The sequence below is a fragment of the Bidens hawaiensis genome, unplaced genomic scaffold, assembly GCF_021521415.1.
Source record: "Bidens hawaiensis isolate Kalapana, Puna unplaced genomic scaffold, B.hawaiensis_p1.1 tig00000512_1, whole genome shotgun sequence".
NCBI classification, from domain to species: domain Eukaryota; kingdom Viridiplantae; phylum Streptophyta; class Magnoliopsida; order Asterales; family Asteraceae; genus Bidens; species Bidens hawaiensis.
Genome location: NW_027491033.1, coordinates 3,072,587 through 3,144,675, shown reverse-complemented (window position 1 = coordinate 3,144,675; position 72,089 = coordinate 3,072,587). Strand labels below are relative to the sequence as shown.

Sequence of the window (72,089 nt, the reverse complement as noted above, 5' to 3'; positions counted from 1 at the left end):
CAATGGTCGACATGCATCAAATTGTATCTTCAAGGTCAAGATCTTTGGCAGGTAACGAACGGTACCGAGACGAGACAATCCGTGAACGATATTAATGGTAGTATCGGGAAGTGGCAGGTGAAAGCGGGCCGGGCGATGTTTATCATCAAGACAACGGTGGTTGATGATGTTCTTGATCACATTCAAGATCTCGAATACCCAAAGCAAGCGTGGGATACATTGGAGACCTTATTCACGAAGAAGAACGATGCTCGATTGCAACTAGTCGAAGGTGAGTTGATGACAATTTCCCAAGGTGATCTTCCAATCGCACAATATTTTCATAAGGTGAAGAATTTATGTCGCGAGATTGGAGAACTCGATCCACAATCTCGGGTTAGCGATGCTCGTATGAAGCGGATACTCATCCACAGTTTAAGGCCGGATTATCTTAGCTTTGTTACCGCTATTCAAGGGTGGGCGACCCAACCGAGTATAACCGAGTTCGAGAATATTCTTGCGGGACAAGAAGCCTTAGCAAAACAGTTAGCCGGTGTGTCGATTAAAACCGAGAGCGAAGCCTTGTATGTCGGAAGGAAAGAGAAGCATCGGTTTAGTAAAAATCAAAACCGTAACGGTGAGAAAGGCAAGGGTAAATATTGGGAGAACGAGAAACGTGACCGACCCAAGAAGAGAGAAAGGAACCGAAAGGGTCGAGATGACTACTCTGAAGAAGATTCATCAGACGAAGAAAACCGAGACAAGGAATCAAGGTACAAACCAAAACAGTTTCAATTTTAGGTGCCATAAATGTGGACAAAAAGGGCATATGGCAAAATACTGTCGAGAACCTAAGGAAGAAGGTAATGCAGCTGTTGTTAGAGAAGAAGAACCGTGGGATGTGGAGGCTAATATGGCCGAGGTTCTAGGAAAATACACAGTTGATACCGAATTCAAACCGAACTTGGTAGATGAATGGTTTGAAGAAGGCTCCTGTTGGTGGACAAGCCAGGAAGTAGTGCCAGATTCGAACCCGTTAAAGGTACCTTGGAATAATCTATTGTTATTTTGAATTTAGATGATGAGGAAATTGTGTTTGAAGAAGAAAGTACGGTTGATCAAGACGTAACCGTGAAGGTAACCGAACAAGACGAGAAAGAAACCGTGTTGAATGAAGTGCACGAGGAGGTAGTTCCGTCTCATGTTACGGGTTGTCACGGTGGAATAGAAAACGTTGAAGATCAACAAACCAACAAAGTTGATGTTGGAGTTTGCATGAGGTTCATGCAAATTTCGGGTGATCCGAACGAACACTCGAATGAACGAACGAATGAAGGAGTTGAGTTTGAGAGGGAGCATGCATCGAGTGGAGATGGAAGAATTGCTTTGAGTACCATGATAGTTGGTCATGAAGTTGAGAAAGCAAATGTTGTTTTCTATCTAAAACCAGGTGATGCAATTCTAAATAGTGGTAATCTCGAAACTAACTTATTTGTCAACAGGAAAAAGAATCCTAAAGGTAGAGTGATAAAATCAAATCCAAGAATCAAGCTCAAAGAGGTTCGAGCTTTACAAGGTGTGAAGGATCTTGGAGGAACAATAGAAGTTGGTATTGAGAGGGAGTGTAAAACTTGGAGCAACACCAATTTGAAGGACCCGAATGACTAATATGAAAAGTGTAAGGGTGGTACGGAAGATCTCAAGGGGCGGTTTGGTGGAGATCCAAAGTTCAAGGACCAAGTTGAATTACTTGGTGTCATAATTATCTTTTACTTATTATTAAATAAATTAGAGGTCTAGTTTAATTGTGATACACACAATTCTAATCCTACTCAAACTAGGAATCACAATTAAACTAGACCTCTAATTTATTTAATAATAAGTAAAAGATAATTATGACACCAAGTAATTCAACTTGGTCCCTGAACTTTGGATCTCCACCAAACCGCCCCTTGAGATCTTCCATACCACCCTTACACTTTTCGTATTAGTCATTCGGGTCCTTCAAGTTGGTGTTGCTCCAAGTTTTACAGATTATGAGGTAGTAAGTGAGCTTTCCCAAATCGAATGTTTCAAACTTCTTAGATATCAAAAGTCTTATGTGATCATTGTTCGCACATGTAACGGCGAAATCATTAACATACACATTGACAATAAGAATTCAGTCCCAATCAATCTCTAGTACCCAGCTTGTTCTTGCGAGCACATCGCATTATTCAACCCCATTAGAATATTATCAAACTTCGCATTCCACGCTCGCGATACTTGCCTTAGATCGTATAAAGCCTTGCATAACTTGTAGACCTTGTTTTCCTCCCCGGGTTTAACGAATCCACCCGCTTGAGGAGCAAAGACCTCTTCTCGTAGCTCATTGTGTAAAAAAGCCGACATTACATCCAAATGATGTAATTGTCATCTCTTTATAGTTGCAATGGAATTGAGCACACGAATGATTTCAAGCTTTGCCAACTAAGTAAAGACATTGTCAAAATCGACTCCATGTTGTTGCACGTAACCCTTTATCACGAGTCTTGCTTTATATATTTTAATTGAACCATCTACATTTATTTCCATCTTGAAAACTCACTTCAATCTGATTGCTTTAGCCTCTCTCAGTAATTCAGTCAACTTCCACGTGTTGTTTCGCTAATAGATTCAAGTTCCACTTGCATAGCTTTTATCCACCCCGATTAGATTTTGCTTCACCAAAATTACTCGGTTCACCTTCTTTTAACACAAGAAACTCGATGTCCTTCACTTCCGACCATTGGACACAATCATTGAACTTAACCGGTACGATCAGGACATGTGAGAATCGTTAATATTTATGGTTCGTTAACTGTTGTTCTCTCTAAAACAGTCGTTGATGGTATATATCGTTAATCGTGTTGCGGGCTGCTGACTTTAGCGACCAGAGTACCAAATCTTTCGCTAAACTGGTTGATGGATATTGAATTAGCGGCATAAGCTATACATGTCACTGATTCCGTTGTTAAATCTTGCAACAAAGCTGAATAATCGTTGCTAAAGTTGTTGCTTTTCATAGGCTTGGTTACAACTTGCCCTACTCCGGTATCTAACAACCTTGTTCCTACCAAGTATCAACCCAAAACAAACCCGGTGCAAGCTCCGTTTCTTCGTTGTTGTCCCGAATTAGACCAAACCACATCTTTTTCTAATCAAAAACCACGTCACGAGCTATCATAGCCTTCAACACATTTAGAATAAGTAACCCACATATATTTTTCAAGATAGGCAAACGGAAAAACAATACTTACATATACACACTAACAAAATACAGAAATTTGAATGATTTACTTTACACCTATGACAATATTTCTTTTTAACAAGTATGCTCATATTTTTGTTCTCATTTTATATATATACATGTCATTGAAATTAAAGTAATCATTAGCTGGTTGTGTTATGACCCCATCTCTCTCTCTCTCTCTCTTATTCTCCCTCTCACCTATAAATACCAATTGAAACAATGGTTCTTTCATGCTCAAATACACCCAACTCTCTATCTTAATACTTGTAAAACAAAATGGGTATCGTCAAAACTTTTGTTGCTACACTCCTTGTCTTTCTTTTTGTCTTCCAACTTGCCCAAGCCTTCCATCCCATTCAACTCGTAATTTTTCTTCTTCTTCTTTTCAATCATGTTATATGCATTAGTACTTAATAATTTATAACATATTATTTACACTCTAAACAAATATTATCTCATATGATTTTCCAGGTTATACTTTCCATTTTAGTATGACTCTAAACTTCTAATCCAACTGGCATACTTCTTATATACTAATCATCATATTTAACATATTAATATGTATAATTAACGTTTGTTGCGTATTTTTTTAATTATACTATAGGATGATACTTTGTATAGCAGTTTATTATTATATTTACGTTTTGTAATTTTGTTACAGGATGCTGCTACACATACCCGCCCATCAAGATCGGTACGTATCATTTCAATTTATTATCTGTTAAATTTTTTATGGTTAACTGCTAAAAAACGTATCCTACTTGATATGAGTGTAATTATGTGTAGCATAGTGATCCTCTAATGTAACAAAGTTGAAATTATAGTTCGCTGGATATAATTACAATTGTTAGATAAATTTTCATACAATTAACCTGAAGAGGTATGTACCTGCCTCAACACCGAGCGAGGCGGGTCAACCCACAAGATACAGACAAGAGACTTGAAATCAAGATATTATGAAGGCACAAAGCCAAAACCTATGCGCATGGCGCATATCACATATGCTCACGCATATTACACATGCTCAGGCATCACATGCTCAGGCATCACATGCTCAGGCATCACATATGCTCATGTATCACATATGCTCACGCATATCACATCTGCGCGTGGCGCATATCACATGCTTGTGCATATCACATCTGCGCATGAAACATCTGCGCGTGAAAATAAAGAGAAGACCTCGCGCATCCTCAGGATAGGCGCATATCACACATGCACATAATCAACCTCGTCCTTATCCAAATCAGGATTAGGGCAACCTTGATTGTGCACGTCAGACAACCTTCCAGAAGGTATCTTTTTAAGGAATAAGAATATGCTGATGTTGACAGCTGCCAAATGAAAGGTGGACAACTCAGCATAACCCATGTGCTACCACGTGATTATAACCAATGAAAAAGCACCAGGTGTCCCCAAGGACACGTGGCGCAAATCAATTGGAGGAGGCCAACAAGGCTGAGCTCAATCAGTGGAAACCCTAGCACTATAAATACCACATCAACTCCTCAAGGAAAGGGGGAATCATACTCAGTTACACAATCATACTCAGTTACAGCCAGTAACACACACAATTACATCCAATCACATCCAATTACAGAGTATTCAGCTATTAAGCAATACTCTCCAGATTTCCTTACTCTGATATTATTATCTTCTCCTACAAATACTTATTCTCACACCGGAGGGTTACCCCAAAGAGGACCCCTCTGTCCCTTTCTGAGGGGTAAGTTGACGGTGCTGTTCATTTTGTAGGTGGAAGAGCCCAGATCCCAGAGATCCATCGGTGAAGAAGCATAATCACACCCGAGGAAAGTAGATCGTCTACCAGTGAGTCGATCCACGTTTCTTCATTGGCGCCATCCACTGTTACAACGGCAACAAGATCTAATCAGATCTATATAAAAAAAAAATTTTCACCATGGTTTCTGGCGTTCGTAACGTTGATCAAGTTCTGGAGGATATTGAACGTGAGGATGTTAATGAGGGACAGCAGTTTCTGAGGGTGCCGCGTGATTCTACGCGCACCACCAGTAACCGTCCCTTCATCACAACTCCTCATGGCCAGACTGAAACTCCTCCAGACGATCTCACGTTACAAAATCTTGCCGGCGCGAAACAAAAAGGACCAATGGGTCCAGAAGATGAAACAAATGACCCTAAAGAATGGCTCATAAACTAGCAACGGCGTCTAATGGACAAGTACAATGAGATGGTCAAACACAAAAAGTCAGCCGACTTAACACAAAAGCAAGCGTTTGATAAGCAAACTGTTCATGGAACAAAAAGGGCGCGCGCGCCGGAAGAAGGACATTCTGTTCACACTGCACACACTGAGTTCAGTGATGAAGAAGCGCACAGCATGAGGAAGACGCGAGATACTCATGCAGGAGGCTCACAGCTCCGCGCGCACGTGAACATGGCGCCTGGAGCCAGAGCCGATCTGGATCTACAAATACCGTATAGCCCACCAGTTAGAGGGCAAGTGGACGTAACCACACCGTACAGACCAGCCATCTTGGTGAAACATTCAAAGTTCACTGAGCGCATCGCGAAGGCTCCCATCCAGCACAAAACCAAGATGCCAAGTGGTTTGGGCAAATATGACGGCACAACAGATCCAGACGATTTCTTGCAAGGTTTTTACAACACGGGAAACCTAGAGAGCTGGACGATGCCAACATGGTGTCACATGTTTGCTCGCTGCCTCACGGGCGCGGCGCGTGTCTGGTTCGAGAGCTTGCCGACTGGGCAAATCGATGGGTTCGAGGAACTATTGGAAAAGTTCCAAGCCCACTTCGTACAGCAGCGCAGACACACGCGCGACCCTGATGACATCATGCACTGCGTGCGCAGGAATGATGAAACGATTGAAGACTACATAACACGTTTCAATCAGGAGTCTCTGGCAATCGGAGGTATAACTGAGCAACTCCTGCGCGTGGCCTTTATACAAGGCGCGCGCAGTGATCAACTCCGCCGAGCTCTCGTAAGCAGAGATGGCATGCCCACCACTTGGGCCAAACTAATGGAAGCATCGCGAGTCTTCGCGAGAAATGAAAAACAAATTGCCCAAGATAGGGCAAGAGAAAGAGCGCATCAAGCTGAGTCACCGCGCAACAATGAAAAAAGGGGCAAATAGAACTCTGTATGGTCCAGGTTGCAACCAACCAGTTTTTCTTCCGCGGAAAAACAGGCGCAACCAAGCTCACCCCAGCTCCAAAAAGACGTTCGTAATCGCGGGGAGGGTGACAAGAGGGAAGGCGGCAGAGATCCTAACTGACCTCTGCCAAGAATATGGACTCCCCTCACTAAAACGCCTTCACAGGTGTTAAGCACTGAGAATGTCCAATTCAAAAGCCCCAAGCCACTACACTACAAGGGACCATCAGACAGTGGCAAGTACTGTGAGTTTCCCAAGTCCACAGGACACAACACTGATGCATGCCACCACTTGAAGGATGCAATTGAAAAAGATGTAAAATCAGGCAAGCTGGCTCATCTGGTAAAAAACTCAAGACCAGAAAACGAACAATCAGGAGCCTCAGCCAGCAAAAAGTACAAAAGAATCTGTGTAGCCGAGGGAGGAAGGCAAGGGCAAATATCAAGAAAGAGAAGCGCGCAAATCTAAGGAGATTGGCGCGAGCAACAAGTCATCTTCCCAAGAATCAGGGGAGGCCCTTCCATCAGCAGTCCTCTTGTCATCACTACACACATTGCTCATTATGAAGTGTCAAAAGTCCTGGTGGACACTGGCAGCGAATCAGACATCATGTATGAGCAATGTTTCAGGAAACTGGATCCGGCAGACCAAGCAAGGCTTGAAATTGTGAATGCACCAATCTCTGGTGTTTCAAATGAAATCATTCATCCCCTAGGTCAAATACAATTTGAACTAACCATGGGGGATGAGAAACACAAGCGAGCCGAAGTTGTCAACTTTCTGGTCTTGCCCACCACTTCATGCCACAATATGATCTTGGGTAGGGGAACGATTGCCCAATTCAACGCCATACCGGCGCGTTGGGGTTCCCAACACCAACAGGCGTAACTTTTGTATACCGGGATCATTTGTGTGCAGTGACAAGTACTCCGCGGGAGGGGAGAATGAAACTTCCAATGGCAGACAACGCGCCAGAGGAATGGATTCTCAACCCAAAATTTTCGGAGCAGAAAATCACAATTGGCGCAACGATATCAGACGACACGAGGTTGAGAATGAAAAGATTGCTCACAGCATATATGTCGGTATTCGCGTGGCAACACTCTGATATGACTGGGGTTCCGCGCGACCTGGCACAACATTCTCTCAACACGTTCAAGTCTGTAGAGCCAATTGCTCAAAAGAAGAGAGTCATGGGGGATGAGAAAGCGAGGGCCATGAATGAGCAGGTTGAGGATTTACTGCGCGCAAACATCATCCGCCCGATACGATACCAGACGTGGGTAGCCAATCCTGTGATGGTAAAGAAAAGTAACGGGTCGTGGAGGATATGCATTGACTTCAAGGACCTCAACAAAGCGTGCCCAAAAGATTGTTACCCCCTCCCAAACATCGACGCAAAGGTGGACTCCGTGGCGCCATTCAAGCTCAAATGTTTCCTGGATGCCTACAAGGGCTATCACCAGATTCAAATGGCACCACAAGATGAGGACAAGACCGCCTTCAGAACCGACAAGGGTATTTTTTTTGTTACACAAAAATGCCCTTTGGTTTGAAGAATGCGGGCGCCACCTACCAAAGACTTATGGATGACGTTTTCAATGAGCAAATTGGAAGAAACCTAGAAGTCTATGTGGATGATTTGGTGATCAAAAGCAGGGAGGAAAAACAAATGCTCAAAGACATCGAGGAAACCCTCGAGCGCCTAAAGGAAGTTAACATGAAGCTCAATCCGAGCAAATGCACTTTCGGCGTGCAAGAGGGAAAATTTCTGGGTGTAATGGTCACCAAGGAGGGTTTCAAGGTGAATCCTGAGAAGGTGGAGGCCATCCTTGACATGCCTTCGCCATCCACCATGAAAGAAGTCCAGAAGCTGAATGGTAGATTGGTATCAATCAACAGGTTCCTAGCTAACCATGCAAGCAAATCTACCCCATTTGTCAATACATTGAGAAACTGCTTAAAGAAAAGCCAGTTCAAATGGACTCCTGAGGCCGAGCAAGCTTTCAGTGAGATTAAAGAATGTTTGATAAATCTGCCCGCGCTCACAGCTCCACTTCCTGGTGAAACTCTGACACTGTACCTATCAGCAGGAGAGCGCGCCATCGGCGTAGTATTGTTGGTGGATCGCAAGGGAATCCAAACGCCAATATACTATGTGAGTCGGGTGCTGACAGATCCTGAGACGCGCTACTCCATCATGGAAAAGTTAGTTTTGTCACTAACACACGCGTCGCGCAAGCTTCATAGATATTTCAATGGTCATCCCATTGAAGTTCTGACTGGTTACAACATCCAGCAAGTCTTGCGGCGCCCCGCGCTCTCAGGAAGGCTGACAAAGTGGGCGCTGGAATTAGGCGAGCACACGATCGCCTATAAGCCCCGTCCAGCAATAAAGGGACAAGTCTTAGCTGATTTCATCGCTGAAATTCCAGAAGGAAAAGTTGAAGAGGCTCAGCGCGAGGCAGACCCTCCGCGAGCCAATGATGAAGAAAATGTTTGGAGATTGTTCACTGACGGAGCTTCAAACAACGAAGGGTCCGGCGCAGGCCTAAAACTGGTGGATCCAGAGAATCATGAATATACTTACGCCATCAGGTTGGACTTCAAAAGCACCAACAATGAGGCTGAGTATGAAGCCCTGCTGGCTGGCCTGCGCATCGCGCAAAAATTCCGGTGTTAAAAATCTAGAGGCCCATGTTGATTCATACTTGGTAGCAGCACAGGTCAATGGCCTTTATGATGCCAAGGAGAACACCATGCCTCTATATCTAGAGCAGGCGAAAAAGCTCATCGAGCAATTTGACAGCTTCAGAATCATTCATATTCCGCGCAGTGAAAACAAATCTGCTGACGCGCTGAGCAAGATGGCATCAACCAGCTTCGATCACTTTGGCAAAGATGTCAGGGTAGAAGTAATGAGCAACCCGTCGGTGGGAGCAAAGTCCGTCCTTGTAACTCATACAACCCCTTCATCATGGATAACTCCAGTAATGGAATTCTTGAAGGAGGGAAAAGTACCGGACGATCGCGCACAGGCGAGGAAGATAAGACACAAGTCGCAGAACTATGAACTGCTTGATGGTACATTATATCGACGCTCTTATCTGAGACCGCTCATGAAATGCCTAGATGCTGAGGAAGCAAGCTATGTGATCAGAGAGATACACGAAGGAATCTGTGGAATTCATGCTGGCCCGCGCATGGTGGTTGCCAAGGCAATGAGCGCAGGCTACTATTGGCCAGGCATGTACTTGGACGCTTTAAAAGAGATCCAAAAATGCAAAGCATGTCAGAGCTATGCGCCAAACACCATGCGGCCAAAGAACAACTTGATTCCGGTGACCTCCGCATGGCCTTTCCACAAATGGGCAATCGATATTGTGGGTCCCCTACCGCAAGCGCCTGGGCGAGTAAAATTTTTGGTAGTGGCAGTAGACTATTTCACAAAATGGGTTGAAGCCAAGCTACTAGCAAAAATCACAGCCGAAGTGATGAAGCAGTTTATCTGGAGCCACATCATATGCCGTTTTGGCTTGCCCATGGAAATTGTGAGCGATAATGGCAAGCAATTCATTGACAAGAAGATATCCAGCTGGCTCAAGGAATTGCGCATCAACCAAATTTTCACTTCAGTTATCACCCTCAGGGGAATGGACAAGTGGAACGCGCGAACCAAAGTTTGTTAAATGGGCTGAAGAAAAGGTTGGAGGGAGAATCCCATTCTTGGGTCGAAGAGCTACCTAATGTCCTGTGGGCACACAGGACATTAAGCAAAACCAGCAATGGCGAATCCCCGTTCAGCCTAACCTATGGAACAGAGGCAATGATTCCAGCAGAAGTTGGATGCCCATCCCATAGAGTGCTCATGATGAGCAAGATTGATAACGAGCGCGAAAGAAGGTTGGATCTCAACTTACTTGAAGGGCGCAGAGAGGCGGCTATCATCAGTGAAGCCAAATACAAGAAAAAACTGGAAAAATATTACAACCAGCGCGTGAAAGAATGCCACTTCAAGAAAAATGATTTTGTCCTTCGAAACAATGAAGCAAGCCGCGCGATACCCCCGGGAAAAATGTCCCCCAATTGGGAGGGACCTTATCAAGTCTTGGAAGAATTGGGAAAAGGCGCATACGCCTTAAAAGATTTGAATGGAAAGAAGATCCCACGCGCATGGAACGCGGCACAGCTTAGAAAATGTTTCATTTAAAAAATTGTCAAGTTTGTAATCAAGGCTTTTTAAGCCATTATGAATAATGATACGCCCTATCTTCTCTTAATGTGGATTCCATTACCTTTTGCATACATGTTTCACACTTCCCTTTATTAATTTTGAGCAATATGACAACATTGTATTGACATCAAAACGAAATAAAAACGAAGTAAAACATACATGCGCGAGCTTCAAGCTCAAACGCGTTAACGAGTCTTAACTCTAAAACGTCAGGGCCTTAGCCCAATTCTATTACCTTTTGCATACATGTTTCACACTTCCCTTTATTAATTTTGAGCAATATGATATCATTGTATTGACATCAAAACGAAATAAAACGAAGTAAAACATACATGCGCGAGCTTCAAGCTCAAACGCGTTAACGAGTCTTAACTCTAAAACGTCAGGGCCTTAGCCCAATAATGTGAGCCTTAGCTCAAATCACTCACAACATCCATCCTACATACTGCGCAGCCTAACCATAAAAATACCTAAACACAACTAAGGCAAAACAAATGCCAAAACATAGTTGTTAAGGTCTCAGGTCGGGGTCGCGCATAAAATTGTAATGGATATCTGAGTAACACATATTGACACGTAAAGGCTAAAAAACTCAGAATTCCATGCGCGATAACGTCGCGCAAAAGAGGAATAATGAAAACGCCAAGGCACGTGTCAACATAATCAAGATATGGCAAAATCACTTACAATATGACAAGGGTTAAGTATAATAATTTCCTTACAACCTTGTTCTTATTCCAACGTGCAAGCATATCTTATATTCAACAAGCAAACATGCAATATAAAGAGATGAATGGGGAATGCGCAAGGTGTGAAGAAGGAAAAAAGAAAATTTCATTCCAAAGCATTGAAATTTACAAGTTTACAAGATGATGAGATACAAATTACAAATAAAAATAAAAAAACATGAAGGGCTTCTCAAGTCTCCACGTCGACGTCAGCCTCTTCATAGTCCTCATCACCGCCCTCAGCATCTGGCGCAGCCTGCTCCTCGTCATCTCCAAACTGACCATAGTCAAGTTGTTCATCCTGAATAGAGTCTTCTACCACAATAGTGTCAGGAGCGGATCCTTTGGCCACGCCAGAGCCGCTAGCAGGGGCAGCATCCCCCGCGTCATCATCGCCGCCGCCAGCCCCTTCGCACTCGTCAAGTAAATTCTTTAGCGCGCCAAGATCGGGCTGGTCAGCAAGCGCGGATATCTGCAAATCATAAGGAAAAATATAAGTACAAAAAAGACTTGGAAAATAAGTCAGGGTAATATCATTAAGGATAAAATACATGCCCAAGGATGGGAATAGGAGTATTCAAATACTTCTCCCCCATCGCGGCCATGTCCGCGCAGGCAACGTCGCTCTGATAAGGGTACTCGGATGGGTTCTTCTTCAACATGCCATATTCATAGCCATCCGTAAACCCTTCAGCTCGACCCACCAAGCGCGCGGCAGCGTTGCAGTCCATCACAAGGGCCTGAAACTCGTCTGAGTATTTCATCGCGTAAGCGCAACGAGTCATGCCCTGTGAGATTAGCCATTGGTGATCCTGTGCGAGGCCAGCAACAGACGTCTCGAGGGCAATAATCTGAGAGTTTAATAACTCAACAGTTTCCTTAGTCTGTTTCAGCTCCTCTTTGTCGGACGCTGCTGCCGCCAGGACTTCTTCTTTTTCCGCTCGCGCAAGATCGAGTGCTTCCTGGCTAGACGCTGCCGTCGCCAAGGCTTCGTCTTTTTCGGCCTGCGTGTAACATCCCGAAATTTCCAGGTAATATTAATTATATTACTTAATATTAGAGAGAAAGTTTACCCGGGTTATTAGGAAATAAATAATAGAGTAGGAGTTGGTATGAGTCGGGCTAGTGTTGGATTAATTGAGATGGGTTAAATGAGAATGGGCCTCGGGTCCGTGGGCTTAGAGGGATATAAATATCCCATCCCAAACCCAATCTTTCATTTCCACCTTCTTTCTTCACACACTCAAAACACACACATTCTAACCGATCAAGATTCGAAGCCGAGACCCGAGATTTTGTTGATAGATCTGAGTTGGTAAGGTAAGAACATATCCTCCAAAGCTAATATTACTGAAAATGGTTAGGATCGGATGGGTTAACCGGACCCGAAACCCAAACTGCCCAAATCGGACCCCTAAAACGTCAATTTTAGGCCGATTTGATGGTTGGGATTTGTAGGCGCCGATCATACGATTCCGTGGGTACCAAAATCGAGTTATTTGGCTAAGAAACGAAGGATTTATGGGCAAACAGATCTGCAGCGCGATAACTTCGCCTGCAAGAATAAGTTCGCCTGATGAACTTCGCCTTCAAGCGTAACTTCGCCTTCAAGTGTAACTTCGCCTTCAAGCGTAACTTCGCCTAAGGTTTAACTTCGCCTGAAGCCAAGTTCGCCTAATGATAACTTCGCCTACGGCCAAGTTCGCCTAAGGTTTAACTTCGCCTGAAGCCAAGTTAGTCTAAGGTTTAACTTCGCCTGAAGCCAAGTTCGCCTAAGGATAACTTCGCCTACGGCCAAGTTCGCCTAAGGTTTAACTTCGCCTGAAGCCAAGTTCGCCTAAGGTTTAACTTCGCCTGAAGTGAAGTTCGTTTAGAAAATAAATTATAAAGCGATAAGTTAAAGTAAGCTAATACTAGGCCACCAGATTAGATCAGACGAGTATTGATACGTGTAACTTGTACAGTCAGCCGAGCTCAGATAGAGAAGGGATTTACAGCTATCAGAAAAAGAAGCAGAATTCAGGTGAGTTTCTAGCCCCATTCCTTGTTATGTTTTCGGGGCTGTGTGCATACTTGATGTGTTGTTAATACATTTATCCTAAGTGATAAGTGTATGCCATATGTGATATATGTGATATGTATGAATGATTGCTTGATGGTACGTGAACGATCTTCGGATATTGCACGTACTGTCAGGATGTAACGTTATAAATATGGTAAGTATGATATGTATGTTTATGTGTATGAACGTAATAAAGTTAATAAAAGAAGGAAATGACGGTTGTATGGTTGTATGGTTACGAAAAGGGTACCGAGCCCTAATAATACTCGAGGTATGATGTATGGTTGTATGGTAACGAAGAGGGAATCGAACCCTACTAATATTCGAAAACAAGGGACCAGACCCTTATAATATCTGTGATGTTAGGGACCAGACCCTTATAATATCTGTGATGTTAGGGACCAGACCCTTATAATATCTGTGATGTTAGGGACCAGACCCTTATAATATCTGTGATGTTAGGGACCAGACCCTTACAATATCTGTGAGGATAGGGACCAGACCCTCATAATATCTGTGATGTTAGGGACCAGACCCTTATAATATCTGTGATGTTAGGGACCAGACCCTTATAATATCTGTGAGGTTATAGGGCGAAAGGCTCTTTAAAACGTATGATTATGAATGTAAAGAAAGTATGTAAGTAAGAAAGAAAGTATGTAAGTAAGAATGAAGGTATGAGTACTTATGTGTGTATGAAAGAAAGTTATGAGGTTAAGTACGTATGTATGTAATAAGGTATTGTATGGTATTGTATGATTAACTAGAACTCACTCAGCGTAGCTGACTTTTAGTATGCACGCAGGTGAGTAGGATGAGACAGCTGGCTTGAGTGGAGGACACATGGCAGAAGACTAAAGCCTGGCATCTGTAGATCTGATATGTTTTATAAGTTATGTTTTGATTTTGAAAGACAAGAGGAATGTTTTAAGACATGATTATGAATTGATATGTAATGTTTTATGGAAGTTTTATATTCCGCGTAAAGTTTTTAATTAACTATGATATTTAGAACTGTGTTTATGAGTAAATCCGACGCTAAAGTAGGGTCACCGGGTTCGGGGCCTTACAAGTTGGTATCAGAGCATAAGTTCGAGAGATTTAAGCATCCTACATGCTTAGACTCGAACAGAAAATGGGATTTAAGTAAGAAAGGAAAGAAGATGCCAGTTCAAGAATGCCATGTGTCGCTCAAGCAAGATCAGTAAAGGTAAATTGTATGATTAAATGATATATGTTAATGAGAAAGAAAATATATGTGAGCGATAGGGATAGGAATAATTGATTGCTTGATTTGACTAACTGCTTAAGTAGAACCAGCACAAATAGACTCATAAAGGGAAGTGTATAGGACACGGAAAGCAACGTGATCAGCTAGTCACAGCTGGCTACTGTTATTACCTGTTAGCCTTGCTATCCTTGTACTATATAGTTCCTTGAGTGAGGATGTTTGTGTTTTCCCTTTTAGAATACTAATGGCTGGAGCAAAAAGGTTTGTTGGTAAGGGAGGTCACACTGGACGTCCTCTTGGAATACGCGTTGTCCGAGAACCTTCTGAAGAACTAGTTACTACCACGAAAAAGGATAAAAGTGGAACTTTGCAAGGACCAAGCAGCAATAAAGGGTATCAGCTGGATCCTGTTACTCAATTTGCCATTTCTTACGCTGTATCTGCTGCAGAGAAGAAATTTCGTACTGACAAGTCTGCCGAAAACCATGCGAGGGCCACTGAGAAGGCAGGAGGAGACGGGAAGAAGGGTGATGATGATAAGGGAGGAGCGAAAGGAACCAAAGGATCTGTAGATGTCGTGGAGTATGCGGGGAAGAAGATACCAAAGGTCGCGGGAAGGGAAACATGCAAAGTGTGCGGGAAGATGCACCTAGGAGAATGCAAGGCTGGTCCAAATCAGTGCTACCGATGTGGGAAGAAGGGACACATAACTCGTGATTGCACCGAGGACCAGAAATGTTATAAGTGTGGTAAGTCGGGTCACTTAGCTAGGGATTGTGGGGGAGCAAGAACGGTGGGGGAAAAGAAGGAAAAGAACCCAACCCCAGAACCAGAGGAAGCCAATGAGGTGGATCCACGCAAAAAGAAGGCAAGGCAAGAGGGTTCACTGCTTGTGAAAAATGTGGGAAGAGACACCCCGGAGTGTGCAGAAAGGGATTAGGTGTTTGCTACAGGTGTGGAAGAGCAGGACATTCCTCTTGGGAATGTGATGATTACCATAGGTGTCACAACTGTGGAGGACGTGGGCACCTAGCAAGGGATTGCAAGAAGCCAAAGGGAGGACATGAAGGAGAAAAGAGTGCTTGAGGTTTAACAGATTCCTCCGTATGCTTAGAGAAGACATTCAAGAAGGCTAGATGCTAGCCATGAGTATTAAATCTATGTGTAACTTATTGATGACTCGATGCGTGTTGTTTTATGTTGAAATTTAGACTGGTGTTTATTAATTATGGTACGAATTGTCTGAATGCATGTTAGTCATGATAAATTGACGTGTTGTGATAGAGTGTCGACTTAGGCTTTAGCATTAATATGATATAAGACAAAGCCTCTTAAAGATCGAAACGAGACTTGGTACATCGAGGGCCTCATGGACAAGCTACCTTAAATAGCTAATACACATGACCACCATTCGATGACTGCAAAGCCGGAAGTAAGAAGGGTAACTCAGAAAGCGAAGGCGATTCAATAAAGCGTGTAAATATAAGAAGTTTTCCTTTTATGGGGAATAAGTTAGGTTTCGGGGACGAAACCTCTTTAAGGAGGGAAGACTTGTAACATCCCGAAATTTCCAGGTAATATTAATTATATTACTTAATATTAGAGAGAAAGTTTACCCGGGTTATTAGGAAATAAATAATAGAGTAGGAGTTGGTATGAGTCGGGCTAGTGTTGGATTAATTGAGATGGGTTAAATGAGAATGGGCCTCGGGTCCGTGGGCTTAGAGGGATATAAATATCCCATCCCAAACCCAATCTTTCATTTCCACCTTCTTTCTTCACACACTCAAAACACACACATTCTAACCGATCAAGATTCGAAGCCGAGACCCGAGATTTTGTTGATAGATCTGAGTTGGTAAGGTAAGAACATATCCTCCAAAGCTAATATTACTGAAAATGGTTAGGATCGGATGGGTTAACCGGACCCGAAACCCAAACTGCCCAAATCGGACCCCTAAAACGTCGATTTTAGGCCGATTTGATGGTTGGGATTTGTAGGCGCCGATCATACGATTCCGTGGGTACCAAAATCGAGTTATTTGGCTAAGAAACGAAGGATTTATGGGCAAACAGATCTGCAGCGCGATAACTTCGCCTGCAAGAATAAGTTCGCCTGATGAACTTCGCCTTCAAGCGTAACTTCGCCTTCAAGTGTAACTTCGCCTTCAAGCGTAACTTCGCCTAAGGTTTAACTTCGCCTGAAGCCAAGTTCGCCTAAGGATAACTTCGCCTACGGCCAAGTTCGCCTAAGGTTTAACTTCGCCTGAAGCCAAGTTCGCCTAAGGTTTAACTTCGCCTGAAGCCAAGTTCGCCTAAGGATAACTTCGCCTACGGCCAAGTTCGCCTAAGGTTTAACTTCGCATGAAGCCAAGTTCGCCTAAGGTTTAACTTCGCCTGAAGTGAAGTTCGTTTAGAAAAGAAATTATAAAGCGATAAGTTAAAGTAAGTTAATACTAGGCCACCAGATTAGATCAGACGAGTATTGATACGTGTAACTTGTACAGTCAGCCGAGCTCAGATAGAGAAGGGATTTACAGCTATCAGAAAAAGAAGCAGAATTCAGGTGAGTTTCTAGCCCCATTCCTTGTTATGTTTTCGGGGCTGTGTGCATACTTGATGTGTTGTTAATACATTTATCCTAAGTGATAAGTGTATGCCATATGTGATATATGTGATATGTATGAATGATTGCTTGATGGTACGTGAACGATCTTCGGATATTGCACGTACTGTCAGGATGTAACGTTATAAATATGGTAAGTATGATATGTATGTTTATGTGTATGAACGTAATAAAGTTAATAAAAGAAGGAAATGACGGTTGTATGGTTGTATGGTTACGAAAAGGGTACCGAGCCCTAATAATACTCGAGGTATGATGTATGGTTGTATGGTAACGAAGAGGGAATCGAACCCTACTAATATTCGAAAACTAGGGACCAGACCCTTATAATATATGTGATGTTAGGGACCAGACCCTTATAATATCTGTGATGTTAGGGACCAGACCCTTATAATATCTGTGATGTTAGGGACCAGACCCTTATAATATCTGTGATGTTAGGGACCAGACCCTTATAATATCTGTGATGTTAGGGACCAGTCCCTTATAATATCTGTGATGTTAGGGACCAGACCCTTACAATATCTGTGAGGATAGGGACCAGACCCTCATAATATCTGTGATGTTAGGGACCAGACCCTTATAATATCTGTGATGTTAGGGACCAGACCCTTATAATATCTGTGAGGTTATAGGGCGAAAGGCTCTTTAAAACGTATGATTATGAATGTAAAGAAAGTATGTAAGTAAGAAAGAAAGTATGTAAGTAAGAATGAAGGTATGAGTACTTATGTGTGTATGAAAGAAAGTTATGAGGTTAAGTACGTATGTATGTAATAATGTATTGTATGGTATTGTATGATTAACTAGAACTCACTCAGCGTAGCTGACTTTTAGTATGCACGCAGGTGAGTAGGATGAGACAGCTGGCTTGAGTGGAGGACACATGGCAGAAGACTAAAGCCTGGCATCTGAAGATCTGATATGTTTTATAAGTTATGTTTTGATTTTGAAAGACAAGAGGAATGTTTTAAGACATGATTATGAATTGATATGTAATGTTTTATGGAAGTTTTATATTCCGCGTAAAGTTTTTAATTAACTCTGATATTTAGAACTGTGTTTATGAGTAAATCCGACGCTAAAGTAGGGTCACCGGGTTCGGGGCCTTACACTGCGCGGCCGCCAGCTCCCTCTTCAGGCGCGCAACCTCACTCTCCAGCGATGATTTGTCAGTTATAGACTGGACAAGAGCTTGGTCACGCGCCTCCGCGTCCAGCTCCAAGTCGCGCACTCTACGCGCGTACTTGGCCACGTCCGCCTCGGCTGCCTGAAGCTTCTCCCGCGCAGCCTGGGGCTCATGCCCGCGCTTCACAAAGGCAGTGTTGGCACTTGCCCTGTTCTCACTGAGCTCTGCTTGGAGCTTCTCAGCTCTCTCTCGAGCATCAGAAAGATGCCAAGCAGATACTTTAGCCTCTTGCTTGGCTTCCGCAAGAGCATCACGTACCTTTACGTAATCATAGCGAAGCTCTTGGGAGGCAGCAAAGAAAGCCGACCCAGCAAACAGATGATCTTTAAGCAAGTCATCGCGAGCGCGAGCCTCCTGAAACCTCCTTTCAGCTGGAGGCACAGAATGAGCCCAGAAGTCCTCACACACACCCATGGACTGAAATGAGCTGTCCTCAGTAATGTTCCATCTCGGGCGGTAGATGTGATCGGCTTCCTGCAAACACAAAGTAATGATCTAAGTCATCAAAAACTAATATGAAAGTTCGCTCAGCGGAGCAAAAACAAACTTATACCTGCGGGGACGAAGCAGAAAAGTCAGCGGCAGGCCCACGAGAAGACGGCGACGCGAAACCTCGTGGCGCTGCAGGGCTGGCGCGGCCGCCGTCGGAGTCTTCAGCATGAACCTCCTCATCCTCCTCTGAAATAGGCCTTTTCTCCTGCGACCTAGAATCAAAATCAGTCTCGCGAGGAGGGCTGTGCGCAGGAGGAGGTGAGGGAGGTCTCGGCGCCGCCAGATCGGCGCGTAAAACGGCCTCCTGCTCCTTAGTAATCCCGATGAGGGGAGATTCATCGCTTGCAGGAGCAGGAGCAGAGCCAACGGCGCTGGCACCGGCTCCAGGAGTGCTGCCAGCAGCTTGTACGCCAGCTACGGCTTCAATGAAAAAATCAACAACAAGAAATGGTTCATGACTTGATCTAAAAGAAAGTCAGAAAAAAAAAATAATAAGTCCCAATACGTACCTTGGCGCAACTCCGTTCGCGAGGCAAACATCGCCATGAAGTCCATTCTACCCTTTTTAGAGGGTAGAACAGGGGACTTCGAAGCGACCTCCGGCGCAACCTCGGCATCTTGTTGCGCTTGAGGTTGATCCACCAAGGTCGCCGGCTCTACAAACATTTGAGTGAGCAAAGATTCATTAGTAATTCTATCAGAATCGCGCTCAAAGAACAGTAAAAGATAAGCTAAGGATAAGCAAAGTATACCTGTCGAAGGCGCAACGCCGCTTCCCTTTTCCACCGCGCGAAGGGAGGAGGTAGTAGCACCATACCTCGTGTGGACAGGAGGTCTGCCCACTTTTTGAGGCAGGGAAGACAAGGAAAACTTGGGAGGAAATTCCTGGGTTTTCTCAAATCCCCCCGCCTGAGTAGGAGGATCCTTAGCAACAGGGGCAACATCTTTCTTCTGTTTCTTACTGGCCCCTGCGCCTGTTTTCCCCTTAGCTTTACGCTTTAGTTGGGGCGCCTCCTCCTCCTCCTCCTCCTCTTCCGCGAGCTCCAGCTCGTAGTTCTCAAGCGCGTCTACAATACACGCAACAGAAGTGTTAGCAAAATTTGGTATTATAAAGGAAAATGCATAAGTACAAAGGCTTACCAGGCGCATCGCTGTCGAAGACAAATCCCAGATCAACAGGGATGAACATGTCATCGAAGCGATCGGGGAAGCCAACCTCCCCAGCGCCCAGCGCGACGGAGCCACCCTCCATATGCTCATCATAGGCGGCGTGGACATACTCCTTGCTGACTGCACAAAACAAGTCAAATGATATCAGCAAAAAGATAAGTATTCGCGCAGAAATAACGCAATGAGATTAACTTACACAGGCCGTCAACTTGGATAACGGGCTCAGTCGCGCTGTCAGCCCACCTCCTGCTCATACCGACCCCCACCAGCGCCTCCTCACAAATTTTCTTGGCGGGGGATGGTTCGGCGGTCAACTTTTTAACCCAGGCGCCAGTTGGGTTCTTGAAGACACCCACATCCGCAGGCGCATAAGAGATCGCGCGCATCGTCATGCGGATGGGGATCACACCAGCCCTGATGTAAAAAAACCTCTCAGACCAGTCATGAAGGCTCTTGAATGAAACAGTGGAGCACTTCACCTTCTGACTGCGAGGAATAAATGAGAACCAAGAATCTTGGATCTTGGGCTTGTAAAAAAACTGAAAGCGCCGAGGGGTGGGCTCCTCGCGCTGAGATTTGCACATGAACTCAAAGTGAGTCATGCGCACGAGTCCAAACGGATGGACTTGGGATATATGAATCCCATAAAACCTAAGCACCGCACCCACAAACCTTGTCATCGGGAGACGAAGGTTGCAGTGGGTGAAAAAATGGCAGTAAAGGGATATATAGCCGGTAGGCGGGTCCGCCGCCGTTTGCCCGGCCCCAGGCAACATGCAGCCAAACACAGGGAGAAAACCCTAAGAGGCGATAAGGCTGTCAAGATCAGCCTGCCTCAGTTTGCAGGGGATTTCATTCCACCTCTTCACGGCCTTGGTCCTCCCTACCTCCTCCGATGAGGCCTCAGCAGCCTTCTTCCCCTTGCCGGTCTTCTTCAATGTAGACATTACTAACGATTTTCTACGGCAATGGATGGGGGAGATTGTGTTGTCTGAGCTATCAGACATACAACTGTGACAACGAACAAAGGATGATCTGAAGAACAGAGACCTGGAAGCAGAAGACAGCTAATCGGAATAGAATGAAAGAAAGAAAAGCTCTGAATAAACAAGAAGATGAAGAATAAAAACTCTAAGGGCTGGCTTTTATAGGCCCAGGAGAGAGAAAAATTGGTGCCGATCGGACTTCACGCACCCCCACTCGCAGGTGTAAGCCAACGCGAGCGCGACACGTGTCCTTGACACTGTGTGAGGGGACACGAAAAGAAACTGTACAGCTGCTGCCAGAGTTCACGCGCCACCACTCGCAGGAACGGACCAACGCGAGCGCGACACGTGTCCCTGACACTATGTGAGGGGACACGAAAGGCAACTGTAGCACCTCGAGCACACGAAAGGTCTGACACGTCTCCATCACTGACGCATGTCAGCAACAACCAACCACGTACAGGGACGATTCGTTTTCAACCAAAAGGATAGAATTTCGCGCAACGATGAATAATAAGAAGAAAAAGACAAACCCCTACTAAAAGAGCTAACTATCTAGTCTAATATCTATCTTACCTCGCTCGCCCGAGACAAGACACACATTAGACTGGGGGGGCTTGAAGAGGTATGTACCCGCCTCAACACCGAGCGAGGCGGGTCAACCCACAAGATACAGACAAGAGACTTGAAATCAAGATATTATGAAGGCACAAAGCCAAAACCTATGCGCATGACGCATATCACATATGCTCACGCATATCACATATGCTCAGGCATCACATGCTCAGGCATCACATATGCTCATGCATCACATATGCTCACGCATATCACATCTGCGCGTGGCGCATCCGCGCGTGGCGCATATCACATGCTTGTGCATATCACATCTGCGCATGAAACATCTGCGCGTGAGAATAAAGAGAAGACCTCGCGCATCCTCAGGATAGGCGCATATCACACATGCACATAATCAACCTCGTCCTTATCCAAATCAGGATTAGGGCAACCTTGATTGTGCACGTCAGACAACCTTCCAGAAGGTATCTTTTTAAGGAATAAGAATATGCTGATGTTGACAGCTGCCAAATGAAAGGTGGACAACTCAGCATAACCCATGTGCTACCACGTGATTATAACCAATGAAAAAGCACCAGGTGTCCCCAAGGACACGTGGCGCAAATCAATTGGAGGAGGCCAACAAGGCTGAGCTCAATCAGTGGAAACCCTAGCACTATAAATACCACATCAACTCCTCAAGGAAAGGGGGAATCATACTCAGTTACACAATCATACTCAGTTACAGCCAGTAACACACACAATTACATCCAATCACATCCAATTACAGAGTATTCAGCTATTAAGCAATACTCTCCAGATTTCCTTACTCTGATATTATTATCTTCTCCTACAAATACTTATTCTCACACCGGAGGGTTACCCCAAAGAGGACCCCTCTGTCCCTTTCTGAGGGGTAAGTTGACGGTGCTGTTCATTTTGTAGGTGGAAGAGCCCAGATCCCAGAGATCCATCGGTGAAGAAGCATAATCACACCCGAGGAAAGTAGATCGTCTACCAGTGAGTCGATCCACGTTTCTTCATAACCCCTTGCTATTTATAGTAACTAATAAAGATTGGTTGATGTATAATGGGCAGATTGTGGAAAGGCATGTGCAGCAAGGTGTATACTATCAAAACGACCTAACCTATGCAACCGGGCTTGTGGAACATGTTGTGGAAGATGCAACTGTGTGCCTCCGGGCACTTCGGGCAACTATGAATCTTGTGATTGCTATGCTCAGATGACCACTCGGGAAAACAAAAGGAAATGCCCATGAGAATTCCTTAAAAATAAATTCTTTTTTTCAATAATCCACCCTAATCGTTCATATGCTTATTTATTCGATATGTATTTTTTTTTCGTTTTTCTTAATTATGTAATTCAATTTATGTGATTCTCGTCGCAATAATAAAACTTGGTTGTGTTTATTGTGTATCCATGAAGATTACCAGGGACGTATGTAAGTTGAGCTTATCATGAGACGGATGGTTCATGAGAGAAATCATATTATTGCGAGAAGTGCGAAAAATAAATCTGGACCCTTGATTATGTTTGATCTATGGTTGTTAATTAAAATGGCATACTTGTAATTAATAATACTTTTATTTAAATGATTTTAGTAAGAAAAAGGATATTTTGGTACCTTTATTGTAATTGATTATAGCATAATTAATTGTTGTTAATCTAAAATTAGAATAACGTTAAATTTGAATTATTTTTTTAAGTTTTCTAACATACATATAATTTAGGGCCATCATTTAGAATGATGAACATTTCATATTATGAATTTTTTTACGCCTATACAAGTAGTCTTTCAAAATTTATTATATATATTATTTAAAATTTAAAATCCATAGTATTTTTCTTTCTTAAATTTATTATCTAAAAATTTATATGTAGATTAATTATAAAAAATAACCTACACAAATAACATAGTCATTTACACATAAGTCATATTCACTTATACAAATTGTTATTTGTTTTTATTCTAACCAACACACAACTTATTTTTACTACACAGACTGTTAGTTACATTTATTTTTATCAACACGTAACTAACATTAACCTACACACAACTCATATTCGCCTACACGGATTGTTAGTTACATTTATTTTTATCAACACGTAACTAACATTGACCTACACACAATTCATATTCGCCTAAACAGATTGTTAGTACATTTTACTTTTACCTACACATAATTAATATACACCTACACACAACACATATTTAACAACACATTAGAGATTGATTAAAAAAATTAATAAAATATATAAAAAAACATCGATTTGTAGCTTTTTAATAAGACATCGATTAACAATTAAAATTAAATAAGAAAATAATTCAAACATAAAAAAATGATTCGTAACTTTTTAATAATAAAAAACAATTAAAAACTACTATAATAAAATGAAAAACATGATTTCCATATACGGATACGATATAGATAAAAAATACAAGATTTGGATTAAAAAAATATGATCAATAATAGAACATTTGCTTGATCTGAATGTAGGATGATGAGATACCAAATACCTTTATATTTTTAATTTAATTAGAACTAAATATATTAGGAATAAAAAAAGAATAAAATGTGAGCTTAGAATTGATTTGCACAGTGCACATAGAAACGATCGTGTACTTTTATAATATATACACATAAATTAATTAATAAAAGAATTATAATTAAACTCAAAAACTTTAATACTTTCTATATGCAAAATTTCCAAACCAAGTTTAACAGTTTCCATATAAACATGTTATGAAATTTTACCATCTTGCCCCTATATTTAATTAAAAAGAAAAAACAAAAGAAAAATTATGATTAGCTGGATTGACTTCTCATACTTCTTGCAATAATTTGACTTCTCTCTACAACTTAAACCTATCATGAGATACTTGTGATATATATGATTGCTAAAAGCGCAAACCGAATCAAGCTTATAATGTGGGTTATTTAATAAAAGAGTTTTAAGTCAAACTTTATACACCAGGCTTATTAGTCTCACGAGCAATACGGCCATGGAATTTATATAAATATTATATCTAACTAGTTTTTATCTTCCGTATTACGGAGATTGTTTTATATTATTTGTTTCTAATATATATTTATTTTTTGAATTATTATCTTTTTTATTGTATGAAAGTTAATAATATACTTATGGTTTGATGATAAATTGTTTCATAAATAAATTACATTTTATAATCTGCTTTAAAAGTTATATGGGTTTGATAAAACTCGAGACCCGTTTTTTTTACTATAAAATTGGTTTTTTAATTATAAATAATATATATATATATATATCTTTTTTCAAATAAATCAGATATTAATTTTTGTATATCTCTACTTTATAGGATTTTTATATCAAATATTTGGTGAAATTGGATTTTTATTTAATGAGATTTTATAGCTCGTTTAAGAAATATATGGGTTTGATGCGACCCATACCCGTGAATTCGTGTCAAATACATGAGAAACCTTCATTTAACAATCAAACAAATCTGATGACTTCAAAAAATGGGGAAGCGACCACATCACGACACGTATTTTTTTTTTTGTTTTCGTTTATATATATTATAGATTATAGATATAGCACATTATATTATGTGTAGTTATTGTAAATTTGTAATAAAACTAGTTAAATAATAATAATAAACTAACTAACAAATAGTAATAAACCATAGTTTTCATTCTGGTTGGACCTCGTTGTTGATATCATGGACTGACATGGAGTGTTCCATATTTACTTTTTTTTCTTTATTTTCTTTTTGAACTGCCGATTTTATTGAAACAAAACTAATAACTAGACTAGCAAGAGGCTTGCCTAGATAAAACATATACATGAAATTACAATGACACTCGTTTACAATATTTTTTTAATGGAATGCGAACACCATGTTTCCCGATTAACCCTTCTAAACTTTAATGAAACCCTTTTATTGTTGAAAATGATCACTGATTGGATTATTTTTTTTATTTTTTTTTAGTTTTTTTTTTTTTTGGTATTCCAACAGTGAGATGACATTTGAGAAGATCTCTCACATCAAAAGCTGAGGGATATATTTCCAAAGCAACGTAGCAAGATACTAAAATATATTCCAGCAATTCCTTTAATGGACATAATTTGATTACATTAATCACTTTTCTCTTTTAAGGAGCATCCGATGTTACGATTCTACTTGTTTTCTCCTTCAACCCAAGAGAACCATATTAACTGTCACCAATTCCTTACTCTTGTATGATTCATTCATTAATTAGTGATTAATTTGTTAACGTGTGGGGACCCTAGGTTCAAATCTTGGTAAAAGAATAATGTAGAATTATTTGTGTAAAACAGAGTAGAAACATTTTTCGTTAAATGCATGATTAACTATTAAGGTACAATTTATAAAACTTTATAACTCTTTAAGAGACATCTCTTTTCATTCGAAACAAATTTTTCAGGATGGGGAACACAATTTCTCTCTAATCTTAGCTTTGATTACTAAACAAGTTGAGACTAAATACGAGTTGAAGCTAAAGTCGTTGATAGCATTTTAAGAGCTTGAAAGTACAAGGACGCTTTGGGAAATCTTCCAGTTTGTTGTTGGCAAACTTGTGTTCAAGGTACCATGCCCTGGATTTGCTTTGTCTTGAAAGATGTTTTCAAGAGCATTCCAAGTTGAGATGGTAATTAGCAATTGTGCTATAAATCCATCAAAGAACAATGACATCAACATGGCACCAACGGTCTTTGTTAGTCGACTTGCCTTTATTAGTTTACTTTTCTTTGTCTTTCGTATATGAAGAGGCTTTAGGAGCAGATTGGGAAGAAGGGGATCAGTTACATGAAAGGCACGGCAGTGGATTCGGACCTATTCTATGAATTGATAGTATCACAATTGATTAACAAAATAATTTATGTAAAGAAAATGAAGGAAAACCAAACTAGGGTTGATCGGTTGAGAAAATGTGATCGGCGGCAATAAGAAAACAATGGCGAAATTTCTTATATTAAATAGCTTTGTTAAAATTAATTCATTCAGATTAAGGTGCTAAATTCTGTTCTTTGAGACTTGATTGATTTGTCTTTTTAGTAAAACTTCAAAACTTGTTTAATGAGAGTTGATAAGGTTGATAGGTTCGTATTCTTTATTAAGTTTATAATTTGATTAGATTTTATACAAGTTAATTTTGTTTTTACTTCATTTTTAAGGTGTTGGATTTTTTCTTATTTTTTTAATCTCTAAAGTGGTGTTTTCCACGGAAGAAGGCAAGTCCAATTTGAAGTGTATGCATACACTAAGATAAGTCAATAAACGACTATTAAAACTAAATATTATAATAATATATAGTCTAGATACTAAAATATACAAATACAATTAGACTAAAAACACCAATAACAAGTCTTTTTATTATTTTTTTTCTATATACTCATAAAGACTCATGTAAACCACACTTAGAGCATTCACATTTATTCAATAAATAATGTGTGTGAGTTTTTTATAATTTAAGAAGTTGTTTATGATTTTATGAATAAAGAAGAGAAAAATGTACTGATTATTTTGTATATTTGAAAAGTTTTTGACTTCATGTAGCACTTATGATTTATTGGATTTTAATAATCTCTATTGAATGGTATTGACCGATAATAATTCTTATTCGTTTTATTATCACAAGCGATCCCAAATTTTAAAAAGTTGCCCCTCAATGGTCCCCCGTTAAAAAGGACTTAACGGCGTTATACCTTTTTTTTCCGAATTTCAAACTAATATTTTAGGTCTTTTGATCGGAAAGACGATACGAGTTGATTGATGAACAACTTAGCTCGAAACGGTGTTCCAAACGGCTTGATTTTTGTTAATTGTAAGTTCAAACACCCGAATTGAAGCACTGTTTCGTCGTTTTGGATCACCGTTTCGAGCTAAGTTTTACACAATCAACTCGTATCCTCTTTGCGATCAAAAGTCATAAAACATTAGTTTGAAATACGGAAAAAAAATATAACGCTGTTAAGTCATTTTTAACAGGGTCCACTGAGAGCCAACTTATTTAAATTTGAGATCACTGCTAGTAATGAAATGAATAAGAATTATTATCGCCTAATACCATTAAATTAGAACTATTAAAAGCTAATATTCCCATAATTTTTATATTTTTGAAAGTGACTATGAATAGAGGTTAAAAGAAAAATAATGATAAAAGTATAGATAAGTATTATTTAACTGAAATTGTAAGGCCCCGTTACTGGAAACCTTACATTTGGTGTTGGATTTACTCATAAACGCAGTTCTAAATATCAGAGTTAATTAAAACTTTACGCGGAATATAAAACTTTCATAAAACATTACATATCAAATCGTAAACATGTCTTAAAACATTCTTCTTGTCTTTCGAAATTAAAACATAACTTATAAAACATAAAAGATCTTCAGATGCCAGGCTTTTATTCTTTTGCCATGTGTCCCGCTCACGCCAGCTGTCGCATCCTACTCACCTGCGTGCATACTAAAAGTCAGCTACGCTGAGTGAGTTCTAGTTAATCGTACATCATACAATGCATTCACTTACCTTCAATCATGCATCCGAAGATACATAATAATTACTTTACTAATTTACTTTTATATCATACTTTCATACATACGTACATACTTTATTAAGTTCATACTTTATATATTTACTGTCCATTCTATCTCAGATATTATCAGGGTCTAATCCCTCTTTCCTTTGTCTATCTCAGATATTATTAGGGTCTGATCCATTTTTTACTTCTCTATCTCAGATATTATAAGGGTCTGATCCCGTCTTCTCTATCTCAGATATTATTAGGCTCTGATCCCTCTTTCTTCATCTTCGTTCGTACTATCCTTACATACTCTTACATATACTTTCTTTATTCGTCATTACATACTCATATATCGTACATATATTTATATCATACACATTCAGCTTTCATATACATACCTCCATTGTCCACACGTGCAATATCCGAAGATCGTTCACGTATCGACAAGCTTTTATTCACAATCTTACTTAATATCTTTCACATAAATCATACATGGCATACACTTACCATTTAAGGTAAGTGTATTAACTATCACAACGAGTATGCACACAGCCCCGAAAATATAACAAGGAAATGGGGCTAAAAACTCACCTGAATGTGGTTACGTTCACCGTTAATCGTAATCCCTTTCTTGAGCTGTGCACGGCTAACTGTATAATATTTACATGTATCAATTAACTATTACTACTCATATCGTATTTCTATCTTTATATAACCCGCAACGAACGGGGGTCCCGTAACATCTCCAAAATTTTGATCCAAATTTGACAACTTAGGAAAGTTGAGGGATCAAAAATAATCTCAAGATAAGTAATAAGAAAATATTAAATAAGGAATTATAAGAAAAATAAGGAAATAAAAATATTTCCTAAAGTTAAGTTTACTTACATGAAAGAAATTTCATCCCACGTTGGAAGATGTAAGAAAGTGGAAGCATTCCACCAAGGTATAAATAAGGAAGATGGAATCCATCCCACATGGAAAGTGGTAAAGAAATGGAAGCTCTTTATAAGAGATAGAATTTCCATAGTTATATTCTTTTATGAATATCATGTACCAAGTGGTCCTAGTGGAGGGTGCGAAGCACCCGACGCGCACAGCGCTCGGGCGAGGACGAGGTCTAATGGCGTTGGGCGCAATGTGGCGCTTTGATGGCGCACTTCGCACGCTCGCATCGCCGCGAGCCGCTTTAGGAGCCGCCTTAGTATTTTTGGACAACGAGAACTAGACCAGAAATGACAAGCTACAAAAGATAAAGGACTGAAAACGAAAAATAATATCTAAGGACTCATCGCGTACTCCAAGAGGACGGTCATCGCGGTACGCGATGGGCCGTGATGACTCACGAACACGTGTCACACTCTGGTGACACGTGGCAACACGACGGGACACGTGGCAGAATGTGTCAGACCACGTGTCAGATTGGTACCCGTCGCGGTACGCGACGGTGTTGAAAAGGTGCCGTACCGCGATGGGACACAAAAATGGCTATAAAAGGGGAGGGACCCGGCTCATTTCACACACACCTTTCCACTCTCTCTCTAGATTTTTACTCTCTCTACCTCGGTTTGCGTGCCGAACATCGTTTTGCGTGCCACCGACCCGACAATCATGACCTCGTAATTCGTGCAAAATACCCGGTGTTTCCTCGAAGTGCGTGCCACTCAAGAAACCCGACATTCCATCTTGAAGTACGTGCACGACCCGACGACACCCGAACGTTGCCTCGATTTGCGTGCCAAGAAAATGTGGATCAAGGACGCCTCGATAAACGTGCATAGAGTAGATGTGCTGCCCGTATAAACTTAGGAATATCTAACTCCGAATACTTGTGCGCGGTAAGGGGTTCTGCGTAAGTTATTATATTATTATTATTATTATTATTATTATTATTATTATTATTATAAATGGCTTAGACCATAATCGAAGTTATAGCTGAACCTTGATTACAAATAAGTATAATATAATCTTTCTTAAGCAAAGGTTATAGTTAAATATAGTTTCTTCTTGATTAAGAAAGTAAGCAAGTTTATTCAAAGGATATAATTAAACAGTATTTCTTTATTGTTAAGAAATATAATATTATAAAGTAATGTTTCTTCTTGAAGAAGAAACATCGTGTGTAAATGATAAACAAACAAAGGGACTAAAGGTCCAAATGTTTTGAATAAACGAATGCTTTTATCAAGGTTAAAGCTAAATGAAATAGACTAAAGGTCTAAAGCTAGATCGCTGATCTAGTTATTTATACAAAATGTTATTATCGTACTATAGGTCCGAGGTAACAAAACAAGAAGAGGAATCAGTAAACAGGAATCAGTAAAAGAAACTGATTATAAACATACAAGGTAAATACGCCCCCAAACCTTTTATAATGAGTCTGAATGTTTGCATAGGATTTACGAATCCTTAAAAACTTTGTGTACAATAATAAGAAACGGGCACTCTGATTAAGAGTATACATGTGTCTGGATCCAAACATACATGGTGACTCGGCATTTCTCCGAGGCCATGCATATCATCAACATGCCTCTGAAGGTCTACGGGACTGTTCAGAGAAATTATATTGTGTATATAATTAATTGTACATGGTACTTAGGGTAATTTGATCCCAATTTAGTTGGGTGCCTAATGAGTAGTCACAAAGGTATTATTGTTGGTTTCACAAAGGTATTGAAATGAGATTTTAGAGTCAGCGTTATTCACCAGCTTTGTGCTGACGTATTTTTCCCCCATGTTACAGGGAAACAAGAAATGTTAGACTATACAAGCAAAGAGGAATAGAATATTGGAGTTATAGTCACTAGATGCTATCTGATGGCTCAGATATTTTATTTCAAAATATTATAAAAGAAATATGTTTTCGAAAGAAATGTATTTGAAACATTGAACGGGTATTTAAACCCGAGATTCTAATAAGTTTTCAATAATAATATTTTATAAAAGACTTCCGCTGAAATGAAACCCGCAACTCTGATTTATTTACAAAACAGGTACCAACTATTGGTCACACGCCTAGGCCCTAAAGTTGGGGTGTGACAGGTCCGGGGGCAGCGCCCCTGGCAGCGGGGTTCTAGGGGCGGCAGCCCCTAGCGGGGTCCAAGGGGCAGAGCTCCTGGCTGGGGTTAAGCTGCCAGGTCAGCTTGGAAAAAATTTTATTTCCATTAACCTTCTTAACACATTTTCCATTAGGATTTTAATTTATTATTTTAACTCTCCTGAATTCGCAAGCGGTCATAATATAAGCGAACATACGTGTAAGCGAATTTAACCAGTAGCGAACTTAGATTTAGGCGAACTTAACTTGGCGAAGTTAAACATTAGCGAACTTAGCCTTAGGCGAAGTTACAGTTTGGCGAACTTGCTCAGCGAACATGCTGGCGAACATACTGGGGGCGAAGTTAATCAGCAGCGAACTTGGTTGCGGCGAAGTTGTCCAGCTGCAGCCACTGTTCGTCCCTAATCCCCCCCCATAATCATCAACGCTCAACGTGAAATCCTTGGGTATGGCATTTAACTAACCCGCGATTGTTCTTATGGTTGTTTTGGATATGATTTGGCCCAAAAACATATAAAGTTTGGATCTTTAATTTCAAAAACGTTCAATACAAGATCTACGGTTTATCTTAAACGAACCGTACATGTTTATGGGTTTATTAGGTTCGTCCTAGCATCAAGTTCGCTACTTTACGTTTCGTTTAGACCCGATCTATTATAGTTTTAAGTTTCATGGCAAACCGTCTATAAAAACATGAACTTTAAGATCAATATTATACCTTTATGTGTTCGGTTTGCTTGGTTATCTCGTATCTAGCTCGTATATTGAAGATCTAATTAATGGTTGGCTTGATTTTTGGACTCGAATCCCGTTTCACTCTCACGACCGTATGTAAGGTGGTGTGTGTGTGTTTGGAGTGTGTAGAGATTAGGATGAAAGAAAATGAGGATTTAGGGTTTTAGGGTAGTTTAAGGAGGTATTTATGCTCCTTAAGGCCCATGGACCTAAATCCATCTTAATTAATCCAAGTCCATGATCCTTTCTTGTTTAATATTAATTAATCATTAACACACGACAACTTAATACGACTTTCTTTATTTAATATTAGAATATTTTAGGATGTTACAGAAATGAAAAGTAAAATTTATTGATTTTTAATGTAATTTTAGATTTGAGATGATGGAAAAATTATAAATATGGATGAGCGGATATCAATACTTATTCATACCAATGTTTTCAGACCCGGCTCGGACATCAACCCAGACGCCTTACCGGGTCAAAGGTCGGACCGACCCGGAAGGACGGACCGGTGTTTGACCCGGATGACATCATAAATAATATATATATATAAATCTAATACAATCTATAATAATAATAATAATAATAATAATAATAAATAAGTAATAAACTTAAAAATAGGATATTAATTAGAAACGTTGATTTGGATCCAGAGTTTATCTAAACTATAAATAAATAAAAGATTAAAATATATGGTTATAAAAAATGAATAGGTTTAACCTAAATCTAAAGATACGCCGTTCTCAATTCTTTTCTTCTTCTTCTCCATGACTCCATGAGTGAGTATACCTTAACTTCATCTACTCTCACACCTTTGGTAAGATTTATGACTGAATCGATCTCTTCATCTCTATTTTCTTCGCACCCCTATCCTTTTCTCTCATTCGCAGACCCCTCTTATTTGTAGTCACCGGATATAATTGCGGCCGGATTTTCGCCGGAATCATAAATTTTATACGTTTTACTGGTTCACCCGGCGGTTCACCGGGTCCGGTTCGATCGCAAACCGCAAGAACCGGCCGGGTTTTTAGAAAACGGGCTAAATACCATGACCGGACCGGTGTTTATTCCGGGTCCCGGTCGGACCGGTCGGTCCGGTACGGGTTTCAAAACATTGATTCATACTGATATTGCAAATACATGATTTAAACAGTTAATGTCTTAAATAAAGGGAATACATCTTATCCAATTTCTCTTGAGGTCGCTATAACAAGTCTATGTCTATCAACCTTTCGGTGAAGGTTGTGATGCCCACTTGACCTATTTAAGTATTTATTTTGGCCTTGTTTAGGTTTACCAATATTAAACCATAAAAAATGTGTTTACACTGGGACAATTACAGACTAACGGCAGATAGACGGGCAACAAGCTATGCCGCTACCCCCTTCTGAATAGCAAACCCTACCCTACTAAACACAACGTTCCCTTTAGCATGGGCGGAGTTACTGCTGACCACCTGTTGAACCCGCTTAAGGAACTGAACCGCGTCAGGGCCGAGAGCGCCAAAGGTGTCAAAAGCAAACGGTATGAACACGTGCTGATTCTCAAAGCAAGCTTTCTCGTGCTTAGCTACTTTACCCGCCTCTGCCTTGTTTATCGCATGACCCACCACAAACCCATGGTCCCGTAGCCCAACGAGGGGGGACACACCTGTCAAATCAACGCACGCGTGCTTCCCTTTTTCCCATCCAAAAACAAGAATGTCAGCGGGTCGTAGGGTTGATCTCCCATCTAAAGGGTCAGTTAAGAAGTTTACCGGGGCTTCCTTTTTTGCCGAGATCCCGGCCCGCTTAAGGACGTCGTAAAGCACATCTCGAACTAGATCATGTCGATATTTAAAGCCTGGTAATTCTTTGCAATGGACTGCATGCTCCCCAAAAGAATCCAAACAAGCCTTTCGGCATACGGGACACGGGTCATCCACCGGGAAAAGGGGTACCATCAACCGGTATTTGAGGATGGCCCGATATTCCACTGGCGACATACATTGCCCTAAACCTTCAATGGGAACAACTGACAGGAAATCCTGAGCGTGAGGGGCACGTAAACACTCAAACACGGCTCGCTGTCGCGGGGACAAAGCGAACTTCTCTTCAACTGTCTTGACGATTTCACCATATAAGGCATTCGCCAAAATTTTCTGGGCTTTAGGAGGGACGGTGTCTTTAAAGTCGAAACCGCTAAGATCAAGATCAGGAAGAGAATTATGCAGGGTATCCAACGCACCCCTATAATCAGAGTCAAACAACCCACCCCCACACTCCCGTAGAATGTGGTCTTGAAGAACACAAGATTGGGCCCTTGAAGCCACAAAAGCGTAGGAAGAGGCATCCTCGGCCGAGCAAATCCCAAGACCCCCAAAACGGGTTGGGAGGGAAGCTAACCTCCATTGGAGGTCCCCAAAAAGGCACCACCACAAACAACAATGTCCTCGATCGCTTTCCGAAGACCCGTGTCAAAAACAGAGACGGCTCCTCCGACATAGAAAGGCTGACACGTCCTAAGCCCAAACAGTAGTTTAGCGACCCCCATACACGAACGAAGCAAGAGGAGTTCACTTTGAGGGTCACGAAGGCCTTTGAGGCATTCCATCAGCTCAACCGCACGTTTTGCTCTTTTGAGGGCCAAACCACTAATAAACTCCTCGTTTCTACTGACAGCACCACCCAAAAGTTTCACACCATGCACCGGCCTACCAATCTCCCGCGGAAATAAACCCTCTTGAGTCTTCGCCCCATCACATGTAGGCCAAAAAACTTCAGTTTTTTTTATGTTGAGAAGGAGGCTTAAAGAGGGGCCCTCCACTCTGATGATGTCTAAAGCCTTGGCAACCTGAGTAGCGTCTCCAATAAGGGTCCCATCATCCAGGTACCAGGCGTGAAAAAGAAGCTTACAGCGATCTCTGATCCGGTGGACAAGGGGGTGTAAAACAAGGGCAAACAGGAGAGGCCCAAAGGGATCCCCTTGCTGAACCCCTGTGGAAGACCAAATATTATCATTTCCTACATAAAGCCTAGCTGGTTACCCGTATAAAAAATCAACCCAAGCAGAGATGGATGGACACATTTTCCTTACCTCATTTAAAAGAGCAGTTCTATCCACAAGGTTAAAGGCATTCGAAAAATCGACGGTAAGCATAGCCAACGACCCGTCTCGGTGGTGCGCATTTACAAACCTATTCGCACTATGAAGAACTGCCTCAGCCCCGTTTGGAACCCCGACCCCAAACTGAAAGTCGCCAAGGTATTTGGCCATATCCTTCCCACCCCCTTCATAGCCACCTTGGAGACTACTCTCCTCCAGATTGAACCCACAGCAATAGGTCTAATACCATTATCGGGCTTGAGAAGAGGCGTAAGGGGAGCAGATGCAACGAACCCCGCCAAACTCCTAGGGCACCCACCCCTCAAACATAAGTTAACCATAGCTGCAGTCGCCCTAAGCAGACTAGCCGCAATCACGGACCCTTCCCCACAAAGGGCGTCCAAAAGGTGTTGAGCCCTCAAACCATCTCTCCCACACGACGTCCCTTTAGGGAAGGATTTGATGCACACCAGTACACTGTCAGTCTCTGCTACAAGGGGAGGCTCTGCTGGTAAGAAAGCGGGCATGGTAGGGGGAGGCATACACGGGTGTTTATCCTTGAGAGCCTTCAAAGTTTTCTTATTAAGTGGTGCGGCCCCAGAAGAACATAGAACCTTAACTGCAACGGTAAAATGACAATCGGCAACCTTACGTAAACATTGCTTGACGTTAGAACCCCTATCCTCGCTTTTTTTATCAGACCCTTTTTTAAAACCGTTTGGGCCCTCCATCGCTGGTTGAACAAACAAAGACTGAATGAGAGTGCCAAACCCCTCACGATCACCCCATTGGGCTAGCGCCCGCTGTATACTGAGGCATTGACCGGTTTTCCTGTTGCCCGACCTCTTATCCTGGCGGCTGACTGGCGTAAACACACGCAGCGTACACCGAGGTAAAAGTAGCAGACGAATCCACGCATCAACCGAATCAGGCATAGCCACCACGTTGTCCAAAGCTGTGGTCAAGGCTTGGGCAAACGCCATGCGACAACTAAAAGGGATGCTCTTAACAGTTTTAATAGGAAGAGAAAAAACCCGGTCAATGAGAGCTACATCCACACATGCCTCTCCAGACGAGGAAGCCCCCGTTGTCACACACGGTCTAGGGACTCCCATAATAAAACCCTCCTCATCCCCTTCCCTTGGCATAAACCGAATAACCCGATCTTCATGGTGACACGCCCAACAGAAGGAACGAAGACGCATGCACTCCCAACACAACCATTGTTCAGACAACCTAAGGGCTTCGCAAACAGAGGTAAAAAGATAAGGGTCTTCAGCAATAGCACGCCTCAAAGTATCTTTTCTATCATCCGAACCAAAATGGTGACTTTTAATATGAGGGATAAGCCTTCGGATCCCCTTAGACCCAACAACACCATCGGGGCAACAATGGAACCCTTAAAGAGGCAAGGCCAAAAACCATTAGACATGGCAAAAAAAAACCACCGAATTGAGAACAACTTCAACCGAGACACTTAGACAATGTCTCCACCTCAAAAAAAAAAAAAAAAAAAAAACCAGAAACAAGAGCTACCCGACGGTTCAAAAGCTTTTTGAACCGAAGCTCATAGAAATACTTACACCGAGCATTTCATCGAACACCTTGTGGGCACTTCAGAAAACGAAACAACTGAACAAATGCAAGTGCAGACATGGCGGATGGAAGGAGTGAACAATGTTGCTGTTCTTCTACATGACTACATCTTCATCCTTCTGTCAAAGTTGTTGCAGAATTCTGTAATGAAAACGAGCATTTCATCGAACACCTTGTGGGCGCTGAGCAAGGATGCTGATCATGGCTGCTGCTGTTGCTTATTAATCAATAAAACAACGTACGGGAGAATATGATGTAGCTGATCTGTAAGAAAGCCTAAGCGACGGTGTGACCGGCGTCGGAGAAAGTTGACGTTCGCCGGAGCAAAAGTACGACGGAAGACGGCGGTGAGGCGGAGCCGAGATTACACTGAAAGCTAGAGCCGTCCATAGATTTGACAAATTACATCTTTACTCGCTATCGATCTGTAACCTGAATTGGGGGAAAAAGATGGTTGTGTTGTGCTTAGGAATATTTGACACAATTGAAATGCACCGAATATTTCTTGCGTCTATTAAGCGTATAATTATTAACTTGAACTATAAAACTTTGATCGATGTTTTACTTTTTATTATATATTTAACCATCATTTTGGTCGTATTTAAAATCTAATGCATATTTAATGAGTGTTTGGTCAATTTTCCAGCTGTAATCAATACTTGGGATATATTTATTTCGTTATTATTAAGATTTGAGAAAAATTTAACCCGTGTAGTCCATAACTGTTGACTATATGTAGCTAGCCAGCTAAAGAGTTAGTACACGAAAATGATTCATATATTTACTTGTGTGAAAAATATAAATTTTAAAACGAGACATACAAACTTACAAAGTCATATAATTCACTCATCTAATCTCTTCCAAGTTTAACCGGCTGTAACTAGCTAGATTTAGTAGTTTGTTAATGGGATGTTTATCAAATTATAAACAAGTTGGCGGGTTACCATATAAAATAAGAATAAGTTTCTTGTTCTAGTTTTAAACATGACCTGTTTAATGGGTTAAACATATAAGATCATTCTTAGCTTATTCTCTAAAGTTGTCAAACCCATATAATTTATGGTAAATTTTAAGAAAACCATCAAAATCACCTCTCCAATCCATTATTATATGGATGAGTTATATGGCAACTAAAATAAATCCCTAAATATAGGGACTTATTTTTGATTCATACCATATAATATATCACATATCTCCCAATCACCATTTACTATATAATAAGACAAAAGATAAAAAAAATAATAAAGAATTAATTTATGGATTTGAATAGGGAATAGAATGTGGAAGAATTTTGAAAAATGATAGAAAAATTTATGAAATGATGTTTTTAGCTAAATTATAGAGAAAATATATAGAATGTGATGTGAATGCTCTAACTTTTCATATCATTCATGTCAGGATACTTAAAATTTTATGATAGTATAAAAACATAAATAATAATATAATTAATAATGATTATTGTATTTATTATTATAAATTGAAAAGTATATAAATGTTATAAGGTTGATAATTGTGTTCCCTGTTGCCGAACTTGTAGAATTGGTATATGACAATAATGATAATGCCAACCTTGAACGAGTCCCCACAGCATTGTTGTCATATTCAAACAGCTCACTCTCACCGAATACTCGTACGACTTTCTTCCTTTACTTTATGGCTTCATCGTATTTACATATATACCTCATAATCATCATTTTAAATATTAGCATTATATATATCGATTCTTAAGTGATCCCATTTGTTTTGATTAGATTAAGTTATAATTGTTTGTTTTTTTATATATGATTTAGTTTTCAATTAGTATAATTTATAGGGTGATAACTACTTAAACAACTATGTTCGATTCTAAAATCTAAATAACATCGTTTTTAAAGAAATATGACAAGTCTCATCAAGTTTAAGTGGACAGGCAATCACATATATATCACATCTTTACATATGAAATTGTTCATACATATATACACACTTATAAAATAGCCATATTATGAAAAAAAAATTTGTATATCTTATTAAAATACTAGTAATCATTGGGTTGTGTCATGACACCATCTCTCTTCTTCTTCTCTCACCTATAAATACTAGTTGAAACATTGGTTACTTCATGCTCAAGTACACCTTAGAACTCTCTATCCTATCTCGTGAAACAAAATGGGTATCCTCAAAGCTTTTGTTGCTTCACTTCTTGTCTCTCTTTTTGTCTTCCAACTTGCCCAAGCCTTCCATCCCACTCAACTAGTAATATTTTCTTCTCCTCTTTAACCATTTTTATATTCACTTTTAATACTTAATAATATGCTTGTATTAATATATTACTTCCAACCTAAATTAACCCATGCTAGTTTTTATTATCTAGTTTAAAATTAACTGGTTTTCATATTTTGTAAGACATATACACATGTCTTTCATAAATTTAGAGACATATACATATGTCTTACATGAAATGGTTGGACAACTTTTTAAATTTGAAGATATATACACATGTCTTACAAAAAAATAATAATCAAAGAGTTGTTGAACAACTTTCATACAATTGAAGACTTATCCATGTCTTTCACAAAGACAAAATTAATAAACGAAGAGTTGTTAAACAACTTTCATTCAATTGGAGACTTATCTATGTTTCTCACAAATAATGAACTCCATAAATGAGACATTTCTACATGTGTTTGTTACATATCTTTCATACACAAGTTGAATATAAAACCAATTTTCAAAAATTGGTTTGCTGACAATTATAAATTGCTTAACGGCATAAAAGACAGTTATAAGTTGCTTAACGGCATAAAAGATTTCCGCATTATTTTTACAAAAATTTGATTTCTCAAAACTCGATTAATCCTTATCGAAACTAAATGATTTCTAATTGGAAACTTAGCAAACCTAAGAAAATAAATAAAGACTTCATGTCTTTCATAAAAATGGTTGGACAACTTTTTAAATTTGAAGACATATACACATGTCTTACAAAAAATTAAAGCTCATTATATATTTTAACAGGTTTAAAATTAACAGGTTTTCATTTGTTTTTTTAATAAAATTCTAAAGCTCATTATATATTTTATGTCATCAGGATGATAATTTATATGTTGAATTATTAATATTTTCCTTTGTTTACAGGAGGATGCTAGTGTTGGCGCATACACACCCGCACCCACACCCGCCAAGATCGGTATCAATTCAATTCATTATATATATAAAAAATTAAATACAACCGCTATTTTTTATTAACTACACAAAATGTATAAAACATGATAAAAGCTACAAATGAATAACAGATATATATTGGTTTATGTAAATTGAGCAGATTGTGGAAAAGCATGTGCAGCAAGGTGCATACTATCAAAAAGACCTAACCTATGCAACCGGGCTTGTGGAACATGTTGTGGAAGGTGCAACTGTGTGCCTCCGGGCACCTCGGGCAACTATGAATCTTGTGATTGCTATGCTCAGATGACTACCCGAGGAAACAAAAAGAAGTGCCCGTGAAAATTGATCGCGCATATCGATATATAAAAGCTTATTTTTACGTGTTTTCTATCTTAATCCATTTGTTTATGATTATGTAATTCAATTTTATGCGATTCTCATCGCATTACATCAATAAAAATGGTTGTGTTTATTGTGTATCCATGTCAGTAGGGTGTACAATGGTAGAACTACCTAGAAAAGCAAAAATGTTTGGTGTGAGATGGTTTATGTATAACATACTTATATTTAGTTATTCGTCCTTCAACTGACACCGGTTCATCACACAGTTTCAAAGACTGATGTTAATAAAAAAGTCACGGGTTTGCCACTAGTGGGTAAACTAGCTTAGCCGGTCGTAGGAGACTCGATCACGACCAACTTCTAAACTAATTGAGTTGAGCTTAAACAAACTCAACCTAAGATGAAGCTCATATAACAATACTTAAATAAATACATAGAAACAATGAAGTAGCTAAAAAATAATAAACAAGTTGAGCTCAAACCGAGCTAGAGTTTCAAATATTAATTTTCGAGTAGAATTTAAGCTTTATACATAAAGCTAACAAATAAACATGTATAATAATTAGTGGTGATAATATGGTCATGTGAATCTATACGTTGAAGTTGACCTAATATGGTCCAAAGACTTTGAGACCAGATAGGCAGGCCCATGTGAACTAAGGCCCGTCCAACTTTAATAGCAAATATAAAAGTGTAAAAGATTGCATTTTTAATTTAGCACATAAAACCTTAAATAAACCCCCCCTCACATTTCTATTAAAATTTGGATGCATACAGTGCTTCCATAAAAGCAAATAATTTGACAAACAATATAAATAAGGTTTTTGATTTTATGTCAGAATACAGCAACTGAACCCTAGCTATGAAGATTTCACATATAAACCAGTTCTTTATTTGAATAAGTTCCTGTAACTTTCTGGCCAAAATGCAGTTCTAGAGTTCCGCGACGGATTTTCCAGAAATGTAATCAACCACCCGTGTAACCGCTTTGCCGAGTGCAACCGTCACCGCTGACAAATTCTGCAAAAATTCCTCAGAAGTTGGTCTGTCTCCATCCACGATATCAGTAACCGCTTTCACAAATATTGCTGGCACTTTTAAGAGATCCGTTACATAACCCACAGCAGCTCCCTGAATAAACAACACTTCCAGATTTTAAACAATGGTACTGTCCGCAATACATAACATATGGGAGAGATCCATGCAGAACACTAAATATTGCGAAAAGACGGACAACAAAATCGATCATTCACTTTTTCAACCTTAAAATTTTTTAAATAGAAGAAAATGATAGAAATGCAATGTTTATTTTTCTTTCCTGAAATTAATAAAAAAAATATGAATACATTTTGTTTATGAATATAACCTACAAATGTGTAGGCAAACGATTAAAAATTTAAAAACAGATGAATAAACTAGTCTAGCCTTTTTGAATGTAAACATACACACACATTTTTAGGTAAGTACAACATTTTGATAAGTATGAACCATTGATCAAAATAAATAAACAATTAGGCTTGCTCACTTTGTCCTTGTAAAAATTTAATGTCATATACTGAACCTCACCGTATAGGGTAGGGATATTGTAGAAAGGATGTTAAGTGCGTCAAGGAATCAAGATGTGACACGTGTATTTTAGGGCGAGGGTAGATGCGTCAACAAAATTACAAGTGGTTTAGATGCATTGTTGGTCGAAACTTTTTACAACACGTCTTTTTTTTTTTGAAAAATTACAGCAATGCTATACTCAAATTAAATAGAACAAAATCCTTATTTTCTGTGTAGTTTAAAGGATAATAATAAAAAACATAAAATTAAACTGAGTTTAAAAATATTAGCGGAAGTAGATTCAAACCAAAAAGTCAACAATTGCATATGGCTCCCTTTATGGCCATTCTTAACTTCCTATTAGTTATAAATTTGCCACAGCCTCAATAGTAAGTCTTAACCATTGAAAAACAGTGATCAACGGTCCAGAATTCTTCGGTTCCAATAAATATTTCCTTTGGTATTTGATGTTTAAAAAATTTATCTGTTAATATATATACTATCGCATATTTAACCATTCAAATTGTGCATTGAATTAGATTACAGCAGTAATGATTTCGCGGTAAAGTGTAATAACTAATTAAAATGAATTCTAATTTCTAAAAGCCTTAAAACTAGTTATCCTAAAATGACACAGGTTCAAAAAAGCCATGTGGTCTAACAACATATATCTTTTTGAAAGAATGGCTCTCCTAAATGATCAATTTTTTGTTCCAAATGTGTAATTACTCAAATGACAAAGAAATTGATTTCTAGTGTCAACTTGTTTATATATTTTTTACAAAATTGAGAAAATGAAATTGAATATTACCTCCATGTCTTTGATGACAGCATCATTTGCAAGTATTGAAGCTTCATCCTGTGGAGTCATGTCCAAAGAATCTCCGGTAGACAACTTACCAACCTGAAAATTGGTAAAAAAAAAAGCAAGTTAGAAAAAGTCGAAGTCAAACTTTGTAATGTAAAATTTAACATTAAAGTAACCTTAAACTCAAGTTCTTTCACAAGGTTTGGTGTGGAGCATCCTTGTCTCAAACCAACACCATAAAGATCAAAAACCTTTACCAACAATTAAAGCATACATTATATAAAAAAATTGATAACTTATTAATAGAAAACGATTGTAACAATAATACTATTTTTAGCTTACTGGGATTGGAATCCTTCTATCATGAAAAGCAACTTCACAAGCAAGATACACATCACCAATACAAGCTCCTTTTGCCTGCAAACATCCAAACGATATGAATATACAAAAAGCAGTTTGATTTAAGATCATGTAACACATATAAACCAAAATCATACTTTAAAACCACCAGCAGTGCCTGCATTTATAATGAGGTCTGGTTTCAAAGCCTGAATAGCAGCATATGTTACAAGGGATGCAGAAACAGTGCCAACACTGTCAACTCCTGAAAAACAAATTGTTACAAAACATAAGTATTATATTATCATAAATTGATTTATTATTCATGAATCATGTGGCATAATCAATTGTATGCATTAACATAACCGACACTCACCCAAAACAGCATCTTTCCCGGGCCAGATAATATTCACATTTAAACCTTTGTAAGTGCCATGATAGCGGACCCAAGGTGTTCCCTTTGGGAATCTGCATAATGAAATCGTAAATCAAATTCAATGTAATAAACATAAGAAATATAATGCAAACACAAAGCTATTACCACACGAATCTATAACAATAATACATGGGACAGGGGTTAATTGATATTTGTTATTCTTAACTAACTAGGTATCGCACCTGGCGCGTTGCGCCGGGCTGATGGTGCAGTCAAGAAAAAAATAAATTCGTCAACACCCAAATACAACAAATTAACATATTTAGAAAGAAATAAAAACCGCGTGTTGTGGTGGCACACCGACACAAATTCGGTCGGTATCAGTTTACGACACCGAAACTAAACAAAAAAGTAAATTCAGCAACAAAACTCCCGGTGAAAAAAAACGTGCGCGTTGTGGTTGCGAACCAAGGCGTGTTTTGTCTCTATCGAAGATGATGGCGTTAAAAATAAAAAGAAACGCAAGAAACCAAAAAAAATAATAACAACGATTTGTGACCATGAGCCGATGCGCATTCGGCCAATATCGACGATGTACTAATAATAATAACTATAAAAAACAAAAACAAAAACAAAAAGTAAATTTTTTTTTTTAAAAAAAAGATGGATCACTAAGGTGCCGCCAAGCGGACCAATAAACCACTTTGCTGCACAAACTTATTAATTTTTATCTATAATAATAATAACAATAATTGGGGATAAACTATGTGATTGAACATATGTACAAACAAAATCAGCAATGCAAATTGTAACCTAATGAACCAAAACAAAAAAAAAACACAATTGCAAATGAATTCAGACCTAAATGAAACAAGAAATGAAGTAACATCACCAATTATATTATGTAGATTTTGTCAACATGTTTGGACAAGAAGTAGAATAAAACCCTGAATTGTAAAATTAATTAAAGCACAAGAGGCTAAAAGTGGTGAAACACAAATTATTGCTGCTAACGGCTTCACAACTATTATAAAATAAACCCTAAAACCTAATTAATTACTCACAGAGAATTAGTGTCCTCGGTAAGCTCAAACGCGTTTACAAGAGGCAGTGCTTCCGTCTGCATAGCTAATCAACAAAACACAACTCCATCAAACAAAATAATATTAATATGAATATAGACATACTAATAAACAGCAAAGTAAGAAGTACCGATGATGATAACAATAGTAGAAATTGGACGGTGTTGATCATTTGATGACTCCTGCTTGCTGCTGATGTCATCTCCGGTAGGCGGAGGAGTCATCGTCGGTGTCGGCGGCGGTTACTTTCTCTCTCTAAGAAGTCCGGCGAGAGAGAGAAGTGATTGATCGAATATGAAGGTCGGAGGCAGTAGAAACTGGTCTTTGATTGGCTTTCTTCCTTGTGGGACCCACTTAATAATAATATTGCTTCAAAACATTTTTACCACGTAAGAATAAATTCGGAATAATATCTTATTAGTCTACCATTAAATCATATTTGTCATTCTTAAGTTATTCCTTCCATTCTCTGGAGCTATCAGATTGCTTGGTTTCTAAATTGAGACTTCTCATGCATTTGACCCGAATTCACAGGTATGGATATTACCAAACCCAGATAGTTTTTAAATAGGTTATAACATTTCACATATTTATGTAACTCTATCATAATCAAACAATAATTTTTGCGGGTCATGGGTCTCAACAAACCTAAATAACTCCTAAACGGGTTATAACATGTAATTTATTTGTGAAATAACCCTTTAATCATCAAAGAATAATTTACACTGGTTATGGGTCTTACAAAACCCTAATAGCCCTCAGATGGGTTACAAGATCTCATTTATTAGTAAACACTATCAATAAACCATAATTTAATTTATCTCCTTTACATGTTATTTGTTGCTGGTCTATTATCTTCATCGCCGTTTAAGTTCCGATACTACCCACCATTGTCAACTACATTAACATCCCCTTTTTCATTCGATAAATATTTGTGTTCTTGTTTGTTCATTTAAAAAAATCAACATGCTCGTGTCCGTTTATGTTTGTTCGTTGAAAATCTAAAAAACCTACACATCTCAATTGAAAAATACTCAAACGTTAAAAAATATAATAACAAACTAATATATATGTATTAAATTAAAACTAAACTACGTTAAAAAATAAAATAAATTATCATAAAATAGCAAAACGATTAAAACAAAAACTTGAATAAACCCCCGTAACATGGGAGGATCAAACTAGTAAGGTGATATTTTACGTCTATGAGACAGTGTTATGTAGCCCAACCACACCATTTTTTTGTTTTTAAGAAATCTCACTGTTCAAAGGCTTCCTACACAAAACCCAGTTAAGATTTGATTCGAACTTGAGATCTTACAGCATTTTTTGAGATCTTACAGCATTTTGCTCAAATTTATTCTTCTCCTCCAATACCAGTTAAGCTAAAGGTCGTTAACATGTGGGACCCACGTAATAATAACGCTTCAAAACATGTGCTTTTTAACGTCCCACAAATAAAGCATGTTACCCAAGGTAACCCAGTGACAAAGAATGACCTTATATGCGCATGATCATAGAAAGCGTTGGGTACCTCATGACCCATTATCTCCTGTTCCACGCAGGGTCGGTCATAGTGTATGACAGGGTAGTCGACGGCCGCATGCCCAACACCCCGCTAGGCCCGAATTTTTTTTAAATTATATGTATTTTTATGAAAAAACATGTATAATCAATGTTTCAACACAATTACATAACCACTAGTTTGCTCTAGTGACAAAGGAGTATGACATCTAACCAAAAGGTTATGGTATCTAGTCTTATCTGAGACATTATTAAGCTTATTTATATAAAAAAGTTTTTTACACAACTAAAATCATAATCAAGTAAGCCCATTTAAAATTTAATTATTTAAACCCAACAAAATGTTCTTTTTAATTTAAGCCCATTTTTTTCGTCTTTGACCCAAAAAAATTGTATTCTCGAAGCCGGCCCTGGTCCCACGAAAAATCTATCATCCGAAGACCATACTTGATGAACCTTATTGAGATCAAATTTAAACATAAGACCTAGTAGGCGCTGGCTAAACTATTCACTACTTCGTCTCCGATACTACTTGAAGTAAAAGTCATAGACATGTGGGACTCGCATAATAATGGTTCAAAACATGCGTATTTGACTATTTTCAAATATTCTAGTATATATATTTTTTATTATTACTTATAATAGGCGTTGAAACTTAGTCATAACTTCCCAAATTTGATTATTAGTTGCCACACGAATATCATCGAACACACGTGATTTTCTACCAAAAAGGGAATGTCGCAATCCATAAAGATTTAGCATACACAAACCTTATAACTATTTGAAATCATTAATTTTGACGGTTTTTTAGTTGCACCATGAAGTATGTTTTACTCCAAATAATTTGAAGTTATTTTCGTGATAAATTATGAATATATGTTTAGAACGAATGTGGTTTAGTAACTTGGTTAAATTTTTCAAAAGGTTTGATTTTTATGTTCAGTTATTCATTTGAAGATTTTTATACTATAAGTGTACATTATACTCAATAGACAATGTATATATATATATGTATCCATAGAGAGATTGACATAATACTTGTTACACTCTTATAGTTTGGATGGAAGAAAGACAAACATTCAAACTAGTGCGAAATCAATAAATAGAGATGGAGGCATACTTTTGGTAAAGATGTTATCATACTGAGAGGTTAAAGGAACATGCAAAACTTGAAGCTGATCCATCACCAGTTTTTTCGGAATAAATTGAATATTAATCTAAGTATGTTTGGTACGTCGATGTTGTACCATGTACATGAAAACGGTCATGGCATCGTCACAATAGACAATGGAGGCATGAAAAATAATAAAGATAAAGGAGATGATAGTCAATCAAAGATATGTTCGCAACAACATTAGCAACTCCACGATCTTTAGTTTCAACACTTGAGCGAGAGATGATACTCTAGCGTTTCAATGACCAAGATATTAAGTTGTCATCCAAAAATACACAATACCTAGATGTGGATGGACAAATATCCGAACACCCTCAATCAATATCAGAGCATTCAATGAAACAATATTTAGATGAGACATATAATTGTAGTTTGTGATCTATAGAGTACCTTTAATGCAACATATAATGAGCTTGAGCGCGTTGAGTTGTGGTTCTCATGGATTGTGCATATAGATAAACCTTGACTACATTTGAAATGTAAACGTTAAGTACTATAAAGCATCATCAAGATGGAAAACATATTTAAGCTAGCAAACATGATGACAAAGATATGGGATGACGCTTTAGTCATACTAGTATTTGCTCAAAGATGGTCAATACGTGTTCCGAGACGGTCTAGCATCAGGAACACCGGCCCCCGGGGCGCTATAGACGTTATTGGTGGGGGGGGGTGCACTTCCCATGTAACGTCGGTTTGGGGGGAGGGGAGTGGAATGTGATTGGTTACTTGTTTATTTGTTTTTGATAAATAATAACGAGGTAATGATTTGAAGGGGTTTCATCCACTACACCCATTATAGCCATAAAGCCCTATGGTGACGTGGCGTCACATGACGCATAACGCCCACATAGGGGCTGCATCCACAATACACATGGTCTTATAACTACAGAGTAGGGTAGATTCGACCACGAAGATTATTCTTGATATCTAATTTTTAAACGGCAATACTATGTCATTTTGTCCACTATGGAACTTGAACCATCATTTTTTAAACTTCAATTTAACCTATCTTGATAGTTGATACCAATGGGCTAAAACCCCTTCGGTAAAAATAATTATCTACGGAGTAGTTGATAAGCAAATTGTGTACGTGAAACTAGAGCGCTCCTTAATTCACAAGCATTAATTAGTCCTAAAATTTAATTAATTAGTTATGCAAATTATTTTTCTAGTTAAATCGACATGAAAATTCATTATATGATACCATATTTTATATAAAAAAAACTTGATTTATCTTTGTATATCCATTCTTCGTAAAGGAAAATGAAAACACACGTGAGTTAAACTAGTCATTTAGTAGCCTTGAACACACTTGCTTTCACATCTTCAATGAACAATATGACCACAAATGGTTAGACGTGTTTCAAAACGAAAATTAATATCATAATAAGTGTCATTTGTATATCATGCAATAAAAGACCTAAAAGCACCTTCATTCCAATATACTTCAAGGCATTCTTTGTTTGGCCATCACTTCTATATTAATAGATAATGTTTATATTTGAATTATATTGATAGATATCTTTGTATTTAGAATTGAGATTTATCCCTAACACTTAGGGATTGCTTTGTATTATAAATGTATTGTAACCATAATGGAGAAATCAAGGAAAATTACGTTCTTCATGGTATTAGAGCCATTGAAATAACCCTTGCCTTTTTTTCTTCTCCCTATCTGCATTCCTCTCATCGATCCTCCCTCATGGAATCCAAAATCCATCCGACCGTCACGGTTTCAAACATCAAAAACTTCGTCACAATAACCCTCGACAATGAAAACGCTCAATACAACACATGGTCCGAACTTTTTCGGATTCATTGCACTGCCTATTTGGTTGATGACCATCTTCAACCACGGCCCGCGGCGTCTTCCTCCTTCTTCGGATCCGTAGCCGACAAAGAAAGATCCACAGCCGATAAAGACAAAGAAAAATCCACAGCCGATAAAGACACGGGTTCCGATCAATGGAAACGCTTAGACGCCATTGTTTTACAATGGATTTACGGAACGATTTCAATGGACCTCCTTCAAACAATAATGAAGAAAAATTCTACAGCCTTCGATGCATGGGTCGCGCTAGAGAACCTGTTTCACGACAACAAGAGCTCCCGAGCTCTCCACCTTCAATCGAAACTCACCAATACACGACTCGAATCGTTCAAAGACATGGCATCATACTGCCAGGAAATAAAAGTCCTTGCCGATCAAATTTCAAACGTTGACGTACCACTCTCAAACACTCAATTGGTTCTTAAGGTTCTCGGGGGTTTACCGGAACAATAAGCCACTATCGCTGCCATCATCCGGAACACCGAACCTCTCCCGGATTTTAACACCGTCCGGTCAAAGCTTTGTGGGGAAGAAACTGAACGACAGGCACAGGCGTTGCAATCTTCTCAATCGGCCGGTCAGGCCCTCGCGGCTTCTGGGAAACCGGACCAACAACAGCACCAAGACTCCTCCACCCGTCAGGAACACTTCAACGGCAGCAGCAACGATCGTGGATGGGGTAGGGCCCGCGGCCGGGGACGAGGACGTGGCCGTGGGTATTTTGCTCAGGGACGTGGCCCGTTTCAACAGCTCGGGTACGTTCCATGGGGTCCATTCTTGGGACAGTGGCCAAAAGCTCCGCAACTTCAACCAACTTGGCAACAGTGGGCGGCCACACCACCGTGTCCCTACCCGACTTCAAACAAACCACCCACCTCGAACACGGGTCAGGGAATATTAGGTCCGAGACCGGCTCAGGCATATCCCATGGGATACACACCGACCGACATAGACCAAGCTCTACATACTATGTCGCTTTACCCCCCCCCCCCCCGGAGCAACCTTGGTATATGGACACCGGTGCCTCTAATCACATGACGAACAATACAAGTAATTTCTCGTCTTTTTCTAATACGGGTATTTTACGAAACATCATAGTTGGTGACGGTAATTCCATTCCAGTAACTGGCCATGGCAACCAATCCCTACAACCAACCTACCCACCGCTTAAATTAAACAATGTTTTACTTGCACCTCATATTATTAAAAACTTGTTGTCGGTCCGTCGCCTTACAACCGACAACCAAGTTTCGATTAAATTTGACCCTTATGGTTTTCTTGTGAAGGATCTCAAGACCAAGGCACGTATTCTACGCAGCAATAGCACCGGGGACCTCTATCCTCTCACACCGCAGATCCTATCCAAGATTCAATCACCATCTTCGTTTACTGCCATCTCCCAAGACGTATGGCACCAAAGACTGGGTCACCCGGGTCCCGATTTAATAAAGTCACTTAGGAATTCAAATTTTATTCAATGTAATAAGACTAGTTCTAAACTTTGTCAATCTTGCGTTTTTGGTAAAAGTATTAGACTACCATTTGTTAAATCTATTACTTCCACTTTCAATCAATTTGATTTATTGCATAGTGACTTGTGGACCTCACCAGTTATTAGTACCGGTGGGCATCGATATTACATTCTGTTTGTCGATGACTTCACCAATTTTTTATAGACCTACCCACTTTGCCACAAATCCCAAGTGGTTCCCATCTTTAAACAATTTTACAACCTAATCGAAACCCAATTCAAATGTAAAATTAAACAATTTCAATGTGACAACGGGAAGGAATACTCTAATAATTCCTTTCAAACATTTTCTCACCAAAACGGAATGACGCTTCGATTCTCTTGCCCTTATACCTCTTCCCAAAATGGTAAAGCGGAACGCAAAATCTGCGCTATCAATAACATCATCCGTACCCTCCTAGCTCAATCTAACCTACCCAACACCTTTTGGCATCACGCGCTAGAGGTCGCCACATACCTAATAAATATTCTCCCTTCCAAGCTACTTAAAAATAACACACCAACCCAAATCCTATATCGTCGATCACCATCCTACGAACACCTTCGCCTGTTCGGGTGTCTATGCTACCCGTTAATCCCTCACACCACCATCCACAAACTACAACATCGATCAAAACCTTGCGTTTTCCTTGGTTACCCCACCCAACATCGCGGGTACAAATGCCTAGACTTATCCACTAATAAAATAATTATATGTCGTCACGTACAATTTGATGAAACTGTTTTCCCCTTCAAAAACGTTACCCATCCCTCTCTTCAATCTTACAAATTTATGACCGATAACATACACCCGACCCATTGGGAACATGTTGATCACAATCCATTATCACAACCCTCATCTCAACCTAACCCTCTCTCACCCACTGCCCATACAGAACCCGTGACCCACCATCCTTCACCCCAACCTACTCACCCCATCACTCAAACATACTCTCGCCGCCCCAAACAACCCTCCATCCCTAAGGCCCAACAACAACCACCAACTCAGACCCCTGTTATACCACCACAGCCTCAACAGACACATTCGGCTCTTGCGTACCGTACCATTTGAACGCGATCGATGGACGGTATTCTAAAACCACGACAACCATTCAATCTCAACACTACCTCCCCCGTACCTCTACCTTGCAATCCTAAACTTGCCTTGTCCACACCGGAATGGCGCCAAGCAATGAATGTTGAATTTGATGCCCTTATTAAAAATAAGACGTGGGAATTAGTCCCGCGCCAACCGGATATGAACATAATACAGAGCATGTGGCTTTTTCGCCATAAATTCAAATCTGATGGTTCACTAGAACGTTACAAAGCACGGTTGGTCTGTGATGGTCGAAACCAACAGTTGGGCGTTGATTGTGGCGAGACGTTTAGTCTGGTTGTTAAACCGGCCACCATCTGCATGGTTTTGTCGTTGGCACTAACGGCGTCCTGGTCAATCCATCAACTTGATGTGACCAACGCCTTCCTACATGGCACATTAAATGAAACAGTATACATGCATCAACCGATGGGTTTCCGGCATCGTGATTATCCGGATCACGTTTGCCGACTCAAAAAGTCGTTGTACGGTCTTAAACAGGCACCCCGAGCATGGTACCAACGGTTTACGGACTTCGTTTCTACCATGGGGTTTATGCAAAGTCGTTGCGATAATTCCCTGTTTGTCTATCATTAGGGTGCGGATACGTCATATCTACTTATTTATGTTGATGATATTATACTCACCACTTCATCTGATGCCCTCCGTATCAACTTTATGGCTAAGCTATCTGCCGAGTTTGCCATGAAAGACCTCGGGCCACTAAGCTACTTCTTAGGAATTTCGGTTAAACGGTCCGAAAATAAATTGTTTTTATCGCAACAAACATATGTGGGGGATATATTAGAGCGTGCGGGCATGAGTTCGTGCAAATCGGTTCCGACACCGGTCGATACAAAACCAAAGCTTAGCAACAACGACGGTGTCGATTTTCAGGATCCAACTCTTTATCGCAGTCTCGCCGGGGCTCTGCAGTACCTCACTTTCACGAGGCCAGACATCTCGTATGCAGTTCAGAAACAGTGTATTCACATGCATGCTCCTAAACAATCGCACTGGAATGCTCTTCTTCGAGTACTCCGGTACTTACGGGGTACCCAAACCTACGGATTAACTCTTGGTCCGTCTAATGCCCCTTCGTTACGCGCTTACACGGATGCGGACTGGGCAGGTTGCCCTGACACTCGTCGGTCGACCTCAGGTTATTGTGTTTACTTTGGGGACAATCTGCTATCCTGGTCATCGAAACGGCAGTCAACGGTTTCTCGTTCGAGTGCGGAAGCTGAATATAGGGGCGTTGCAAATGTTGTGGCGGAGATATGTTGGCTACGCAATTTATTACTGGAATTGCACCGTCCCCTTTCTGTTTCCACTTTGGTGTATTGTGACAACATCAGCGCTATTTACTTGTCGGGTAATCGGGTTCAACACCAACGAACAAAGCATATTGAACTGGACATCCATTTTATTCGCGAACAAGTTCGTCGAGGTAAGGTTCGCATTGTGCACATCCCGACACGTTTTCAGATAGCATATATCTTCACGAAGGGTCGTCCAAAGTTATTGTTCGACAATTTCCGATCCAGTCTCAGTATTCAGCCACCTCCCGCTTCGACTGCGGGGGTGTAATAGATAATGTTTATATTTGAATTATATTGATAGATTTCTTTGTATTTAGAATTGAGATTTATCCCTAACACTTAGGGATTGCTTTGTATTATAAATATATATAAATATATTGTAACCATAATGGAGAAATCAAGGAAAATTACGTTCTTCATATATGATTAACTTAAGCTTTCTTATGCTATCATACTTGTTTTTTTGGTTGCAAAATAAACAACACTTTGCTTAAACACGTGCGGTTTTTGTGGAGCAAAAATCATGTGCAATAACAATACTCTTTTGAAATTTATACATTCGTAAATTGTCAAAATGGTTCGTTATTACATATCGTCAATCACTATTTTCTGGGCATTCCAAGTGGAACATTGGTTAGTTTGTAACAAAAAAACGGAATATAAAGATGGTATTAGAATCTTAGTAGTTTGAAGTTGATATAGATTATGATTATGAAGAGGATTAGATTATGGAGCGGTCTACGTGTAGATGCACCATTTGGAAGCATCGGGTAAGTTTCCGGAGATGGCATAACACAGTTTTCACCAGCGAAATAAATGGTTCTTGGCAAAGCCCAACCATTGTGTAATGTGAATGTTTTGCGGTCCTTGGCTAGAAGTATCTCTGTTGATACCGAGCCCACTCCATCCATGTCCGCATTCAAGAGCTCGGTGTTGAAGTAATCTAAGCCCCAAAAGAGGGCCACATCATCTACAAAAAGTTCACGTTGGTGAAACATGAGAAACACTTTCAAAAAAAGATGTTTATAGCATTTACCTGAGATCCCATCGGTATGGAGCAAAGTAGTGTTGAAACTATAAGTTGTTGCGGGCTGACTGAATCCAGGATGGTTAACTACAAGGTTCCAGTTACTGTAGTTTCTATTGTAGTTAAGATTTGTAACCGTTAGCTTCACCCTCCAATGATCAATATAGTTGGTTTTAACATGCCAATGGACTCGAAGGGGACACATGTGATCAGTGCATCGCACCGTGTCCAAAGCATTGATGAATTCTGAACCGCTTGTACCACTTTTCATCAAATCAAATATTAGATACAAGTAGCTAGATATATTTTCTAAAGAGCATATATAATAACTATATATCAAGCCTACCTGATGCAGGATAATGTTTTCTTGTCTGCTGGTCTGCACCCACAGCTGCATTGAGGACATGTTGTAATATGTGGACTATAAATGTGGACATTGACACACAACATACTGGTGTTTTGTTTGCCAAATAACTAGAATATGTGCAGGTCGATTTCCATGTTCCTGAAAACCATCGTCAATACTCGTTTCGTGTTAGAAACAACTTTAATGTATCTGCGTCTAATTTTAAAAATTGGTATCAAACCAAAGTATGTACCAAATTAACTAACACAACTACTTGCATGATGTGATCAAACAAGAGAAGGAAATTTTGATCTTTTGGTTTATCGGTTTCGAGATTTGGATTGTCTTTTTTATCTAAAATGAATAAGTAAAAAACCTTAACAAAAAGTACCGGTCTGACGGGGTTAAAATGGTTGAGTCTTCTCATATGTTCCGGCATTTCAAATGACGGAACCACTATGATTTAGACCTAAAATGTTTATTTATTGTTATATGTTAACTTTTTAGTAGTTCACAATGGTTCCGGAATTTGAAATGGTGGAACATAGGAGAATCATCCAACTGATCATCAGACGCTTATACAAACATTTTAGGTTCCGCCATTTCAAATGGAGGATCATCTAGAAACAAAAAAACTTTCATTGCTCTCCTAGAAACCTGAAGAAACACTAAGTTACCCCGGCAGATTACGGATAATCCTAGGGTTAAGTAGATGTTTCCCACGAGGGTTAGGTCCGGCAAAGATGGTTATTCTTCTGATGACCTGCAAAACAGACAGCGTGAGCTCGTCACTGAGAAGGGGGGGTACCTCCTTGTGACCACCCTCCGGCGTGAGAATCAGACTAGATTGCTCTGAATATAAGTGTATATTAAAAGAAATAGCTAGAGCAGGTAAGATATGTGATAATGATGGTATAAGATGTGATAGTATAAGATAAGATATGATACCGTTCCAAGGTGTTGGAGTATTTATAGCCGAAGGTAGGTTTCCAAGCAGGTACAGCCAGCTGTATAATATTCCTTTTCTACCAACTGTGGGCTACGCACGTGCCATGCTGGTGGTTGGTGGGTAGGCAGCGGCTGATAGTGACATGGCCGGCTGTGTACTATTTCTTTTCCACCAACTGCAGGCTATGTACGTGCCACGACAAGGGTTGGTGAGTAGGCAGCGGCTGATAGTGACATTTTGTACTAGAGCGTGCTCCTCGTCGTACTGTTGTTAGTGAGCTGTCACCCTGTGATTGGTTCATGGGCTGCTTTGGTCAGATCTTGTCTATTTTGTCCATACCTTGGCAGGTATAGTACAAAAGATCCTCCAGAAGCGTACGGACTGGCTCATTTGGGCGGGAGTATTCCCGCCTTGCTCATTCCTTCTTCAGGTGACATTACTGAATTATTGAGAGTTAGTGCCTTGCGCGTGTAGCCTTGCTATTAGTGCGGGTAGCCTTCCCTGATGGCTTGTATCCGCAGCTGCGGGAACAGGCGGGGTACTTCACCATTGGGAGGCTTTTCCTGCGGGAACAGCTGGCGTACTGCGCGTAAGGTCTTCATCTCTCTGAGCATGGTGGGTCCTGCGGAACCAGTTGGTCTTTGCGCAGACGTCCCTCTTCAAGATGAGTCTTGCGGGTCCAACTGGGCCCTGCTGGGACCTACCTCTTCAAGTCCCCCCAGTCCAATGTTCTTCTCATGAATTGTTAATAAGTGAGGTGAACTTTTGGACTTAAGCAAAGGGTTTTGAAAAGGGTTTTTAGTTTTAAGGTTTTCCGTGGGGATTCTTCCCGCGGTTTTCCTAATGTCACGTGCAGAAATTCCCGACTTTTCTGCTTGATCTTTGGGTATGATGCGGGTAGGTGTGTAACCTCCTCGCAAGTCAGGAGCGTTGAGTTTCACTTGTGTAGATTCTCCACGAGGTTTTGGTAGTTTTAGACATAGTGATCAATTATGTTTAACAACCAATTCCATCTTGGAGTTTCAAACAATCTAGTTCTCAACGTTCCCGCTATGCGGGGATGTTATTTTCCTTTCCAAAAGCATGGCCCAGAAGATCCTTCTTGGTTTTAATTCCCTGCAAGTGCTAAGTATGTGAAGGGTTTCGCCTTGACACTGTACCTGCACTCGTCTTATAGTTACTTGACTTCCAAGGTATTTCTTGGCTTCAGTTCCCTGCAGGTGCTAAGTATGTGAAGGGTTTCGCCTTGACACTGTACCCGCACTTGTCTTACGGTTTCTTGGTTACCAAGGTAAGGGGGTATATTCCCTCTTATTTTTGAATCTTTGTTTCACGCATATTTTAGTTTAACTTAGCAATTTCTTGAGTAGTTTGGATAAGTTAACCTTTCAACGTGGCAGATGATAGGTTAAAGTTTTGCTCTCTTTCGTGATTGTGCGGGTAAGACCATCACTTTCACTTGGCTAAACTTTACCTATATCTAACATTCGTGAAGGTTTTCCTCATCTTTTCCTTAGAAATTTTCTAAGTGTTTTAAATAATTAACCTTTCGACGCGCGGTTGTCAATAGGTTGATGTTCAGTTTCCTCTATCATGATTGTGCGGGTAGGACCGTCACTTTCATTTAGTGGGATGACCAAACTTTACCTATAACTGACCTGCGTGAAGGTTTTCTTCATCTTTTCCTTAGAAATTTTTGTCGTTTCTTGTGTTTATGCGGGTTTTGCCGCCTTCCACACGCAACGACTTACTTCTTTCCGTATTTATGCGGTGAGTACTGGCATCAGTCTGGAAAGTTCATAAGTATAAATGTAAGACCATCAGCGTCAATGTGATTTGGAGAATCATTTCCATTAGAAGTGACTCTAGGCCTTTTCTTTACAAGTTTGGAATTGATCTACATGCAGCCTGTGTAATTGAGATCCCTTCCATGTTCTTGGGATGGGGGTGTCATCGAGCCTTTCGAGCCGATATGCACCTGGTTCGGAATCTCGTTGTTTACGCAGTATGTAGTCTCCAACATTGAAGCTGCAGTTTCATCCGTGTTTTCCCCAACTGGGGTTCTACACGCATTAGCCTGCTTAGCGTCCATTACGCCATGAGGTGAGTGAGTTTCCCATTTCTGACGAATGCTTCGACGACGTCCTTCAAGGCTACGCATTCCTCCGTGGTGTGGCCTTTTGTCCTTTGGAAGTTGTTAGTGCATGTTTTGTAACAGATGATCTTTCGTGTTTGTTAGAATTGAGAGCAACGGTCAAAGGGGAGACTGTTGGTGCATTCTGTGACCGTCGCTATGCAATTCTGACCAGCGGATCGTCACAGGCGAAGTTAGCACAACTTCGCCTAGGCGAAGTTATAACAACTTCGCCAACGGCGAAGTTGTAACAACTTCTGCCTTAGGCGAAGTTATCACAACTTCGCCCTAGGCGAAGTTATGAACAACTTCGCCTACTGAAGCCCAAGCCCGTGAAGATTGTCTATATATACATGTGTCGTGTTAGGTTATGCAGAGTGAATCCAGTAATTCAGAGAGTGTGTGTTACAGTTTGAGTGTCAAGAGAGAGCAAGAGAGTGAGAGTCGTGTGAGACGACCCGAGGTAGAGCTCACCTCGGGTCAGTCGTGTTTCTGTTTATGTTACGGTATGTAACGTGTTTTATTATTATATGAATCTGCAGATTTGATTATCCATTCTTGTATTTGTTTGTGTATTTGATCGTGTACGTGTTTGTGTTCTTCGTCTATACACCATATACGAGTCTAGGAGGATTCCGCACTCCTAGACCTCGTGCGGATCTCGTATCGATCAGCACCGGGACTAACAAGTGGTATCAGAGCCTTAGGCTCTTATGCTATGGTTCGAGATCTGCGTTTTGGTGTTTCTGGCACGTTTCTGTGCGTTTCTGGCCGAACAGCGCCGCAGGCGAAGTTATGAACAGGCGAAGTTATGAACAGGCGAAGTTATGGCTTGGCGAAGTTATGAACAGGCGAAGTTATGGCTAGGCGAAGTTATGGCCAGGCGAAGTTATGAACAGGCGAAGTTATGGCCAGGCGAAGTTATGGCCAGGTGAAGTTAAAAAAAAAAAAAAAAAAAAAAAAAAAAAAAAAAAAAAATTATTGTTTGGAGTTTTCGTCTGTATGGCCGGGTGTACACGATTATTGTGAGACCAAAGATGTTGTTCCGTCAACGAGTGATCTTGTTATCTCTTGGTCTTACGTGTGAACAAATACGTGTCAACTCTGGATTTGGAGTTGAGGTTGTGAATGGGATATTGTTTGAAACTGGATATTGACACATATTCGGGTGTTTGTGGGCAATGAAATTGTTGTTGTTCGTGGTTGACCAACCGAAGAAAGTCAAATTGAACTGAAGGTTTTCGTCATTACTGGATTGCGGTCAGAGCATATTATTTATGTTATTTTCAAGGCGTTCGAGAATTGGATCCTGAAACGTGATGCTTATTTATACGAGTGAAGATTCTGGAACAAGTTGGATTTAACCGGGAATTAAAGTGTCTATGTTCTTGATTGTTATCCCTGGTGATTGAAGATGCTTCGGATTAATTAATGGTCATGTGTTAGATTCTGTCAAGGTGGTTTTGTGATGAAATTGATCACCTGATGTTGAGTAGTTGAAGATTAAACCTTATCGTATGCCGACGAGTTGGTGAAGTTGTGGAGGAAGCCCAACTTCATGTGTTGGTGAAGTCAGATGGACTCACGTGATTGGTTGAGATGATCTATTGGCACGAGGATGCATGCATTTCAAAGACCTCAATCTTTATAGTCGGAGAAGCTTACACTGAAGGGGAGATCTGATATGGAAGACGCTGGGTGATTGGTAGATTTGTGAAGCTACAGGACAGATTCAGACACGGCTGGTTGATGAACAAAACAGAAGATCATCAGTTAAGAGGGAGTCTGTTAGTGCATGTTTTGTAACAGATGATCTTTCGTGTTTGTTAGAATTGAGAGCAACGGTCAAAGGGGAGACTGTTGGTGCATTCTGTGACCGTCGCTATGCAATTCTGACCAGCGGATCGTCACAGGCGAAGTTAGCACAACTTCGCCTAGGCGAAGTTATAACAACTTCGCCAACGGCGAAGTTGTAACAACTTCTGCCTTAGGCGAAGTTATCACAACTTCGCCCTAGGCGAAGTTATGAACAACTTCGCCTACTGAAGCCCAAGCCCGTGAAGATTGTCTATATATACATGTGTCGTGTTAGGTTATGCAGAGTGAATCCAGTAATTCAGAGAGTGTGTGTTACAGTTTGAGTGTCAAGAGAGAGCAAGAGAGTGAGAGTCGTGTGAGACGACCCGAGGTAGAGCTCACCTCGGGTCAGTCGTGTTTCTGTTTATGTTACGGTATGTAACGTGTTTTATTATTATATGAATCTGCAGATTTGATTATCCATTCTTGTATTTGTTTGTGTATTTGATCGTGTACGTGTTTGTGTTCTTCGTCTATACACCATATACGAGTCTAGGAGGATTCCGCACTCCTAGACCTCGTGCGGATCTCGTATCGATCAGCACCGGGACTAACAGAAGTCACAGGATTTGCTTTGATCAGCGTTTGGACGCTGTCGGATTATTGGAGCCTCTGGCCATGGGAGCCTCTCGGTGGCAAATATCTCGGTGACGCTTTTGGTGAGTGGCGTCCATCTGGAGTTCCGGTTCGACGACTGCATGTTATCCTTTCCGCCTAACCGAGGGTGCGAGCCGGATGAGGTGCCAAAGTTTACCCTTGACTGCCAAATACCAAGCTTCCTCTTTTTGTTTTGTCGGGCGGTAAGGACGTTGTTTTCTCTTGTTTTTTGAGTGTAGAGGTTTGTACTCTGGGGAAGATCTCTACCCAATTGCTTTTCCGTTTCCGCGAAGCGTTTAGCTGCTGTCATGATGGCATCCCACGTGGATGGCATGCCATCTTTACCCGTTAAGGTGCGGATGAGCTCTGGGTCTTCCGCGCCCTGGATGAAAGCAGCGCGGACAAGATCTTCGCTAATAGTGCCCAGACTTAGCTTCTTTGAATTGAAGCGCGTGATGAAGTCTAGTAAAGACTCATCTTCCTCTCGGATGCAGTTGAGGATCGTCCATTGCTCTTCGGTATACTTTCTTTGTTGACTGAAGTGTTGGCTGAACTTTTGCTGAAAGTCTGCCCAATCGTAGATGTGGTGGACCGGTAGACGGTCGAACCACGCTCTGGCTGCCCCAACAAGCGTCATTTGGAACATGTAACACCACGTGGGTTCCGTCCAATTGCTGACGGTTGCCCCCGCTATGAATCTGTTCAAATGATCGTCTGGGTCAGATATACCATCATATGTGCCTATGTTGGACATTTGTTTGGCACTTTTCGGGGCAATTGCTTCCGCAATGTCCCTTGCAAATTTGGACGTTCCCGCATTTGCAACAGTTGGTCTGAAGGTTTTAGAGAAGTCACGTGGGTTTCCACCCGCGTTTTATGGTTTAAAGGTTTCTCCAAAATTTCTTCTCGGTTGGAGGTCCGTTTCCTTGCGCTTCCCTTTCGCCTTATGACGAGGGTTTGCGTCACTGTCGGACTCCTCCCAATCATCGTCCAAGTACTCGCACTCATTGCTCATGTTGAGCTGTTGTCGAGTGCTTCCGAATTCGTCAGCCTGTTGGAGTGAACGTAAGCGTTCATCCAACTCAGCTTGGAATTCCTTCTGACGTGCTTCCGTCCACGCTTTAACTTGATCAAGTGTTTGGCGGGGGAGCCTCGTCTGTTGTCTCTCTAACTGGGTATCGGTAAATCCCAGTGAAGGATTGTTTACTGCACTTGCCCCAGCTTGGGTAACCGGGGTAGTGTTCGTAAAAATTGTGTACTCGCCGGTGTTCCCCACAGTAGCTGGGGTTGTGGTTACCGGGGTTTCTTGGTCACTCGCTGGCCTTGGCACCGGAGTAACCTTAACCATCTTTCCAGAGGTTTTGAAAAAACTGAGAAAATAAGTTCTAGCTTTTATGCACGGATGGCGCCAATGAAGAAACACTAAGTTACCCTGGCAGATTACGGATAATCCTAGGGTTAAGTAGTTGTTTCCCACGAGGGTTAGGTCCGGCAAAGATGGTTATTCTTCTGATGACCTGCAAAACAGACACCGTGAGCTCGTCACTGAGAAGGAGGGGTACCTCCTTGTGACCACCCTCCGGCGTGAGAATCAGACTAGATTGCTCTGAATATAAGTGTATATTAAGAGAAATAGCTAGAGCAGGTAAGATATGTGATAATGATGGTATAAGATGTGATAGTATAAGATAAGATATGATACCGTTCCAAGGTGTTGGAGTATTTATAGCCGAAGGTAGGTTTCCAAGCAGGTACAGCCAGCTGTATAATATTCCTTTTCTACCAACTGTGGGCTACGCACGTGCCATGCTGGTGGTTGGTGGGTAGGCAGCGGCTGATAGTGACATGGCCGGCTGTGTACTATTCCTTTTCCACCAACTGCAGGCTATGTACGTGCCACGACAAGGGTTGGTGAGTAGGCAGCGGCTGATAGTGACATTTTGTACTAGAGCGTGCTCCTCGTCGTACTGTTGTTAGTGAGCTGTCACCCTGTGATTGGTTCATGGGCTGCTTTGGTCAGATCTTGTCTATTTTGTCCATACCTTGGCAGGTATAGTACAAAAGATCCTCCAGAAGCGTACGGACTGGCTCATTTGGGCGGGAGTATTCCCGCCTTGCTCATTCCTTCTTCAGGTGACATTACTGAATTATTGAGAGTTAGTGCCTTGCGCGTGTAGCCTTGCTATTAGTGCGGGTAGCCTTCCCTGATGGCTTGTATCCGCAGCTGCGGGAACAGGCGGGGTACTTCACCATTGGGAGGCTTTTCCTGCGGGAACAGCTGGCGTACTGCGCGTAAGGTCTTCATCTCTCTGAGCATGGTGGGTCCTGCGGAACCAGTTGGTCTTTGCGCAGACGTCCCTCTTCAAGATGAGTCTTGCGGGTCCAACTGGGCCTTGCTGGGACCTACCTCTTCAAGTCCCCCCAGTCCAATGTTCTTCTCATGAATTGTTAATAAGTGAGGTGAACTTTTGGACTTAAGCAAAGGGTTTTGAAAAGGGTTTTTAGTTTTAAGGTTTTCCGTGGGGATTCTTCCCGCGGTTTTCCTAATGTCACGTGCAGAAATTCCCGACTTTTCTGCTTGATCTTTGGGTATGATGCGGATAGGTGTGTAACCTCCTCGCAAGTCAGGAGCGTTGAGTTTCACTTGTGTAGATTCTCCACGAGGTTTTGGTAGTTTTAGACATAGTGATCAATTATGTTTAACAACCAATTCCATCTTGGAGTTTCAAACAATCTAGTTCTCATCGTTCCCGCTATGCGGGGATGTTATTTCCCTTTCCAAAAGCATGGCCCAGAAGATCCTTCTTGGTTTTAATTCCCTGCAAGTGCTAAGTATGTGAAGGGTTTCGCCTTGACACTGTACCTGCACTCGTCTTATAGTTACTTGACTTCCAAGGTATTTCTTGGCTTCAGTTCCCTGCAGGTGCTAAGTATGTGAAGGGTTTCGCCTTGACACTGTACCCGCACTTGTCTTACGGTTTCTTGGTTACCAAGGTAAGGGGGTATATTCCCTCTTATTTTTGAATCTTTGTTTCACGCATATTTTAGTTTAACTTAGCAATTTCTTGAGTAGTTTGGATAAGTTAACCTTTCAACGTGGCAGATGATAGGTTAAAGTTTTGCTCTCTTTCGTGATTGTGCGGGTAAGACCATCACTTTCACTTGGCTAAACTTTACCTATATCTAACATTCGTGAAGGTTTTCCTCATCTTTTCCTTAGAAATTTTCTAAGTGTTTTAAATAATTAACCTTTCGACGCGCGGTTGTCAATAGGTTGATGTTCAGTTTCCTCTATCATGATTGTGCGGGTAGGACCGTCACTTTCATTTAGTGGGATGACCAAACTTTACCTATAACTGACCTGCGTGAAGGTTTTCTTCATCTTTTCCTTAGAAATTTTTGTCGTTTCTTGTGTTTATGCGGGTTTTGCCGCCTTCCACACGCAACGACTTACTTCTTTCCGTATTTATGCGGTGAGTACTGGCATCAGTCTGGAAAGTTCATAAGTATAAATGTAAGACCATCAGCGTCAATGTGATTTGGAGAATCATTTCCATTAGAAGTGACTCTAGGCCTTTTCTTTACAAGTTTGGAATTGATCTACATGCAGCCTGTGTAATTGAGATCCCTTCCATGTTCTTGGGATGGGGGTGTCATCGAGCCTTTCGAGCCGATATGCACCTGGTTCGGAATCTCGTTGTTTACGCAGTATGTAGTCTCCAACATTGAAGCTGCAGTTTCATCCGTGTTTTCCCCAACTGGGGTTCTACACGCATTAGCCTGCTTAGCGTCCATTACGCCATGAGGTGAGTGAGTTTCCCATTTCTGACGAATGCTTCGACGACGTCCTTCAAGGCTACGCATTCCTCCGTGGTGTGGCCTTTTGTCCTTTGGAAGTCACAGGATTTGCTTTGATCAGCGTTTGGACGCTGTCGGATTATTGGAGCCTCTGGCCATGGGAGCCTCTCGGTGGCAAATATCTCGGTGACGCTTTTGGTGAGTGGCGTCCATCTGGAGTTCCGGTTCGACGACTGCATGTTATCCTTTCCGCCTAACCGAGGGTGCGAGCCGGATGAGGTGCCAAAGTTTACCCTTGACTGCCAAATACCAAGCTTCCTCTTTTTGTTTTGTCGGGCGGTAAGGACGTTGTTTTCTCTTGTTTTTTGAGTGTAGAGGTTTGTACTCTGGGGAAGATCTCTACCCAATTGCTTTTCCGTTTCCGCGAAGCGTTTAGCTGCTGTCATGATGGCATCCCACGTGGATGGCATGCCATCTTTACCCGTTAAGGTGCGGATGAGCTCTGGGTCTTCCGCGCCCTGGATGAAAGCAGCGCGGACAAGATCTTCGCTAATAGTGCCCAGACTTAGCTTCTTTGAATTGAAGCGCGTGATGAAGTCTAGTAAAGACTCATCTTCCTCTCGGATGCAGTTGAGGATCGTCCATTGCTCTTCGGTATACTTTCTTTGTTGACTGAAGTGTTGGCTGAACTTTTGCTGAAAGTCTGCCCAATCGTAGATGTGGTGGACCGGTAGACGGTCGAACCACGCTCTGGCTGCCCCAACAAGCGTCATTTGGAACATGTAACACCACGTGGGTTCCGTCCAATTGCTGACGGTTGCCCCCGCTATGAATCTGTTCAAATGATCGTCTGGGTCAGATATACCATCATATGTGCCTATGATGGACATTTGTTTGGCACTTTTCGGAGCAATTGCTTCCGCAATGTCCCTTGCAAATTTGGACGTTCCCGCATTTGCAACAGTTGGTCTGAAGGTTTTAGAGAAGTCACGTGGGTTTCCACCCGCGTTTTTTGGTTTAAAGGTTTCTCCAAAATTTCTTCTCTGTTGGAAGTCCGTTTCCTTGCGCTTCCCTTTCGCCTTATGACGAGGGTTTGCGTCACTGTCGGACTCCTCCCAATCATCGTCCAAGTACTCGCACTCATTGCTCATGTTGAGCTGTTGTCGAGTGCTTCCGAATTCGTCAGCCTGTTGGAGTGAACGTAAGCGTTCATCCAACTCAGCTTGGAATTCCTTCTGACGTGCTTCCGCCCACGCTTTAACTTGATCAAGTGTTTGGCGGGGGAGCCTCGTCTGTTGTCTCTCTAACTGGGTATCGGTAAATCCCAGTGAAGGATTGTTTACTGCACTTGCCCCAGCTTGGGTAACCGGGGTAGTGTTCGTAAAAATTGTGTACTCGCCGGTGTTCCCCCCAGTAGCTGGGGTTGTGGTTACCGGGGTTTCTTGGTCACTCGCTGGCCTTGGCACCGGAGTAACCTTAACCATCTTTCCAGAGGTTTTGAAAAAACTGAGAAAATAAGTTCTAGCTTTTATGCACGGATGGCGCCAATGAAGAAACACTAAGTTACCCTGGCAGATTACGGATAATCCTAGGGTTAAGTAGTTGTTTCCCACGAGGGTTAGGTCCGGCAAAGATGGTTATTCTTCTGATGACCTGCAAAACAGACACCGTGAGCTCGTCACTGAGAAGGGTGGGTACCTCCTTGTGACCACCCTCCGGCGTGAGAATCAGACTAGATTGCTCTGAATATAAGTGTATATTAAGAGAAATAGCTAGAGCAGGTAAGATATGTGATAATGATGGTATAAGATGTGATAGTATAAGATAAGATATGATACCGTTCCAAGGTGTTGGAGTATTTATAGCCGAAGGTAGGTTTCCAAGCAGGTACAGCCAGCTGTATAATATTCCTTTTCTACCAACTGTGGGCTACGCACGTGCCATGCTGGTGGTTGGTGGGTAGGCAGCGGCTGATAGTGACATGGCCGGCTGTGTACTATTCGTTTTCCACCAACTGCAGGCTATGTACGTGCCACGACAAGGGTTGGTGAGTAGGCAGCGGCTGATAGTGACATTTTGTACTAGAGCGTGCTCCTCGTCGTACTGTTGTTAGTGAGCTGTCACCCTGTGATTGGTTCATGGGCTGCTTTGGTCAGATCTTGTCTATTTTGTCCATACCTTGGCAGGTATAGTACAAAAGATCCTCCAGAAGCGTACGGACTGGCTCATTTGGGCGGGAGTATTCCCGCCTTGCTCATTCCTTCTTCAGGTGACATTACTGAATTATTGAGAGTTAGTGCCTTGCGCGTGTAGCCTTGCTATTAGTGCGGGTAGCCTTCCCTGATGGCTTGTATCCGCAGCTGCGGGAACAGGCGGGGTACTTCACCATTGGGAGGCTTTTCCTGCGGGAACAGCTGGCGTACTGCGCGTAAGGTCTTCATCTCTCTGAGCATGGTGGGTCCTGCGGAACCAGTTGGTCTTTGCGCAGACGTCCCTCTTCAAGGTGAGTCTTGCGGGTCCAGCTGGGCCCTGCTGGGACCTACCTCTTCAAAACCATTACGGCATGTGGTTAAATCCTAGTCTGAAAAAACTATTTCTAAAAGTAGTAAAAATATTAACCGAGTTTAAATTGATTAGTGATGATATCTTACTAAAAACTTGTTCATATCTTATTCCCCCATCAACAAGAGAAACCGTTGGTTGAGTTTCTTGAACAGGGCTGCAAGTGTAGCCCGGTCCTGGTGCCAGCAACGTAAGATTTACAGACATATTAGTTGAATAATTTCCCTGTAAGTTACCAACAACAATGTTAAATGATGAAGATGATTGTGCGGGGTTAATAGCCGAGGCAGCAAGAAGACCACCGCGACAACAATTCTCGGGCAAGTTAGGTGAGTGGTTGTCTGGCATCAGATCAACTATCTCTGGAGTTTGCATACAACAATGAGGTATCTCATTTTTGAAACCAGTGCAGTTCCCTTGGTGAGTTGCAATAGCGCCGGATATTGACCAAATGATCTCGCTGTTGGTCCATGTGAATCCTAGCTTCCACCCCGGGTTGCCTACTTGACGGTATTGATAGTAGTTTTGGATAGTCACCCTTGCCTGCATCAACCAATTCAAGATGACCACGCAGTTATACAAATGAAGCTACTTAGTCGTGTATAACGGGTAGCTTCATTTTGATAAAATTTTTTTCTAACAAAAGGTTGTCATCTTCTTATTTTGACACTGTCGGATCCAAGCTTGACGTGAAGCAGAAGCAAATAAAACACACGTACGTGCACATAGAATTCTCAAAAAAATTAAAATTTGTGAATGATTAAGCTATTACATAAAGTGGGAAATTATAAATTTGGTAGGTTTAACAAATATCCAAAATTTACAAACTATAAACTATTCGCGCATATTAAGAGTATAAATAGACTAGTGAATTATGTTAATCAATGATTTACGCGTTTTAGGTTAATTAGGAAACGATTGAAGATTGTAAAAATTGCTGAAAAAATCTTGGTTGACGAAACTTGAACCTTAAGAGTTCGGGTACACTGGTGTCTGGTCATGCCTGTTACTTCACTCCCGGGACAAATTACACACACCCGTTTGAAGTTTGGGTTTTTTCTGGCGTGTTTCCTCTTGTCCAACTTGTCAAAACAATATTATGTCAACTGTTGACTTAGTTTCTCATCAAAGGTTTACGTTGTTACACACGTTTAGCATGAGGGAGCATGTAATAGCACATGTGAGCACACCATAGTTACATATTGTTAGCAGTTGGTTAGTAGCAGTTGTGGTTAATAATTAGAGTTCAAATTCTCTTGTATTATTGCTTAATCAATCTATATAATAAAATCATAATAACAAAAAAAAGACTCAAAACATAACTGAAACCTATGGCAGTGATAAGTGTGTTATCAGAGTGCACAAAGTTATTACAAATTACAAGTAGTTGCATCTAAATTAGACTAAATAAAAAAAGAAAGTGTTGATCACAATACTAACCAGATAGCCATCATTAGTCCAACGAAGTACGTCAAATGTTACTGTAACATTTCCATTTGGATCCAACGGGTCATAGCAATCTGCGGTAAGATGAGTGTCGTTGGTTAGTTTTCTACTCCACAACCAAAACTACCTTGCATCAATAGAAAAGAAGAGTAAGACATATGCCTGTGAAACTGCATATGGCCAATAGCAACACAAGTATCAATGGAAAACACAACCTGAAACCCATGATTGGATACTGAAAAAATGTTGCAAAGGAATAAAAGATATGTGTGAGTGTATATATTACATACATTGTCCTATAGATATCAAAGGAATCTTGGAAGAGCCATCTGCTTGTAAAACATGCCAAAATTCGGCTGGAATAATCCAAATGTCATTGAAAACTTCACCGGATGAAAAAAGGACAAACTTGAAGGAAAGACCGTACTCTAGCATTTAGATGGTTACCCATGATTTGTAGTTGTACTTAAATAAATTTAGAGTCTCGTACCAATCAATTATTATTCCATTAATTATATCTCTTAATTCTATAGCTTATGACTTTGTTTTTAGTTACCCGAGTGGAAATTTTCCACAAGTACGTAATAACAAACTGCATTAACAATGATTTACGCTTATTGAATTTACGGACGATCACTGATCAGCATATGCATTTCTCAAATTCAAAAGCATTTCTAGGATGATCATGGAAGATCCATGTGGAATCTTAAGCTTCCGGCACTCGATGGTATCTAGTAGTAAACTATTCTGATTAAAGTATATATATATTGTTGATTCCTATGAAGTCCCATGAATATATTGTTTTTTTATACCTCATGGAAAATTAATACGAGGGATCATATATTAAAGGTTTTGTACAACTCGTTTTGTGACTCCCAATATAGACAGGCTAATAACACATATTGGTACCGTTTGATGTGACATTATATATATATATATATATTTAAAAAGCAAAGGCTCTGAAGAAACACTAAGTGACCCCGGGCAGATTATGGGTAATCTGGGGGCTAAGTAATGTTTCCCACGAAGGTTAGGTCCAGCAGAGTAAGTTGTACTTCAAGGAACCTGCAAAACAGACACCGTAAGCTCGTCACTGAGAAGGGGGGGGGTTCCTCCTTGTGACCACCCTCCGGCGTGAGAATCAGTCTATATTGCTCTTTAAATATAAAAGTATATGAATACTATTAGAGCAATTATCAAGTAAGTTATACGAGATAGTAGATGATGAAATGATAATACCATTTGCTGTCTTTTATAGCCGAAGGTGGGTTTCCAAGGGGTTTAGCCGGCCCAACACGCTACCAACTGTAACCTATGCACGTGCCCTACCTGTGAGTGGTGGATAGGTAGCGGCTGACACAGAGCAGGCGTGCCGTGCACTCTTCGTCTTCTACCAACTGCAGGCTAGGCACGTGGTCTGGCAGGAGTTGGTGGGCAGGCGGCGGCTATTGGTCACAGTGCTGTGGCGTGCTGTCTGCCACGCTGCTGTCAGTGAGCTGTCGCATTCTTGGTCAGATCTTTTGTCTTTACCTCGTCAGGTATCACGCAAAAGATCCTCCATCATACAGACTGGCCCATTTTGGCGGGAGTTTTCCCCCTCCCGCCTCTGCTCATTCTTTCAGGTGACACTGAATATTTGTAAGTGTTAAGCCTTATGCGTGTAGCTATGCTGTGCGGGTAGCCTTCCCTGATGGCTTGTATCCGCAACTGCGGGAACAGGCGGGTTACTTTACCATTGGGAGGCTTTTCCCTGCGTATGCAGCTTGCATACTGCGCGTAGGCTTCTCTGAGCATGGTGGGTCCTGCGGGAGTAGATGGTCTTTGCGCAGACATCCCTGTTCAAGGTGAGTCATGCGGGACCAACTGAGCCCTGCTGGGACCTACCTCTTCAAGTCCCCCCAGTCCAATGTTCTTTTCACGAATGTCTAATAAAGTGAGGTGAACTTTTGGACTTAAGCAAAGGGTTTTGAAAAGGGGTTTTTGTAAGGTTTTCCATGGGGGTTCTTCCCGCGGAAGTCCTTGTCACTTGCAGAAATTCCCGAGTTTCCTGCTTGGTCTTTGGGTATGATGCGGGTAGGTCTGTAACCTCCTCGCAAGTCAGGAGCATTGAGTCTTAGTTGTGCGGATTCTCCCTGTGGTTTTGGTAGTTTTTTGAACATAGTGATCAATTATGTTTAAACCACCAACTCCATCTTGGAGCCTCAAACAACGTAGTACTCGATGTTCCCGCTATGCGGGGATATTATTTCCGTTTTCACAAGCATTGCCCAGAAGATCCTTCCTGGTTTCAATTCTCAGCGGGTGCTAGGTATGTGAAGGGTTTTGCCTTTACACTGTACCTGCATCCGTCTTATGGTTACTTTACTTCCAAGGTATTCCTGGCGTCCATTCCCTGCGGGTGCTAGGTATGTGAAGGGTTTTGCCTTTACACTGTACCCGCACCCGTCTTATGGTTACTTGGTTGCCAAATATTTTGGCTTCAATTCCCTGCGGGTGTTAGGTATGTGAAGGGTTTTGCCTTTACACTGTACCCACACCCGGCTTATGGTTACTTGTTTGCCAAGGTAAGGGGTATTTTCCCGCTTACTTTTTTGAACCTTAGTCTTCAAATTTTTTAAATTTTGAAATTTGAAGAGTTGGTGGATGGATAACAACCCAATACCTCAAACGTCGTGCGACGGTTTCTTCTGACTGTGTCAGGACGTGCCAGAAGTTATGGCGACATGACATTATGTGGTCATTCCAGTTGCTTTTTCAGGCGCGTGGGCACGGGATTCCGGGCGCGTAGCCGCGAAATCTCTGGCACACGTCCTTTTGACAGCTGTTGCCAGCTTGCCTTTGCCACGTGTCATAGTTTCATTGCACCTTTGACTTCTCTCTCTTCCGTATTAATTTCATCGCATTAATTGCGATTACTATATAAAGGGGGAGAGGGTTATTTGCAATTCACACTTTCCACTTTCATCTCTTCTTCTCCAGTAATTTCCGGCGAATTTCTCTTTTCAGTAAAGCATTACTCTGAAATCTCTTCTTTCTTCCACCATGTCTTCTCACGATGCTGATGATCAGAAGACTGCTGGCGAATGCCAGTGTTCTCTTCCTGTCGAGCTGTACCAGTATATCGTCAGGAAGTTCATGCTCGAGTCTCTCGAGCCTGAGTTTCCTGAGCCCCACCATACTGTGTACGATGCCCCTAGTGGCAAGATCGGGGTTTATGCTGCATTCTTTGTCTACGGGAACCTTAGGTTTCCGTTGACAAAGTTTGTGTACCGTGTCCTAGAGAGGCACGGTGTGCACCTGACAGAGGTGCACCCCATGGCCATTGCCAAGGTCCGGCACTTTGAGTGGGTGTGCCGGATACTGGGCCTTGAGCCCCTCGTTGACCGCCTGATGACCTTCTATACATGGAGGTGCATCCAAGGGTGGTACACTCTTACAACCCGTATCAAGGGTTTAAAGATTTGTAACACCGAGCGGAGTCTTCGCTCATGGAGGAGAGAGTTCTTCTTCATATCCGCTCGCGCCATCCCCATCGCTATGAAGTTCAAGAATGGCCAGGCGCTTCCGAACCTTCCCGCCCTCAACTATGAGGAGGCGGAATGGTTCTCGAAGATATCCCGGGTCCAGTCCCCGGTTTTCCGTTTTCCGGAGTCGGCGATGGTGATGCTGGGGATGAGCCGGGTGTGGAAGGCGGCGAATGCGGATAAGGTTCCGATCGTCCTCGAATATGGTTCGAACTCTGTCCCTTATGGTATGTCTTGTTTCTTTTTGCTGACTATGATTTTTTCTAACTTTCTTGTTGATTTCAGAGGGTAACGATCTTCAGTCGCTCCTGAATCCGCGGGAGGAAGATGGTCCTGCGCGGATGGGTACTCGTGCTCTGGACGAGAACGAGTTGCCCATCTTAGAGCAGACCGCGGGTCGGTTCGTGGAGGTTTACCCGCCAGGCCAAGAGATCCTGAGCCACCGACGGCCAGGTAAGCCTATCTTCTATCCTGAACCTCTCAATGCTGTGCCTGCTGCTGGAGTTGACATTTCTTCTTCTGAGGAATCCGCAGAAGGTCCTCCACTGGTGCGGAAGAAAAAGGCTGCCGTCGGGAAAGGCAAGGAGAAGGTGGCCTCTACGGCCGACCCGGTAGTCCTATCTGACTCGGAGTCAGATAATGCAGAGGTGGCGGGGAAGCCCGGTGGTGAGGAGACCACCGCTCCGGAGGCGGCGACGACGACGGTTACCGGTGTCAAGAGGCCGGCTCCATCGGGTTCGCCCCCGCTCGTCCGTATGTTCAAGCTCAAGAAACCCCGTAAGTACCCCCATAATTCTTGTCTAGATTTGTTGTTTCAAATAAATTTTTCTAACACTTTTGCTTGTGCAGGTGTGGATGTTGACGCATTCCCGGGTGTAGTTGGAGCAAGTATTCCCCCGCCAATGAGGGAAGGCTCGGTCAGCCTTCCCGAGGCATCGACCCAGGCGTCTGCGCCTGCTTCCGTTGGTTCCAGCCTTCCTGAGGCTGTTCCAGCTGAGAAGGTGTCTCCGCCGGCCGTGAGTGCAATTTTTA

The 72,089-nt window shown here is 41.1% G+C and overlaps 4 protein-coding genes across 4 annotated transcripts; 2 read left to right on the top strand and 2 right to left on the bottom strand.

Annotated features, from left to right (window-relative positions):
• Positions 1-38,765: 38,765 nt before the first annotated feature.
• Positions 38,766-40,336, top strand: LOC143631438 (snakin-2-like). Its single transcript, XM_077100210.1, has 3 exons — positions 38,766-38,947; positions 39,830-39,881; positions 40,017-40,336. The coding sequence occupies exons 1-3, from the start codon at positions 38,861-38,863 to the stop codon at positions 40,196-40,198; spliced, it is 321 nt and encodes a 106-aa protein (XP_076956325.1). The 5' UTR covers positions 38,766-38,860; the 3' UTR covers positions 40,199-40,336.
• Positions 40,337-40,930: 594 nt separating this feature from the next.
• LOC143634102 (5'-methylthioadenosine/S-adenosylhomocysteine nucleosidase-like) lies at positions 40,931-44,633 on the bottom strand. Its single transcript, XM_077102272.1, has 8 exons — positions 44,485-44,633; positions 44,337-44,400; positions 43,273-43,364; positions 43,055-43,161; positions 42,900-42,974; positions 42,734-42,808; positions 42,561-42,653; positions 40,931-41,332 (listed from the first exon to the last, which is right to left on the bottom strand). The coding sequence occupies exons 1-8, from the start codon at positions 44,576-44,578 to the stop codon at positions 41,135-41,137; spliced, it is 798 nt and encodes a 265-aa protein (XP_076958387.1). The 5' UTR covers positions 44,579-44,633; the 3' UTR covers positions 40,931-41,134.
• Positions 44,634-48,757: 4,124 nt separating this feature from the next.
• LOC143632929 (uncharacterized) lies at positions 48,758-49,339 on the top strand. Its single transcript, XM_077101339.1, has one exon. The coding sequence runs from the start codon at positions 48,758-48,760 to the stop codon at positions 49,337-49,339; it is 582 nt and encodes a 193-aa protein (XP_076957454.1).
• Positions 49,340-53,373: 4,034 nt separating this feature from the next.
• LOC143631427 (COBRA-like protein 2) lies at positions 53,374-54,473 on the bottom strand. The gene is made up of 3 exons (XM_077100203.1): positions 54,191-54,473; positions 53,854-54,107; positions 53,374-53,787 (listed from the first exon to the last, which is right to left on the bottom strand). Exons 1-3 carry the CDS (start codon positions 54,292-54,294, stop codon positions 53,489-53,491), a joined length of 657 nt encoding a protein of 218 aa, XP_076956318.1. The 5' UTR covers positions 54,295-54,473; the 3' UTR covers positions 53,374-53,488.
• Between the last annotated feature and the right edge of the window lie 17,616 nt (positions 54,474-72,089).

Bases quoted from the DNA above. Each gene is read 5' to 3' on its own strand.
- LOC143631438 (XM_077100210.1), top strand. From the start codon at position 38,861: ATGGGTATCCTCAAAGCTTTTGTTGCTTCACTTCTTGTCTCTCTTTTT. The intron at 38,948-39,829 runs GTAATATTTTCT...CTTTGTTTACAG, and splicing joins CCTTCCATCCCACTCAACTA to GAGGATGCTAGTGTTGGCGC. The intron at 39,882-40,016 runs GTATCAATTCAA...TAAATTGAGCAG, and splicing joins ACCCACACCCGCCAAGATCG to ATTGTGGAAAAGCATGTGCA.
- LOC143634102 (XM_077102272.1), bottom strand. From the start codon at position 44,578: ATGACTCCTCCGCCTACCGGAGATGACATCAGCAGCAAGCAGGAGTCA. The intron at 43,365-44,336 runs GTGAGTAATTAA...TTCATTATGCAG, and splicing joins ACCGAGGACACTAATTCTCT to ATTCCCAAAGGGAACACCTT. The intron at 42,809-42,899 runs GTAAGCTAAAAA...TTGTTGGTAAAG, and splicing joins ATAGAAGGATTCCAATCCCA to GTTTTTGATCTTTATGGTGT.
- LOC143632929 (XM_077101339.1), top strand. From the start codon at position 48,758: ATGGAATCCAAAATCCATCCGACCGTCACGGTTTCAAACATCAAAAAC.
- LOC143631427 (XM_077100203.1), bottom strand. From the start codon at position 54,294: ATGTTGTGTGTCAATGTCCACATTTATAGTCCACATATTACAACATGT. The intron at 54,108-54,190 runs GTAGGCTTGATA...TTTGATGAAAAG, and splicing joins AAAACATTATCCTGCATCAG to TGGTACAAGCGGTTCAGAAT. The intron at 53,788-53,853 runs GTAAATGCTATA...AACTTTTTGTAG, and splicing joins CCATACCGATGGGATCTCAG to ATGATGTGGCCCTCTTTTGG.